The 56,041-nt window shown below is 30.2% G+C and overlaps 4 protein-coding genes across 7 annotated transcripts; 1 reads left to right on the top strand and 3 right to left on the bottom strand.

The window, feature by feature from the left end:
- Positions 1-7,492: 7,492 nt before the first annotated feature.
- LOC114378039 (shaggy-related protein kinase zeta-like) lies at positions 7,493-12,339 on the bottom strand. Of its 2 annotated transcripts, none has more exons than XM_028336546.1 (12): positions 12,106-12,339; positions 10,488-10,580; positions 10,012-10,071; positions 9,617-9,889; positions 9,439-9,513; positions 9,305-9,361; positions 8,832-8,972; positions 8,665-8,715; positions 8,483-8,578; positions 8,312-8,395; positions 7,982-8,083; positions 7,493-7,785 (listed from the first exon to the last, which is right to left on the bottom strand). In XM_028336546.1, the coding sequence occupies exons 1-12, from the start codon at positions 12,229-12,231 to the stop codon at positions 7,714-7,716; spliced, it is 1,230 nt and encodes a 409-aa protein (XP_028192347.1). In that variant the 5' UTR covers positions 12,232-12,339; the 3' UTR covers positions 7,493-7,713. The 2 variants fall into 2 exon arrangements, with proteins under 2 accessions (XP_028192347.1, XP_028192348.1); XM_028336547.1 differs by lacking the exon at positions 12,106-12,339 and adding an exon at positions 10,860-10,882.
- Positions 12,340-21,378: 9,039 nt separating this feature from the next.
- LOC114377950 (peroxidase P7-like) lies at positions 21,379-24,798 on the bottom strand. Its single transcript, XM_028336430.1, has 3 exons — positions 24,520-24,798; positions 23,542-23,733; positions 21,379-22,044 (listed from the first exon to the last, which is right to left on the bottom strand). Exons 1-3 carry the CDS (start codon positions 24,733-24,735, stop codon positions 21,505-21,507), a joined length of 948 nt encoding a protein of 315 aa, XP_028192231.1. The 5' UTR covers positions 24,736-24,798; the 3' UTR covers positions 21,379-21,504.
- A 3,297-nt stretch (positions 24,799-28,095) lies between these two features.
- LOC114377949 (probable serine/threonine-protein kinase PBL23) lies at positions 28,096-33,273 on the bottom strand. 2 transcript variants are annotated; one of them, XM_028336429.1, is made up of 7 exons: positions 32,944-33,273; positions 31,294-31,538; positions 30,911-31,046; positions 29,506-29,764; positions 29,230-29,362; positions 28,848-29,051; positions 28,096-28,336 (listed from the first exon to the last, which is right to left on the bottom strand). In XM_028336429.1, exons 1-7 carry the CDS (start codon positions 33,098-33,100, stop codon positions 28,319-28,321), a joined length of 1,152 nt encoding a protein of 383 aa, XP_028192230.1. In that variant the 5' UTR covers positions 33,101-33,273; the 3' UTR covers positions 28,096-28,318. The 2 variants fall into 2 exon arrangements, with proteins under 2 accessions (XP_028192230.1, XP_028192229.1); XM_028336428.1 differs by lacking the exon at positions 28,096-28,336 and having other exon boundaries at positions 28,615-29,051.
- A 9,833-nt stretch (positions 33,274-43,106) lies between these two features.
- Positions 43,107-51,385, top strand: LOC114377893 (plant cysteine oxidase 4-like). Of its 2 annotated transcripts, none has more exons than XM_028336361.1 (6): positions 43,107-43,261; positions 43,957-44,127; positions 45,285-45,430; positions 45,541-45,688; positions 50,632-50,835; positions 50,986-51,385. In XM_028336361.1, the coding sequence occupies exons 2-6, from the start codon at positions 44,025-44,027 to the stop codon at positions 51,102-51,104; spliced, it is 720 nt and encodes a 239-aa protein (XP_028192162.1). In that variant the 5' UTR covers positions 43,107-43,261; positions 43,957-44,024; the 3' UTR covers positions 51,105-51,385. The 2 variants fall into 2 exon arrangements, with proteins under 2 accessions (XP_028192162.1, XP_028192161.1); XM_028336360.1 differs by having other exon boundaries at positions 43,108-43,261; positions 43,855-44,127.
- The last annotated feature ends 4,656 nt before the right edge of the window (positions 51,386-56,041 follow it).

The raw sequence follows: 56,041 nt of genomic DNA, 5'->3' as shown, positions 1-56,041 counted from the left end.
GTTAGATGGTTCAAATAATAAGTTCTATTAGTAATCATTTTTCTGTTATTTATGTTTCAATTTGTTACACTCCTATATAATGGGGTTAGTTAAAAGGGCTAAGTGTAACCAAAGTGTTAAACCCACACACTGTAATTTTATTGTTCTGATCTTCAATAACAATTATATTTTCTCCCGCATGTTACGATTATCTTTTTTCTTCTTCCCTGATTAGAATTCATTTTTCTCAGTCATAAACCCAACAAGAAATATTTATTTACCATAAATTATAATTATATAAAGTAAACATTTATTTTGTGCAATGTGGAAGCTAAAATACTGGTTATAGTAATAAATTCTGCAAAAATCTAGGCTTGTTGTAAAATAAAAGGCTAAACACACTTATGGTCCTTCATTTTAAAATAATCATTTTGGAAGTTTATTTTTTAAATTTGATTCAAATTAGTCCTTCACAAAATGATAGTTTTTAATTTTGGGACACGATTTTGAATCTCATGTTTTCAATTAGTCATTCTCATTAATTTACATCTATGAAAGCTATGAAAACTCAATTCATCTTCAAACTATTAAATTCTATTTTGGTTACTTGTGAAACTATTTTTTATGCAACTTTCATCATATTTAAGACAATTTTTTGTTCAAACACTAGTTAGATTCATATTTTTTATGTAAATAATTTTAATGGAAGAAGTTTCATATTTTAAATCCCCAAACAATGCAATAAATAAATATTATTTTGCTTCATTCGCCAAAACTCTTGATATTATCATAAAAAAAAAATATTATGTTTTACCTTTAGTATCAATATATTCACAATACACGATAATCAAGAAAAGGAAACTCCAAGTATTAATGTTGAAGTTAATCTCAGATTGAACTTTATATTTTCTGTTAATTATTTTATCTATATTCTACTTCTTAGATTAACAATTATATTTAAGAATAAAATGGTTAATATATTGTATTTAATTATTAAAACCTATAACCATATTGTTTAATCTAATTACATATTTATATAATAAATATTTTTAAAAAAATATTAGTCATTGTATTTAACTCTGTTAAAAATATATAGAAATAATTAAATACACATGAAATTTTTTATATTTACATTGATAAAATTAATAGTAAAAAATGTATTTAGAATAGAAAAAACTAAACTAGATATTAACATAAGATTAATCAATTGATAAATATATAAATACAGAAAATGATTATCTCCTATTTCCTATACCTCAAAATTTGATTACCTGATACATTTATAGTAAACATAAAATTTATTATTATTGGTCAAAATAATTTAACTATAATAAATAAAATATGGTATTTTAAAATTTTATACTTATTAAATTTAACAAATATAATATATGTAATTTAAAATTTCAAGTAATAATTGCCAGAGTTAATCTCAGATTGATATTTATATTTATGCTAATTATTTTATCTATATTGTACTTAGGCTAACTGTTACATTTAAGAAAAAAATCATTAGTATATTACGGGTAAAATATGTTTGACTATATATTATATGTAACAAAAATATATAAAAAAATATAATTTGAAAAAATACACTCACTCTATTTAATTCCTTTTAAACATAAAATATATTTAATAAAAATTAATATTATGTTCTATTTAATATAAAAAATAAAAAATTTAAATTTATAGTTTAATTTGACTATATATTTTATTGAATAAACACAAAACTTAATGATGTCCGATTTGAATTTTACTTATATTATATTAAAAATGCCATTCATTAAATATATTATATAATTAACTTGAAAAATGTTATTCATAGTTATATGATTATTAAATATTATAATTACATTATACATGTCACTATTTTAATAATGATAAATTTAACATATTTATTTAAAATATACCTGTTATTTAATCATATATATTAATAGGCATGAAATAATTTTGTGATATTTATAGTGTTGAAATGAAACAATCAAAATAAAAGGTATTAACATAAAAAATTTAAATACATATTAATATAAAATTTATAAATATATAAATACATTCAACAACTATTTGACTACCGGTTACATTTAGTAAACATGACATTTATTATAATTGGTCAAAATAATTTAATTATAATAAATATATATTAATTTTTATTTTATTTTTATAACTAATAATTTGACAACGTATTATATTTAATAAATTGTGTATTTAATATTATGGGATAGTCAAATTTTATTATAAAAAATGTATGTATTAAATTTAATAAATGTAATATATATTTTTTAAACATATTAAATTGTACAATTGAACTTATTTTCATACCATTAATTTATTGTGAAGTCTATTGATGAGACATTTATTCATTTCTCATTAAAAAAATAGGTAGATTTATTGGGATCTTAACAATACAAGTCATATCCATTAATTAAAAAAGTTTTTCCTAAAATTTTAAATAATGTCATTAAATATAATCACTTCTTAAACCATTCAATTCTCTTAAATGAAATTTAAATTTGTGACATTATTCATTAATAATAACTTGTTTAATTACATTTGTTGGTCTTGATAAATTAGGTGTTTCTTACAGGACCAGAAGTAGTAATACAATGTCTTTTTTAACATAAAAATTTATTAATGTTGATAGTTATAAAGGCAAAAATATTACAAAAAGAAGGATAGAATAATGATTTTAAAAAATTTCATGTCATTAAAAAAAAGCAAAGCTATCATTTATGAAGCTTAAAGGCATAAAACGAGTTTTTCACAAATATATTCAATCAGAGGGTGGCATTTATGATAATGTAAAAGTTGTGATATTTTCTAGTGTTTCTTGGTCTATAAATTCAAACCGAAACTAATACTTTTCTCGCTTCACATAGACAAGAAAAAAGCACTAACAACAAGCCTATGTTTTTTTGTCATATGACATTCAAAATCATCATGAGCTTAAGCCCTTTTTTTCTATTGTCTCTTCTTTCTAATATAGCAATAACTAATGGACATATTGATAGCAATGGTCCCATAAAAGAGTTTCATGTACTCCCCAAAGGCCCTGTTCCACCAAAAGGCCAATCAAATCATTCGCACCGTGTTCTACCTCATCCTTCATCCAACTCTAATAGTGATGCTTCCAATATTAAAATTTTCCAAATTCCTAGACGTGTTGTCAACAACCTTACAAGTAAAGGGTTTCATGTACTCCCCAAAGACCCTATTCCACCAGAAAGTCAATCAAATCATTCGCACAGTGCTCCACCTCATCCTTCATCCAACTCTAATAGTGATGCTTCCAATATTAAATATTTTCAAGTTCCTAGACGTGTTTTCAACAACCATCCAAGTAAAGGGTTCCATGTACTCCCCAAAGGCCCTATTCCACCAGAAGGTCAATCAAATCATTCGCACCATGTTCTACCTCATCCTTCATCCAACTCTAATAGTAATGCTTCCAATATTAAATTTTTCCAAATTCCTAGACGTGTTGTCAACAACCTTCCAAGTAAAGGATTCCATGTACTCCCCAAAGCCCCAATTCCACCAAAAGGCGGTTCAAATCAAATGAACCCTCATCCTTCATCCAACTCCAATAGTGATACTTCCAATATTAAAATTTTCCAAATTCCTTTGAAATAAAATGCATGGGATGGATGTTGTTATCGAATCCTTGAATAATGCAATAAATAAATGTTCTTTTACTTATTTTTCTTCATTTGTCAAAAATTCCTTTTTATTTTATCATAACGAATTATATATTACGTTCCACATTTAATATCAATATACTTATAATATACGGGTTACTGTTATATGATTGATAAGTGTACCAATCAATGTAGTATTTTGGAATATTGTGCACCAATCAATGTAGTATTTTTGATAAATATTCAAAGATGGTTCTCATAAGAATTTGTTTGTACTAAGTTTTTGTGTAAAATCAAGTTGTAGGCAAAGGGATGTTTGAATTTTGAGATGATAGTGCAGAAATTTACAGCTAAGTTATGAAATAGACCACTGAAAACAGAACAAGTTCTTTCAAAAAAATTCACAAACAGTTTATAGGCAAAAAAGATATTAATACAGAGTTTGAATGAATGTTGAGTGATTGGGTTTACTAAAAAGCTCTGGATGCTATGTTAAGTATTTTTTTAATGTTAAACTTTAACCTACTAATATAGTCTAACGCAATTGGTTCTACTCCTAATTTCTTGAAAAGCTAAACCAAATAATTTGAATAAAAGAAAAAGTTAACAACATAGCTAATTAACATCATTCCATTCCTAGATGAATTAATATATTAAATTTAATTATTAAAAGCGGTAACCATATTGTTTAATTTGACTATATATTATATGTAATAAAAATATAAATTTAAGAAAATGATAGTCATAACACTTAATGATGTCTGATATTGAATTTTTCTTATATTATATTAAAAATGCTATGTATTAAATATATTATATAATTAAATTAAAAAAAATTACTCACAGTTATATGATTACTAAATATTATAATTACATTATACATGTAACTTTTTTAATAATGATAAATTCAACATATTTATTTAAAATATGGCTGTTAGTTAATTCTAAACGTAATAAAATTTTATTTTTATTTATGAATTAATTAATAAAAATTATTACTTATATATATATATATATATATATATATATATATATATATATATTAAAATAGGCATGAAATAATTTTGTGATATTTACATTGTTGAAATAAGACAGTCAAAATAATAAGTATTTACATTAAAAATAAATAAATAGATATTAATATAATATTAATCAATTTACATATATATAAATATGCATAAATACATACAATAATTATATCTTATTTTCTATAGCGAAAATTTGACTACCTGTTACATTTAGAAAACACAGCATTTAATATTATTGGTCAAAATAATTTAATTATAATAAATAAAATATGATATTTTAAATTTTTATACTTATAAATTTAAAAAATATAATATATGTAATTTAAAATAGCAATGTCTTCATGCATATATTAAAAATTAATAAACATATAAATGTATTAATAATTTTTTTTTTGTATTTATCACTAATAATTTGTCTACATATTATATTTAATAAATAGTGTACTTAATATTATGAGGCAGTAAGGAATGTCTTGTTCCCATCCAATTCACTCCACAGTGGGAATGATTAGAAATTGGCTCTCTAAGGATTCACAAGTCTTTAAAACTTCGAATAATATTATTAAATATATGTACCTCTTAAACTATTTACTTCTCTTAAATGATATTTAAATTTGTGACATTATTTATTAAAAATAACTAATTTAACTACCTTTGTTGGTCTTGATAAATTAAGTTTTTCTTTTTTACATGTAGGAAGATAGGTAGTAATACAATATTTTTTTTTCACATAAAAATTTATCAATGTTGATAGTTATATCTTCACATCCGTATAAACCATGACATTTATGATACTTTTTCATGTTTTTTGTCTATAAATTCAATATGAAACCAATGTTTTCTTCACTTCACAAAGACAAAAAAAAAAAAACAGTACTAGCAACGACCATGTGTTTTTTTGTCATATGGCATTCAAAATCATCATGACTTTAAGCTCTTTTTTGTTATTGCTTCTTCTTTTTGATATACCAATAACTAATGAACATATTGATAGCAATGGTTCCAAAAAAAATTTCATGTGCTCCCAAAAGGTACTATTCCACTTGAAGATAGTTCAAATCATTTGCACTACTCTACCTTAACTCTAATAATGATGCATCCAATATTAATTTTTCTAAATTTCTAAGCATGTTGTCAGCAACCTGGACTCCCTCAAAACCTAAATATAAGTAAATTTAAGTATCAGGAGCATGGATTCAAGAATTCAATTAATAGCATTTAATTTAAAAAATCTTCCTAGTGCTCGTAGAATATGAATAAATAATTCATGACAAATAAGATTTTATTAAATAAAGGATATAATAAGAAAATTATTATTAAATAAGATAAAAGTTAGTTAGTATTTACTTATATTTAAGTCCAAAATTATATATTTTTTTATCGTTTATATTTAAGTCCGGAGGAAATAAATGATTTCATGTATTCTCCAAAGATTGTTCCACCACAAGATCAATTAAATAATTTGTGTTCTACTTCATGTTTTATGTAACTCTAATAATGATGCTTCCACTATTAAATATTTTCAAATTACTAGACATGTTATCAACAACCTTCTAAGTAAAGAGTTTCATGTACAACCCAAAAATTAAGTTTCACCAAAAAATAATTCAAATCGATTGAATCTCATCCTTCATTTAACTCTAATAGTAATTATTTTAATATTAAAATTTTTTAAATTCTTATGAAATAAAATGCATGGAATGGATGTTGTTATTTAATCCTGAAATAATGCAAGATAAATTCCAAATTCTTTATTATTTTTCTCATTCGCCAAAAATTCCTTTAATATTATCATAAAGAATTATATATTACGTTTCAGCTTTAGTATGAATATATTAATTAACAATATATACGGTCATCAAGGAAAGAAAACTTCAAGTATTAAATGTCGAAGTTAATCTCAAATTGAACTTTACATTTATGTTAATTGTTTTATCTATGTTATACTGCTCAGATTAACTGTTACATTTAAGAAAAAAATTCGTTGGTATATTATAGTTTTTAAAAACATATAACCAATATGATTGTATATTATATATAACAAAAACATAATTTTAAAAAGGTTAAATTACTCATCTTTTCAGTTTCATAATTTTTTTTTAATCCTAATAATTTAAAAATAATTTTTTTAGTCCCTATAATTTACATTTTAATTTTCTTTTACTCCTTATAGTTTAAAAATGTTCTTTTTAATCCTTATAATTTATAATTTAATTTTCTTTTAGGTCCTATAATTTGAAAGTAATATTTTTAATCCTTATAATTTATATTTTAATTATCTTTTAGTTCTTATTAAAAATATATATATAAAAATAATTAGCTACAAATTAGTTATAAATTATTAATTTTCTTTATTACAGATTATTTTACTACAAACTACTTGCTAGTATTTTTGTAATTAATTATAATTAATAATATTACTCATATTTTGATGATAAGGATTAAAATGAAATTAAATATAAATATAAGAACTAAAAATACTACTTTTAAATTATAAGGACTAAAAGAGAATTAAAATAAAAATTATAAGAATTAAAAAGAACACTTTCAAAACTACAAAAACTAAAAAAATAAAAATCGTGAAACCATAAAAACCAAATAAGTAATTTAACCTTTTAACAAAATCAGTATTTAGTTCCTTTTAAACATACAATATATTTAATTAATAGTGTTTTATATATTGAATAAATACAAAACTTAATGATGTCCGGAATTAAATTTTACTTAAAAATACTATTCAATAGTTATGTGATTAATAAATATTATAATTACATTATACAAGAAATTTTTTAATAATGATAAATTTAATATATTTATTTAAAATATGTGTGTGCGAAGAAGAAAAACAGCGTATTTCTTTAAAACAAGCACGGTTTAACTAGAATGAAATATTAGACATTAGACATAATCTACATTTCCGGGTTACACTGAGTTTCCAGCACATGTATACATCTTCACAAGGGGGAGAAAAACTGCATATTTGGGCCTAACCCCTGTTCTATTGACCACAAGCAAGCTCTCATGTATTTCACACTAATCCACTAGAACAGTTCACTCTATGTTTTACTATCTCTTTACATTTGGGTTTGCCGCCTGACATGCTCTGGGATGAGCTTAGGAAGCAGTTCAGGGGGCGCTCCATCTAACTGCAATCAAATGTTTTCATTACAAAATTATATGGATATCATGAGAAAATAAAAAGTACATAATCCTTTCAGCAGCACAATGCTGTTATGATTAACTGATATTCAGACCACACAAATGTGTAAAAACATTCAACAGTGCAATTTCTGTTTTGTGTTATGTCAGATCTAATGGGAGAAACCAATTAGAGATACATACTTCCTGTTTAAAGTTGAAAAGTGGAGGCAGTGGACGACCATTAGGTAGCCGGGCATTGGGCTCGCGAAGCTCGTCAAAGAAAGGATGTGCCATTGCTTCCACCTTTAAAAGAAGCCGCCAGTGAAAACTATGCTAATTATATAAACATTTTTTTTTAATATTGTATGAACAATGAGCATAATGAAAGTACTTTACAAAAATACTTATTGTAAATAGTTTTCATATCAAGGCTGGATATTTTAACTTTTAATATACTAATACAATTCTGTGGTATATGCGCCTTGATAGGAAGGCAGTGGAGGAAAAGGTATAAGGGTTTGCCCTACTTACTGCACTGTAACGAAGTTTTGGGGAATATTGGAGAAGCCTTGATGCAAGGTCAATTGCTTCAGGAGGCATTCGCTTGTGAAAAACCTGAACCATGGATCGTTGCACCAGATGCATCAGTAGAAGCGTTGTTATAAAACAAAAGCCAAAAGGAGTGACAAGGAACGCAGTTACCTTATGCCAAGGATGAGCTTTGATATGGGGGAATCTGAAATCTGTATAATTAGGATTCATGCATCGAATTTCTTCTCGAGTAGGAGTGCCAAGAATCTACAAGAAAACAACACATTAGTAATTATCTCTCAGCAGCCAGATTCATACAATCCAGGGTAACATCAGCATAGACAAGGAATCACCTTGATAATTTCCACGAGTTGGTCAACCTGATTTTCTCCTGGGAACAAAGGCTATAAAGAAATATTTTGAAACTATTGAGAAGCCAAGATAACATTTCTCATAAACACAGAAAAACATGTTATGTATGAACAACATTAGTGCATAGGTTGCCTAAAATTTTAACAACCTGGCCTAGAAGAAGTTCCGCAAGGACACAACCAGCGGACCAAATATCAACAGAAGTTGTGTATTCTGCCGCACCAAATATTAGCTCTGGGGCACGATAGTACCGTGAACATATGTATGAAATGTTTGATTCACCCTCCACCTGACATGAAATAAATTATTAAAATCATACCTTTTATGAGCAAATAACTATAAGCAAATTAGCATGTGACCCCAACCAATGACCTTTCTTCTATATATTGAAAAATGATCGAGTTGAGGTCCAGATTAATAGCAACATTAGTGGCTATTTACTGAAATGTCAATTATCACATACAAAATTAAAATTGCACTTGGGAACAGATCTTAAAAGAGCTTTTAGAATTCCATGATTCTGGGGTAGGTAGCATATGACATTAATAGTCCACGTCCACTGTTAACATGGTAGCATACATGTATAAAGTAGTGAAATGCACTGGAAGAATACAAACATACCAGAACTTTTGCACTCCCAAAATCACAGAGCTTGACTTGGTGTGTGAGTCGATCAACCTACAGAACAAATGGAAAATAGGTTTAGAATAAATAAATGCTATTCCTTGAAGAAAAATAGCAAACTAATAACTTACCAAAAGATTTTGAGGCTTCAAATCCCTATGGCAGATTCCTGGTACAGTATGGATATACGCCAGTCCCCTAAAGATCTAGACATCACATCCCAACTCAATCATTATAAAATTTCAAAAGAAAAAGTGAGGAACAAGAACAACATATCAAACCAAATTGGCAACAGAGAAAACCTCATACTTGATATGTATATAATTTCACATAGATTAGGGGCATTCTCTGTTTCATGCTACTGTAGTGCTTTATAACACGGAAGATCGTCTCAGGGACATATTCCATCACCAAGTTCAGAAAAAGTTCATCTCTACTTGTTGTAGAGAAGAAATAGTTACTCAAGGAAATTATATTTGGGTGATCCATCACGCGCATTAACTGCAGTTCACGATTTTTGTATCGCCTGTCCTGCAAGACCTTCTTTATAGCCACTGCCTCGCCAGTCTCCAAGCACTTCGCCTTTGTTTCAGGTCAAAAAGGAACATAACCCAAGGGTGTGAAACAATATGAGATACTTGACAGCAGGGAAAGCAAAGTAGGAACAGTTATCACCTAATGGTAATTACTTCACTTATCCTTACCTGGAAAACAATGCCAAATGATCCAGTGCCAACAACACGTTCGGCCATGTAACTGATGGTCTGCAAGAGGCATTAGAGCACAAATTTATGAAGAATAAAAGAAATTGAAACCCGTGGATGCCATCATCATCAATCTTAAGCAGTCAATTTTATTCAAAATTCTTCAAAACTGTACCTTTTAAGGCCAAAAATGGGGAACCAAAAGCAATCAATCAATAGAAGGGGGAGAACAAAATTAAATTAAAAAAAAAAAAGCAATTAGATTAGATATGCATGGAGGAAATTTGCCAACTTCTAGCTGACTACCAGTATTATATTTTTGGATAGATCCATAATTAAAAGGTTTACTAAGTTTACTACCCAAACCCACAATGTAATTCCTGTTAGTCCCAAAAAGGAAGTAAATATTTATATATAGTACAAAATGATTTTTTTTATAAAAATTGGAAGTAAAGATAGGTTAGAACACGCCGCACTTGTTTAGGTTCGCCATTTTTGCCTGCAATTGTGGTTGAGATTATGTGACCAGTGAGTGCATCATTACCATCTGCGACAGGAGCTGACATTTCCTGCAATTTATACCAATAAATAGATAAATATATTTAATATGGTAAATCAAATCTCTTAATAGAGAAATAGAATATCAGACTCTTCTTGATTGAATATCAGAAATTATTTATTGAGTTACTATCATTGAACTTTGTCTTAATAGCAATTATCACCAATAATTTGGTTTAAAACATTTAGTTAACATGGCAACATCATATGCCTATGGACATACATACATTGGTTTCGAAATCCATATGCTCGACCTATGCATGACTTAGCAAAAACACTAATGGACATACATTTTACATAAACAGCCATTTAGCAGTCAATACTTTGCTTTCGGCACCTACTCCTATGCTGCTTGATTAAAAGTTTTATATGATAAGAGAAAAACACAGCAATGGAACAAAACCAGCAGAAATGAATAGATAGTCACCAATCAATAGGTGAAGTTTAAGATGGGTCAAGTGTATAAAGTGCTCAAAGGTAATAAGGTATATGCACAGACAAAGGCAAATAAGGTTACCATGGTCCAAAAGAAAGCATCAAATGCCAAAGAAAAGCTTTGATATCAATTATGAGACAACACAGAGAGAGAATCTAGGAACACTTATTCCCTGAAGCAAACAAAAACCGTTTGAACAACAATCCCTAATAAATGAAGGAAATCCCATTTTAAACAAGGAACCCAAGCTTAAAAAAGAAAATATACCAAAATTATACAGCAAACAATATAGAGCCAACTTCAAAACAAAATCCACAATATTGTTAAAGCCATTTTAATTTCACAGTAAATTAGCGATTAAGTGAGAGCAACCTGGCCTATTAGAAAAAATTACAACATCAATAGCCTAAAGGTTTTAAAAAAACAGTCTGCAACCACAATTTCGGCCACAACCTTAAGATTTTTGGGGTGCCCACGACCATAATTGTCGTATCAACCCAATTTTTCGCAATATCAAGAAACACGTCTGCAATTAAAAACCATGAATAGCCTATTAGAAGAAAAAAATCTGGTAGGAAAATTGCAATATATTCCAACCCCATAAAGTGTGATTGGAAAAAAAAATAACTTGAGCAACGAGAAACTCAGGTACACTCAACTAAGCCCAACTTAAAGAACAGGATTCCACATTTTCACTTCACTCGATTTCATTTCTCTTTTCTGGACCACCAGACGGAAAGTTCCACAAACTTCAATTTTTCAATACTAAGATCTCAACCATTAATACACAAGTAAAAATCAAATAGCAGCAGCAACAACAAAAACAATAATAATAAAACAATTTATTCATGCTTGCAAATTTTACAATTCCATAAGCAAAATAAAAGCGCCATTCCTTCAAGGCAACGTCAGAACCACTCCGACCGTAGGCGGAGCATAATTCCGGCGACCTCCGAGCAGGCAAAAACAATGCCGGAAATGAGCAGATCGCCGTAGGCTACGCTCATACCAAGACCTCTCTGGCGGATCAACTACGATCCGAGTTTCCAAACGGCGCGTCGTTTTCGCGCAATGAGAGAGTGGTGGAGAGCGGAAATTACCTTTTCGGTGCCGGCGTCGGAGCCGCCGCGAGAGTCCACTTTCATCGCGTCATTCTCCGCTGGCGGCGGTTGTTGCGGCGGCGGCGGTGGAAGCTGTTGCTGCGGCCCCAACGGCATAGAGGCCATGTGAGAAAGAAACTGCACTCAACACAACACTCACACTCTTTCTCTCTCTAAAAAACAAACACTCACACCTTTCTCTCTCTAATTTCTCTCTCCTTCGAGGGAATAGTAGTGCTTGGGTATGGGTCCAGGCTTCGGAGTATATAAAGGGCGAGCGAGTAAGAGAGAGAGAGTGTGTCTTTGTGTCTTTTCTCACGCGCTTGATTTATAGAGTGAAATGCACGTTTTGATATGCACCGTTGGATTGTAATCTGTGATTGAAAACGAAGACGGGATGCGTAATCTGGTGTGGCAGGATTTACGGGTGAAATATATACGGCAGGGTGACGTGGAAATCGAAGGGAGACAAGGATCACATGGAACCTCCAATGTTGCATTTTACGGAAAATAATACGTATTCGGAAGTTGTAATGTTGACGTAATGGCAACATAAAATACTGAGGTTTAAATACTCTAGTCATTAAATTAAGTCAGAGTTCTACTTGGTTGGTGAGTATAGTTTATTGAGTTTGGGTTTTAATATTAATACTTTTTAATGTATAAAATCTATGAAACCAAACCTCGGAATTTAAATGATTATTTTTATACAATGCCATGCCCTTGGTTGTTTTGGATAATTGGGTGGTGTTTGGTTTTGTTTATTTCTCATCCGACAAATAACTCGTTGCTTGAAATTTTTAGGTTCTTGCTATTTTTCTTTTGAATCATAGAAATAATATAATTTTTAAGTAATCAATGTTATTAAATATGCATTTACTTTTTTTTAGAAGAATGTCCATATAGTGGTGGAAAGCACCGAAGATGGCGCAACGATATTTGAATAAAGAGGAAGAAAGACTGAAAAACTGCAGAGAAATTGGAAGCGGCAAAAACCTTTAGGCGAAAAGTAACGATGAATATCGGAAGCGGTGGATAAATTTTTGTGACTAATTAATGTTATTAAAAATGGGTATACTTTTTTTAGAAGAATGATGATATAATGGTGAAAAGTATTGAAGATAATGTAACGATGTTTGAATAAATATAAACAAAGACCGAAGAAAATATACAGAATTCAAAAGCGACAAAGACCATAAGTATATAACAGTATACACACATAAATGAAGAAAACAAGTTATTAATGAGTATTAAATTACTCAAATTTAGGCAAAATAAAAAAGAGAGTTGAAATTTGTTTTTATCAAAATTCGGAGCTAGCACACTCGAGAACTTTTGAATTTTTGAATTTCATATGTGGGCATAAAAGCAAATATGCTTAAACCTTAAGGGCGAACGAATGTGTTGTGAGATGTATAGAGGGTTAAATGAAACCTAATATCTATAAAAGTGAAACGTAGTTGCGGGTCCTTATTTATTTGTAGGAGCTGTTATAACCTTTGCAGATAATTTTTTGCTTATAGATAATAGCCGGGAGCTTATAATTAATGTTAGAGATAAACCGTAACTTATAGATAAACGGTAGATGATAATGGTACCTTGTAAATAATGTGTGAGTTTATATTCAAATATTAATAGTTTAGAGATAATATGTTGGTTGAGGAGGCTGGCTGTTAAGGGTCGGATGTCCGCACACTTTTATAGAAGGACTAACGTGGAGGGTTAACATGTGTCTCAAAATGTCATATAGGATGTCATGTGTATTTTGTATGTCCTAAACAATACATAATTCTATTGGATATTGAGAAATCTACTCAAACTTAAGGATTAAGTAATAAAATATTAAGTTAACTATAAAATATATTAATATAAATTTTATAAGCAATTGATGTTGTTAAATATGTGTTTACTCTCCAAAGGCCCAATTTTACCAAAAGGTTGTTCAAATCAAAAGGATCCTCATCCTTCATTTAACTCCAACAGTGATGCTTTCAATATTAAATTTTTCTAAATTTCTTTGAAATAAAATGCATAGGATGGATGTTGTTATTGAATCCTTGAATAATACAATAAATAAATGTTCTTTTTCTTTATTTCTTCATTCGCCAAAAATTCCTTTCATTTTATAGTAACGAATTATATATTACATTCCACCCTTAGTATCAATATACTTATTATAATCATTGTTACATGATTGGTAAGTGCACCAATAGATGTAGTATTTTTTATAAATATTCAAAGATCATTAAATTTTTGTGTAAATCAAGTTATAGGCAAAGGGATGTTTGAATTTTGAGATGATAGTGCAGAAATTTAAAGCTACATTATGAAATAGACCACTGAAAACAGAACAACTTCTTTCAAATAATTTACCAAGTAGTTTATAGGCAAAAAAGATATTAATTAATGCAGAATTTGAATGAATGTTGGGTGCTTGGGTTTACTAAAAGAGCTCTAGATTCACGATTAAGTATTTTTTACTATTTAATATTAAACCTTAACCTATTAATATACTCTAATCATAATCTTTTATATGAAAGAGTCAATTGATTTTATTCATAATTCCTTAAAAAGTTAACCAAATAATTTGAATAAAAGAAAATATTAACAACATGACTAATTAACATCATTCCATTCCTAAATGAGTTAATATACTAAATTTAATTATTAAAACATGTAACCATATTGTTTAATTTGACCATATATTATATGTAACAAAAATATAAATTTAAGAAAATCATAGTCATAAAACTTAATGATGTCCGATATTGAATTTTACTTATATTATATTAAAAAATTTACTCACAGTTATATGATTAGTAAATATTATAATTACATTATACATGTAATTTTTTTAATAATGATGAATTTAACATATTTATTTAAAATATGGCTGTTAATTAATTCTACACGTAATAAATTTTTATTATTATTTATAGGTTAGTTAATAAAAATTAGTACTTATATATATATATATATATATATATATATATATATATATATATATATATATACATACAATAATTATATCTTATTTTCTATAGTGAAAATTTCACTACCTGTTTACATTTAGTAAACATAGCATTTAATATTATTGGTCAAAATAATTTAATTATAATAAATAAAATATTATATTTTAACTTTTTATACTTATAAATTAAAAAAATATAATATATGCAATTTAAAATAGCAATATCTTCATACATATATTAAAAATTAATAAACATATAGTAATTTTTCTTTTGTTTTTATCCCTAATAATTTGTCTACATATTATATTTAATAAATAGTGTATTTAATATTATGAGGTAGTAAGGAGTGTCCGGTTCCCATCCATTTCACTCTAGGGTGGGAATGATTAGAGATTGGCTCTTTAAGGGTTGGCAAGTCTCTAAAACTTCAAATAATATCATTAAATATATGCACCTCTTAAATCATTTAAGTCTTCAAAATGATATTTAAATTTGTGACATTATTCATTAAAAATAACTAATTTAAGTTGGTCTTGATAAATCAGATTTTTCTTCTTTTTTTATATGTTGGAAGAGAGGTAGTAATACAATATCTTTTTCTTCACATGAAGATTGATCAATGTTGATAGTTATATCTTCACATCCGTATAAGCGATGACATTTAAGATAATGTAAAAGTTATGATATTTTCTCATGTTTTTTGGTCTATAAATTCAATATGAAACCAATGTTTTCCTCATTTCACAAAGACAAAAAAAAAGTACTAGCAACGAGCATGTGTTTTTTGTCACATGGCATTCAAAATCATCATGACTTTAAGCTCTCTTTTTATTGCTTCTTCTTTCTAATATAGCAATAACTAATGAACATATTGATAGCAATGATCCTAGAAAAGAGTTTTATGTATTCCCGAAAGGTAGTGTTCCACTTGAAGGTAGTTCAAATCATTCACATAGTGTTCCACCTCATCCTTCATCCAACTCTAATAGTGATGCTTCCAATATTAATTTTTTCAAATTTCTAGGTGTGTTGTCAGCAACCTTCCAAGTAAAGAATTTCATGTATTTCACAAAGGTTCTTCCTCCAGAAGACCAATTAAATCACTTGTCCAATGTTCTACTTCATGCTTTATGTAACTCTAATAATGATGCTTCCACTATTAAATATTTTTAATGTTATCAACAACCTTCCAAGTAAAGGGTTTTATGATAATGGCATTGCCTTTAATATCCATTATATGGAGGAGGTGGTGCCTGAATGTCAATGTAAGTAGCATTGTTCTTGTGAACGTGTGGAGGAGGTTTTAGATGGATCAGTCGAAGGGGAAAGGATTAGGTCAATCATGTTTGATTGGTCGGGAGAAAAGGGAGATGATGGGGTTGGTGATGACGAAGAAGAGGAAGTTTTTCGGACAGTGATAGATGGGACACCAGCGATGAGTGACCAGTCAATAGGGGTCATGTTAACCACTACAATGGGTCTTTGGCATGCAAGGAACATAAGATAAAAAAAATTAAATGAAGAACAAGAGATTTTGAATGGGGTGACTAAAAGTGGAAAACAACACAATCACCAGGGAGGATATGGGGAACAAAAGGTTAACAAAGAAGGAATTGATCAAATAGATGAAGCAGAAATGGTATTGGTGCAGGGGTATGATCTTCTGGTCCAAAACTTTGTTTTGGAGGATGAAACAAACAAGTCAACATCACTATTAGGTGAATGTAGGGAGGAGTATGCATATAGGTCTATTGGGGAGTAGTGAAGAGGTTAGAAATGTGGAGAATATTGAGTTGGGGAATGTGAAAGGGACATCTAATGACGAGGTTTATGGTAAAAGGCTAATTAGGTAGGGGACAACTATGGGAATAGAAGGACCCAAACATATACCTATTGGGCACGACAAAAAGAGTGGGTCATCCAAGTCCAGTTATGGCCCAACAAAGTTAGAAGAAAGGGAAATTCGGGACTAAAGACGTGGAAAAAAAGAGGTGCAACAATAAGTGTTGGGCTGGACTGTATGATAAAAAAATTGCAATGGGGAAGTAGGGGGAAGGTGTTAAGACTAATATCCGGCCAAATATAATGTATGATGAGGAGTGGGACAATACAACCAATAAATTTTGAGTCGTCAGTCCAGTAAAAGTTATTCGGCACCTAACATCAAAGGGAGTGACAGCCTCTAAGAGTGCCAATGTCGGGAATTCGTGTCCAGTCGAGGAGGTGCGACTACCATGTGCCAAGGTGAAAGGCGTTAAAGAGAGCGAAATTGGGAATACACATTAGGTGGATCAGAGGAGAGAGGAAAATAATTTGAGAAAGAAACCAAAATATAGTCACGGAGACGCAAAAGGGTCAAAGGTGGGATCACAACTAAATGAGAGATCACAATTATCTATCTTGAAGAAAGGAGGTGGGGAGAGTTGAGGAAATGCTAATATAAGGGTGAGCTAGGAAGGAAAAGAGAAATCAACCAGAAGAGACTGAAAAGCTATATTATTATATTATTATTATTACCTTCTTGCAATTTTTAATCCATTCAATCTTTTTCTTTGGTGTAACTTCAAGAAAATCAACTTCTGCACTGACTACACCATCACTAAATTGACTAAAACTTACACATGGTGAATCCATATTCTGAAACATTGTGCAACATAAGACTGGTTAGTAGAAATCACATCATAGTCAATACAAAACTGCATTTTAATATTCCAATCTTAGAATCTACTAATCTTACAACAATTTTTAGAATAAAACAACCTATACATGTTCAAGCAACACCAAACAAATATAATACCTCAAATATAATACCTCTTTGCTAGAACCTTGGCAGTCTCAAAATCTGCATTGTACAACACTTTTGTACCATAGATACAGTTCTCAAGATGTATTTTATCTATAGAAATAGATCATCACTTTAGTTCAATACCTTCATACGATAAATCACACCATAATAACAAAATAAATAACTACAACTATAACTATTTCTAATACCTTGAAAAGTCTTGACTTAGGCAAATTGAACAATGACCACAACATTGTCAACTTCTCCAGATGCAAAAAATAAAAACATTTAGTTCATCCATAAATGAACCAAAAAGAGTACACTCAAAGACTATTTCCATGGAAAAAAGCAATTTCTGGGTTGAGTTTTTCTTCTGACTGGATACATCAGACACCATCCACGTTCAGATCACCCTCACTAATATCCTCCAGCAATCCTTTTAAGCAATAATCTCAGCAACAAAGTTGTATTTGTTAGCCATTTTTCAAAAACAACAATAGAGTTGTTTTTCTTCAGCAAATGCGCAACATAACTCATCTCTCAATTTTGAGTTATTTATAGATGAACATAGCAAAATGTAGTGGGAAGATAAACAAAATTCAAATTCAAAATGGAATGTAGTTTTGTTTACTTCTATTCGTTGAAAATGAAGTAGATTTCCAGTTTTCAAAATTTCATTTTTCAATTACATATATAATCTAATCAGAAAAAGATTAACCTATGCTGACCTCCAAAATTGTCAATTACATGATACTGTAAACCCTAAAGGCTTAGACTCTTCTTCTCTACTCCAACATTTGTTGTGTGATAGTCCTTATTGGTTTCTACTTGTAGGTGTATACAGATAATACTTTAAGGCCCTCCTCTCAAAAGCTGCTATTTTGTGTGTGTGTGTTATGCTCCTCCACGCAAATAAAGTAGACCAACATATGTCTGCAAAGGACTGCTTCAAAAACATCACTGTTCCATTGAAACTTTGGGCTGAACGAAACCAATGCACTTTCATCCGCTGGTGAGTGTTTTTGAGAAGCAATTTTTCCTGAAATAGATACAATTTTGAAAAGCAAATTTTTCCTCTGTTTCACCAGGTTGTGACAACTGTATTTTTTTGCTAATTAATGCAATTTATGGGTTCTCAAATGTTATTATTATGGATAATACCTTTTTTGTTGTGCAAAAAAAAAAATCTTGAAGAAGGTTTAATTCAAGTTTGAAGGTGAAGATCAAACAATTAAGACAAGTAAATAAACATTTGCTAAGTGTTAAAGTGTTAGAGCCAAGCATGTCGGAAATTACACATCATTCAATAGTTAACAATTATCGAACTCATAAGGATAAGACAAGTGATGAAATCCTTGTAATCGACCCTATGCAAATGTACATTGTTTAGATTAGATTTTTCAACCATTAGGGTGAAAAACTATAAATAGAGAACCATTATTTACTACAAGAAAATTACAAATCAGCGATGGAATGTTTCCTCACAAATTCCTAACTAATAACATTTGCAAGGGATTCGCAAATGATTAGCTAGCTACATAAACATTTCCTCGCTAACCCCTTGCTATTCCTAAACAAAAACATTGTTAACTTATTTCTCATTCATTTGTCATTAATTTCTCACAAATTGTCTCTTGCTAATCGTTAATCCCTAGTAATTATTTCCCGCTAATCGCTCACTATTCCCTTGTAAATTATATATACTTTGCTAATCCTTCGTTATTCTCTCACAAACATGAATTGCTTCTAATATAATTAAAAGTGTAAAAATCTTTATATTCAATATATTTACATAATTTGTATATTCATTACGTCTCCCCTGCTGTGATATCTTCATCAATCCTCTTTTGCTTAAAAAACAGGTATATTCATTACATACACACTATATATCCTTCACTAATTATTCGACACAAATAAATATTGACGTTATATGTTTGACAATACTTGCAGCGACTCCTCCACGTTCTATGAGGATGGAGAGAAGGAAAAAAAACTCTAGAATTATATTTAGTGATGATGATGACTCTATTCTTGCCGTGCTGGGTGCTCTTAAATAATTTTTTTCGAGTCAATTACAAATTAATTTAGTTCTTGAAAATGTAGTGACCAATTATGCTGGTGTCTGAAATTAATAAAATAGTAAAACAGTCCCGAAAACTATAAATTGACAATAATTTAATTTCTAAAATTATAATAATCGACCAAGTTGGTTTTTAAAATAAAAAACAAAAAAAAATATCCTTAAAAATTAGTAAGAATTAATCAATTTAGTTCCTCGTTATTAGTTGGTGTCATCTAATATTAATGCCTTTAAAAATGCTTAATTAAATAAATATCATGTCACGCACTTATTATATTTTTCATTGATTATTCGACAGAATTTAGGGTGAGGAGTATACTTTGATCAATTTAAAAAACCATGGAAACTAAAATAGGATGCGGTACGTACATGACTTAAAAAAACAAACTTGCATTGAAATCATATGAAGTCAACAAAGTACGAAATGAAAAGTGTTTGTAAGATTCAACCTTTGTCGTATCAATGTTTAAAAAATTGCTCTGCGGTATAAAATACTGCAGCAGTACCATACTAGATAACGACCTTGCAAAGCGTAAACTAGTAGCAAACCACATCAAACCAATCCAAGACCCTCCTTTCCTTTTCCCCTTTGATTGGTGTGGCACAGAATTTGAATTCAACTATAAACATTCATTTCATTCAAATTACCAAAGGAAAAAAAGCACTAACAACATTACAATTGCCAATATGTCCAAGATCTAGTCAATGCTAGACCAAGACCTTGTAATTAATGAGTCACTCAAAATTCAAAAATGTCTCACAGCATTTATTCAACAATAAGTAATAAGTAATAGAGAGTTTTTATCGTCTCCATGCTAATTTAAAGGGTATTGATATCGTTGTTTTTTCAACCAATATAAATTAAACTGTCTTATTGTATTATTATTTTAAAATTTAATTATAAATTTTTTATATATTGCAATTTAGTCCTGTATAATTAAAATATATTTTTTAAAAATTAAACTTTTTAATTTCACAAAACCAATCATTTATGTTCAAACTAAAAAAAAACTTTGCAAATATGTTAACTTTTTTTTTTATTAGCCTGCCTTTTTCTTCCCATTTTTTTTCTTCCGAGTCGGGTATCCTTGCAACCAACTTTCATGTTTGCAAATATTTTTTAGTTTGAATAAGAATGTTTGGTGTTGTGAAATTAAAAAGTTCAATTTCTTTTTTAAAAATAATTTGATTATCTAGGACTAAATTGTAATATATAAAAAAAATTATCATTAAATTTTAAAATAAAAATATAATAATACAGCCTAATTCCTATTGGTTAAAAAAATAACAGTATCAATACCTCCAAATTAGCATCATGGACATGTTAGAAACTCTCTAACTAATATCCCCTCTTATTCCCCACATACACAAAAAAAAAAAAAAACACTAACATAACTAAAGATTAAAAAATAAATAAATAAATAAAATAACTTATGTATCAATAGTATATAATTTTTTATATTATTATTTGATCACAAATTATGATGATAAATTTATTAAAGTAAAATAAATTTGATACTATTAATAATAGATGTTAAGGTGGAATAAATAACTCTCGATGATCAATTCAGAACTCTGCAATTCCTTCGAATCTCACCACTAGTCCCAGTGAGAGGACTAATATTGCTCATCTTAACCATAGCATCAGCAAAGTCAGTGAAAAAAGCAGCATTATTGGTACTATATGTTGTGACCAAAGGGTCATTGAAAAGCACTTGGTCCGAGTTGAGAAGGCCACGCTTAGCCGCAAGCTCAGAGTAGTAGCTGTTGTCAAAGCGATTGGGAGTGAGAGACTCAAGAGGGGACAAGTTGGTGTCCCCAGCAGAGGCAGGGCAAATGGCTCTTCTTGATGCGGCAAAGTTGGGGTCAATGTTGGTCTCGTTGTATATGCGACTTCTGAAAAATTGGCACTGTGCTTGGCCTATGGTGTGGCCACCGGAGAGCACCGTGAGGTCACGTGCGCTTAACCCTTTGGCGGCGAACATGGACACGAGTGTGGGAAGGTCCAAGAATGGTGAAGGGATTTCGTTGTTGGCTGCACTCTCGCTTGCTGTTCTTGCATCCCTTCTGCCTAGTGCTACTGCCCATGAAGGTCCTCCAACCTGTCAATCAAATTATTCAATGTTTCAATTAACACACTTAAGTATTTATTTCTGAAATCTGTTTGGTACCATGTTGAAATTTTAATATTTTTATGAAGTGTGTTTGGTATCATGTTCATTTGCCCTCAACCTGGTTTTCTGGATTAAAAAATTTCTGCTTTTATATATTGATTTCACAATGTGGATTTCCAACATGTTACCAAACACTCGTTAAATATATGAACATTTACTTAAAATTATGTTCTTTGGTATTTTAAGAGAAATTTTATTCGTACATCAACTCATATAACAGATTACATAACAAATCAAATTAATGGTAGTTATAAATCAAAATACAACAAGTTAGGCAATAAAGAGAGAGAAAAGAGAACTACAAAATCAATAAATAATACAGTAAAGGAAAATAAACAATTTTTTTATCATATAAAATATTCTATTTATGATTGTATGAATACTACAACTTCTATTTTAAGGTGATTTTAGATTATTCAATATCAAACCAAACAGATACTTAAATGATGGTGAATTATTGAGTTAGGGAGTGGTGAGCGAAAGCTAAATATGGAAAACTCACCACGAGACAAAGGTTTGATGGTACTTTTGTTTTCGAGATTTTTAAAAGGGGAAGATGAGTGGTTTTTCTCGAGAATGAGACAAGGCTGACACCATAGTTTTTATTTTATTTTTCTTTTCTTGATTATTGCTTTGTGTGATGTAATTTTTTGTGCAAGGCATGCTTATTAAGAGGAGGGGGACCCCACTAAATTACGAGAGTTGACATGGTGATCCATTACGTGTGAGAGGGAAAAGTAAAAACCGAAAGTGGAGAACAAGGTTTGAAAATAAGCCCATGCCAAAATATGTTAGGAAAAAAACAGACATCAAGTTAGCTTAGCTATATGCTTGAGAGAATGACTGTAGGTTGGAATCTCGCTGTATGATTTCAATGCAATTCTCAACGGGAGCAGGAAAAAACCTAAAAGAGTTTACATTTTTCACATGTTTTTTTATACAATTATTTAATTACCTATATTTACACATGTAATTGGGGTACATTGAATGTAATGTTGGAGATTTCAGGTAGAGAATAGAGAAAAATAATCTTAATTAAGGACAGTCATTTGACAGGTTTCAAGTTATTTCCCTTGTATTTTCTTTCTTTTTATTTTTAACAACATACATTTAATAAAATAAGATGTTTATTCGAAAAATTATGTACAGATATTAAAGTGAAATTAAAAACTTGGAATTTTTTGCATATTTCCTTTTATGACCTGAAATCAACTTTCCAAGTCAAGGAAATTTGACCCATTTTTCAGATCCCATATACGTACATATATAGGTGAAAAGAATTATACTACGTATATGTAATGGGTCAAATAAAAATGAATTCATATATATATATAACATAGTAGTAATAGATTTGGTAGAAGCTAGAGGCTGCCAAATAAAAATGAAATCATATACACACAAAGAAAGGGGAAAAGGAAGGCTCACCAGAACTACTCCATCTCTTGCTGCAAGTGCTAGAATATCTGCACAAGAGACCGTGCCATTGCAAGCAGCTTCAACGTTGGTTTTAATGGTGTCAATCACTTCGTAACCCCTCACTGAATTTCGGTTAGGTAATGCATTTTTCTCACCCACAAACGTGGTAGTGTCATCCAATAAGATTGATGCATCGCAGCCCTGATAATTTAATTACAAAGAAATAAAATCAAGATGTTAATGTTATCTATCTCCATAAGTCAAGAGCTATATAACTAAATTAATTCTTGCCAATGAAATTTATTTTTAAAAAATAAATGATACTTCCATACCATTTATTTTACTTTCTTTCAATTCCTTTGGTAAGATTTGCATCAATTTAATTCTTACATCGGGAGGGGTCCTATTCTTAAAAAAATCAGAATAAAAAAAAAATCTTATACAAATGATTCATCATGCGTGTATATTTCCTCTAGATCTGAGAAAAAAATGTGTATGCAAAACAAAAATACTGTATTAAATAGTTAGTGTTAGAAAATATGATAATATCCATGTGCTTTTTCTTAGAGAAAAAAAATAAATAAAAGACAAATATTTTCGTTCGATGGCATATTCAAGTAGTTACAGTACTATAGTATTTTTTGGCTCCTTCAAAAGCCATAAACTTAAACCTAGCTAAAACGTGTAATTTTTTGCTTTAAGCAGCCATATAGGCATATACAATGTACGTATATCAAGTGAGTGTTTCTTTTTTATAAATGTATCAAGTGAGTGTTAGAAGAACTAATCTTAACCATAAATACATAAAACATACTGAATAACTATAATATTAATTTGGTTTAAATTTAATCTTAATTATTCTCTTATAACTTTGAGTAGTGAAAAGTTAGCTTAATTTGTTCACTCTCTCACATGATACACTCCTTACATGTAATTATAAACATACAGATTTAGAAATAGAAGTGGCTTAAGGAACTGCAGTCTTACGTTCACGAAACAGTCGTGGAAGAACAATCGAAGTATAGAGGCTCCAAGCCTGGCTTCTCCATTGATAGCTTGCTGCATTGCATTTTTCACAATGGTTTGAAGGTTAGGACAAGTTTTATCATAAAAGTTGGTAGAAAGTTGTGCATTGGTAAAACAAGCAAGGAGAGAAAGAATGGAGAGTGCAACAAAGAAGAGGGTACGTAACAAGGGGGCCATTTTGCTAGCAAGCTTTAAGGCACAAATAGTGATTTATTGTGTTATGTACAGAGGATGAAGAAGCCAATGGAAGAGGGTATGCAATATATAGAGAAATTATAGGCAAGTTGCATCAGACACAGCAAGGTAGTGATGGAGATATATATTGAAAAGAGAGAAATGCGAGAGAAAAAAATTGTACCAGCTTTCAAACATGCTGCTCCGATCCATACGTGCTTTTTACTTTTTAAAGTTTTTGGGAGCTACTTTGGAAGAAACCTTTGAGATAAAAGATGAGATGGGTCACCGAGAAGTTGACACTTATCACTAAATATATGGATTAACTCACCTAAAATTATTTTAACTTGAGTTTGAATCTTAAATATATAATTATATTAAATATTTAAACAAAATTTTTATCATTTATAATAATCTCATGCATATGATATTCCAAAACAAAAAGCAATTGACGTTTGACTTATTCTCAATAACAAACAAGGAAAAGGCAGCATAATTGAAGTATGAAGTGGTGCGTACTACGTACGCCCTTTTGGCGGGGTCATATTTCAAGTCCAAAAACAAATTTCGCACTTCTTGGTTTCTTCTTAATAAATTCTAAAAAATTTACATTAATTTATTCGATTAACCTAGGTTTTCATTTAATCATGTTTTATCACCCACCTTTGGTAGCAATTAACGAAGAATACCATAGTTTGATACGTATCAGTACTGCTTGGTATCGGATTTTGAAGAACATCGGTGAATATGTCACAAAGAATCAAAGATCTTTTCATATGATGCCCTTATTTCATGGCTTGATCAATGTTAATTTAAATGTGTTAATTAATATTAATAAAATTTGCGTAATGTAGTTTTCTACCTATATGATTTGCGCCTCTTCGGTTTTTTCAACTTTTTTTTCGCTACAATATTTCAAGTTTTTTCTTTTGTCTTAATGAAAGGAGATCGGTGCATAATTGCTGTTACTTTACACGTCAGTGCTATTCATAGTTTATACTGAGCGCACATAATGTAATGTAGCAAAAAAAGAACTTCAATCATCCACTCAGCATAAAAGTGATTGTAATCATAACCCTATCCTTTATAGGAGAACCCAAGCGGGGATCAGATTGACCCGTTTTTACTAAGTAAGCATATAAAGCAAAAGCAGCTCTGAATCCAACTTGAATTAGATTTGGTTAAGTCAAACACATCTTTGTCTTGATCAGTTGTTTTGTCAAATCAAAATTAACTAAATAAATGCTAAAAAAAGAATTGGGTATCAATTCCGCGTTTCTGAAAAATAAAATACTACTAAAAAGTTGGTTGCGTCCACTTTTCTAGTGCATCATTCATATGAAAAATAATTTTTAGAACTTTTAATAAAGGTTGACAAAGGTATTTATGGATGAAAATTCAATGATTTGAATTCATATATGATTTGACAAAGAAATCTGTACTCCACATTTTAGTCGTCAATTATTATATACACGTGTCTTAATTGGATAAGGACAGATTATGATCGTAACTCTCACCATATACTAATTGTGATGTGTTTCGCCAGGGGGTGGATTCAATTGCAATCAAGACATTTGAGAGCTTAGCTACATACGCACAGAAATTAAACCATATCAAAGTTAGAACTCTGGCTAATTCAACATCTGAGAAATTATTATTGTGTTAATCATGTGTCTATTAAAAGGAAAATTTTAAAAGAAAAATAATTAATAAGTTCCTTTTTGGGTGAGCTAACCTAAATAGTCATCTGAGTTTTAAGTTGTAGATGGTTGAATAAGGCAGATAGATGGTCGACTAAGGCAAACAATTTTCGATGTTAATGTGTTTGAATTATATTGTCGTGTTTAAATTGTTTAGTGGTATATTATTTTTTTTACAGGTCACACGTATTTTTTCTGGATAAGTAATTTTGTTTGAGCTAGTAGGGTTATTTTAGGTGATAAAACTGTTCTTTTAAGTATTTAACGCTTATAAATCAGTTTTTTTTCCTTAACACAAAAAAGGTAATTTTTATAGTACTTTTCTTCTAACGTTGTTGCATGTCTTCTTCAATTTGTGAGACGTGTGTCTACGAGCAGAGATAAATGTAAAAAATAATTAAGGGAGGAGCACAAAATAAAAACTTAAGTAAAACAGGGATTTAATCCTTAAATATTACCAACTAATTTGGTCGTTGACATTATGAAAACTATCAATTTGGTGTGCAGTATTAGCCAATTTTTGGTCACTGACGTTAGGAGAAAAAAAAAACAATTTAGTGGTAGTATAACAAAAAAAATGAGAAACACAATTTTGTGTATAACAATGTTAAATTGTTAATATTCATCTTATTTTTCGTGACTATAAATTCTAATTGTAATTAATATATATAGTTTTTCTTAGCTTTTCTTTTTATAGAAGTCTGTTAATTACTTAATTTTTAAAATTCAAAATTGACGTGTTATAATTTAGTGGTTAATTGCATAAGAAAAATGAGAGGCACAATTTTTTGTGTGTAATAATGTTAATATTCATCTCAAAGAAAAATATAGACATATTTAATGGAGCCAATTAGTCCTAATTGAAATTAAAAACTTATTTCATCGTTTAGTTTTGTGTTCCTTTCCTCGTTATATTAGTAATTAATTAGAATGATGTTAATCAAGTGATATGATTACAAAGTAATAAATTATTTCACATGATAATTGTTTCTTCAATACTACTTCTCACAAGACTTACAAGTCATATGATATGATGATATTATTGATCAGAAAAAAAAGTAATTTTTTTCTCATCTTGATATAAAAGAACCATATATATCACCAGATTATTCTAATTTAAACAGTAATTTTAAGATTGAGTCTCGAGTATGTGTTAAATATTCTAAAGAATATTTTTATTATAATGGTCTTACCAACTGAAGCAAAATTACTTCCACAACCTATTGCTTCTTACCTGTAAAAGGATCGATATACATGACATATAATATAAAGATAAAGAGATCATTTACAATGATACAAAATTTTCTAAAGCCATTATTCAATAGTTTAATTTATTATATTTTCCCCATGTATCGGGCGAATGTTAAGCTAATTGAATAGTAATAGATTGTCCAGGTTCTTTCTTGGAAGAGTTTAAATATACCCTACTTTGTCCTCATTTTTTATTTATAAACGAACCAGTTCGCCCCTTTCTAAGGTTTGCTATTATGCTTTCTTAGACTTGGCGGCAACGCATGAATTGGGTACATCGCTTACTCTTTTATTAGACAAACAATATTATTATTTTATAGACTTCATTTGTTAGCCAACGAAATTAAAAAAGATTTCAATTTTCCATACGTTGCCATGACAATGACTGGGGTTTAGGAACATACAGATATGGATCGATGATCAGATGAGGCAAAACAATAGTTTATACACGGGTTCTCATTAAGGTACTAGAAATAGTAGTGGGGTTAAATATTTGAGAATCTTACACACATTCCGTCAATCACATTTTTACATATTTAACCAAACACGTTCTAAATTACTTCCCCCATGATACGTTTGATATCCTTCAGCTTCAGCAGCTTTTTATCCTTTTGCCATGATGTTGACTAACAATATCAACCTCCAAAGGAAACCTATGCCCCAGCAAGAAAATACAAGAATGGAAAAAGTCATGCGAGGGGACACTAGGATGGCCAATCTCCTAAGGCGTGTTGAATTGCTTTCTCTTTTTTTCTTTCCAATTTTTTTTTTGTTTGCCTTCAAGGATACAATAATTGAAAATTGAGAACCATAATGATTAGTAAAGCACCAAGCAACCAACCATCTATCTTAATCTTATCGTATGGGAGACTTAAAAGAAGATCCTTACGTAGAACCTTCCATCACAAACTAAAAGTAAACAAATCTAACCTTTCATCATTATCAATTTGGGCATTACCATTAAACCTACCATTTTTTTCCTCTCCATAGAGCATCATATGGTTTAAGATTACAAGGAAACGGCAACTACCAAGCATACAACACAGAATCTAGTTTGGTAAGCATGTACTTATCCTTCATTTAAATGTTGACAATATGTTACATGCATTAAAATGTTGGGCCAGGGGACAACTTAGGGGAATTGAAACTAGAGGAGCTTCCTACCTTTGAAGGGGACCTTTGAGTCTTCACCAGTGGAACCAATGACTGCACAACATCTGCCATGAGAGGCCGATAATCTGCCTCCGGTTGCACACACATTGCAGCAATTGCAGCCACCTGGACAACCTCTTTCATAGAGTATTGTCCCTCCAATGAAGGATCCATAATCTTTACAACCTTTTCTCTATCAGTCAAAAGGGGCAGAGCCTAAACACAAGTAGCAGGTGCAAGTTTGTTAGAAAGAACTAGTGCCAAAATACAAATGTTACTCGGGTAATATTCCTCCCGTAAATGGAAATACTGGAATACCAATTGATTTAATAACTTTCAGAGCAGTACAGAATCAACATAGAAATTGATTGGTGAAAAGAATTAACAAACGCACCCAAGAAACAAGAACACCTTCCCCTGGAGGTCTCTTCATATCAACAGGCACCCGGCCAGTGAGCAGCTCCAAAAGTACAACACCATAACTGTACACATCTGATTTTGTTGTTAAATGCCCTGTTAGTGCATATCTGCACAATCAAACATTGCAAAACCACATTAGTTTTTCATGAGATGGAATTACTCAAAGAACAAGTCTTATAATAAAAATGAAGATTGCAATAACAGAATAATCAAAACAACGTAAAAACAAATTATGAGTTAAGAATTGTACTCAGGGGCAACATATCCCTGGGTGCCCAAAACCCGAGTTGAAACATGTCCACCAGCTCTATCAGGTCCAAGCTTCGCCAATCCAAAATCAGAAACCTTGGCATGAAATTTCTTGTCCAAGAGGATGTTGCTACTCTTAAAATCTCTGTGAATCACTGGGGGACTGACATGCTCATGAAGATATTCCAAACCCTTAGCAGCTTCAAGTGCTATTCTTAGTCGTGTTTCCCAATCCAATTTTACAGGCGTAATAATAGAATCTACAAGAAAATCAACTCAAACATACAATATTACACAAAAGAACTGACAAAAAATAGCAACCCTGGCTGCAGACACAATACTTGGACATTTTAAATTAACTAGCCCACTGTTGAAAAGTTTTACAAGAAAATGGGAGGAGACAGAAAAAAAAAGAACAAAAGTGCTTTATACACACCAGAAATATGGAATAACAAACAATTATAACACTTTATCACAAATAATTCCAAATTTGTTTTCATGGTAATGGGAGAAATATAAGAATTTTCGCTCCAGGTTCTGATCAAGTTCTCATAATCGCTCATACTGACAAACTAAGAATGGAAATTATTTTAAAACAAACTTTCTGTCATACATGACCCATAAAAAATTTCCTCACGTATATCATACATTCTACATTTTCATCCTCATTACTTGTACACTAGAGATTCCAGAGTTCAAATGTTAGTGACGCAAATTATTAAGGCTTATGATGCATTGGTACATAATTCATACTCTGTAGAAATTGTTTAAACAGGTAAGCTGATGCTGCAAGCATTAGTATATTTCCTTTTGTCCAGATTGTGAAATATGCAAGATATATAGCTCAATGCATCACTTCCAACCCATATAAACTTTAGAAGGGAAGAATAAGCCTGGCTGAGTGAAAAAGTTTAAGGGAGAGATTGTAAAAGAGAGTTTGGAAAAATTTATTTTCTATGCTTATATGGACACAGCATTCAGTTTTACACAACAGAACAGGGGCATCTATGTAAGGAATCAGTTACTAAAAGTGCCAATGCAACCAGTCAAACTGAGCACATGCTGGCTGGACTGTTTTCAATAAAATAAAATAAATTCATCAATTTAACTCTGATGTTCAATACTGCAAGATTGATATATTTATCTGTCATCAAATATATTTGAAAAAGTGTTACTCATTCAAACTAAAAAAGGTTCTAATCAATTTTTCCTTGCTCAGCACCTGGGGTGAGCAAATAGTAGCAAAAGCAGAGATTTATATCAAAATTCCAGAGACATATGACACATCCATCCTTTTCCTTACTGACTTCCAGGTAAGAAAAATTATATGTAGTCCCATCCATTTACAGGACTTTAAATTAGCAAAGAATAAAAGCTTTTTAGAAAATATATATTTCATAACTTACTGCTGACAGGATAGAGATGTTCCTGCAGTCCACCATTTGCCATAAATTCATACACCAACAATTTATGATTACTATCAGAGCAGTACCCAAGCAATGCCAGCAGATATGGAGAATGCAACCGACTTAGCAGTTCCACCTACAGTGACATGTAAGGAACCAATTCAACTCAATTACCAAAATGAATTGGCTTCCCAAGACATTTATTGCTATTTAATTCGTCGACTCATGACCAAAAATGGTATGATGTCTCAATCTACAAATTTCACTGTTTTGATTACAAGGGAAATCAAATGCATAAGCATGAAGAAGAACAATGCATTGTGTTTCCCATAGCATCTAGAAAAGAAACAGGGCTGGCCAAAATGTTCCAAGAGGCAACAAACCTCTACTTTAAATTCTTCTTCTCCTTGCTTTCCTGCCTGATCCATGAATTTGATTGCAACTTTCCTGCCATCGTTGAGCACTCCCCGGTAAACAAGTCCAAATCCACCATGACCAATGACATTTGACTTGCTGAAGCCCCCTGTTGCAGAATGCAGCTGCTTGAAAGTGAACACCTGAAGTCCTTTCTCAGCAACAACTTGCAGATTTGCAAAGTCACTTTTCTCGTTAAGGTTGGCATCTTCAACTATTATAAAATCAAGCAAAATCTGTCAGTAAGTAGGACATCAATTTACTCAAGTAAAAGTAGAAAAAGGAAGGATAAAAAAGTTCTAAAGTAAACAACCAAAAGTAACTTTCAAACCATTCAGTTTAAAATCTTGAAAAAAAGGCAAAACATAATAACACTCAATGTAGTTCCTTTTTCCATCCGAGACATTTCAAATGAGAATCAATTTCACCCGAGGAATTAGCATTATCAATATTGGCAGCATCATACTTCAGTTTTTTACAAGTGTAGAGATTGAAGTGTGATTATTAATCAAATTAATTAAATGCAAATAAAAGGAAATAAGGATCGATTTGGCTTGAAAAAACTTTTTTTATTTTCATATTATTGTTTTCACAAATAATTTAAAATTTTCATATTATATTTTCTTCATTTAATATTTTCAAAGATTTGGATAGAAAATGGCATTTGCACCATTGTTATACATCTTTGAGAAGTGGAAACAATAAAAACAAGGCATCCCTTTGACCCAAACCAGGAAAGGAAAACAGGAACGAACTTTTCAAACCAAACAGGCCTTACATGTCTTGTTTGACACCCAAACTTCACCAAATTTTAGACAAGAAAGAAGCACATATAAACTGTAACTACAGACACAGTTGCAACTTGAATCAATCAAACAAGCGTCCCTCTGTCTTTGATCAATCAAATCCTCCATTTTAAGTTTAAACCTACTCGAAACACAACTAAAGCCCAACCACTAAAAAAAACTATCACTAACTTTCCTGAAAAAATAAGTAACACAAGTTCACCATAATTTCCACTAGGCCCAAATCCAGAAGGGAAAAAAACGCAAAACAAACAAAAGGCTGCATCAAACCAAAATAAAATAGCACTTGAGATACAATAGAAAATTACCAGTGGCACTAAATTTAACACATCTCTTCAAACACTCTGTTTTATGAGAAATTATTATATGGTCTGGAACCACCGTGATCCAAAGTCCAAACTAATCCTCCTATGTCGAGAAATTATTAGTTAATCCCAAACCATTGCATGTTTATGGTCCTCCGAGTCAAGTATTTAAGTTTTTCCATTTATTAGAACAGATTAATAACAATTAATTCCCAAACCAAACCTCCGGGTCAAGTACTTAAGTTTTTCAATTTACGAGAAAAAATTAATAGTAAGAATTAATTACATTTCATGTAAAAATTAGCTAGGACCTCAAATTACCAAATAATTTCTCCGACAAGACACCCAGATGAATGTTATTATTATTTTTTTCATTAATTGAAAACTTTAACTGCATGTTAGTACAGATTAGTTAGGGACACAACAATCTAATAATTTCTCGTGTTTCAGAGGGCTACTTACAAACCGAACCTTGAATTTCACTACATTTTCAGAAAGAGACCCGAACCTTTTTTGAGGCTTTTGCGACGATTCGAGACCTTGTTGAGGATGTAGCAGTAGTAGGCGAAGGCAACGAGCAGCGCAAACACGGCGACGGAGGCGAGTACCATGATTGCGACGAGTGCTATCTTCGCCTTCCTTCTGTACCCAAAATCTTCTTCCATTTCGAATTTTCCGAGAAGCGAAAACCCTAACCCTAGAAATGGTTAACTTAATGCATAGTGGTAATGCGAGAGAAGAAGAGAAGAAGCGAAAATGGTTCAAAAGCTGTTTGGAGCTTCGAAGTTCGAAGACACTCTCTGACTCACTCTCCCTCCCTTGGTTCTTTTTCTCTCATGGCGCGTACAATGCTGATAGTAACACTTCTCTTTGCATTTTGCTACCCCAATTTGTTGCAATTTGCAATGACACCCTCTCCTTTTACAGTATTTTCGTTTTTTTTCCCTTCAATTGGTTTAGGACAAGGATAGTTCTAAATCCTTTAATAAAAAATTCTATTAACTCTCTTATTTATTAAATAAAAATAATAAATGTTTTAACTTTTTAAGACAATAAAATATACTTGGCCTAAAAATGTATAAAATGCATTTACATGTATGTTTTTAACTTTTAAAGACAATTAAAATGCATCGACACCATCTCCTTTTAGGAGTATCTACTTGGGGCTACTTTATTTTTAATACATTTTTCCTAAAATATTTAAAATACTTGTAAACGCATTTTATACATTTTTTTCTAGAATATTTTTAACTTTCTAGGACATTTTCATACCCATTGTATTTGATTCTGATGTACTAAGGTCTCATTTGCTACTATTGTCAATTTTTAAATTAAGATTACTTTTTAGATCTATAATTTTTAGTTTCAGAATTTTATAGTTTTATATTTTAATATTATTTAAATCTTGAATTTAATATACATAGTCACTCCTTATTTCCCAATTCAAGTTCATAATGTAATGATAAAATAATAAAATAGTAAGAGGCTAACAATTACTACAATAATAATAATAATAGTTAATAGTGGCATTTTGATAATAATAACAATAATAATAAATATTATGATGATGATAATTATTGTTGTGGTAAATGGTAATAGTGGTAGTGTGATAAAAGTGATATATGCAGTTATGGTATAAAAATAATGATAATAGAAAAGATAATATCTTGTAGACATGTGATGAAAATAATTTGAATGATAAAAATAGTAATAATGATATAGGTGGTGGTGATATTAAAATATTGGTGATTTATGTGATGAATGTAATGACAATAATGTCATTGGTTAGTAGTGAAGTGGTAGTAGTAATTAGTATGTGAGGATGAAAACAATGACTATGGTAATAACAATTATTGTAATAGTAATCATACTCGGTAATAATAATGACAATGATTGTCATTAAAGTGATAATGAATTTGTGATGATAATAATATTCATGATGTTAGTTATCCAATTAATAATGATGATGATAATAATAAGTGTATTATCATGATAATAACAATAATAATAAGATACATGACATTGATCATTATTGATGACATTGATCATTGATGACGATAATAATAACTATGATTTCTTTTGGAGATTTATAACTAAAAAAATGAAACTACTATTTTTTTTGTTATAAAAAAATGAGTGTTTTAATAATAAACTAGAATTTAATGGAATTAATTTAAAATTGGTAAATGCAATTCAAATGTGTATATAAATTAATCTAAACAAAATATTTAAATTAAAATATAATTTTTAAAAAATGCAAAAAAAAAAATATTTTAAAAAATTTTCAAATAAATTCAAGTTAAATTTTTAAAATAAAAAGCAGTCTCAAATCAGTTAGCCATTTTCATATTTTTACAAACAACAGTCCTAATGTCCAAATAACATGATTGCAATGGAAATTGAGTAAAAAGGGGAAAGGTGGGGGGCATTAGAATGCAATTGGAACTGCAAAGAAACATTGAGGGCGGCACCATTGTGAGGCCTGATTGGATGACAAGGAAGAGCAGTGTTAATACTATTTAGTATTTACTAAATCCAAATAGGACAAACTTTACCCATCGATTGCTTTGGGTCACAATCTCACTTCATTGTGTAACATGATCCTCATTAATAAAATGACTTTTCAAAAATAAAGCAAGTAGCCCTTAATAAATAAATGTCCCCATGGGTGCATGACGGAAATTTTTTTTATAAAAATAAATACTGTCTTTTAAATAAATTGAAGCTAAACATATGTAGTGTAGGTGAAATATACCTGACTTATATGACAGTCGGGGTGAAAATAAGGTTGCAATTATGATAATTATAGTGATACGATAGTATAAGAATTTGAACTTTGAAGCGTACTTAAGCTTTAACTTCTTTTAATAAAACATGACGTACTGAACCAACTGATATGTCGATTAAAAAAGCACAATAGACTATTGGTTGTTTTCGATATGTCGGGTGTTCTTTTAAAGTTTTAATAAATTCAGCATTGAATTATGCTTATTTTTATTGAAATTATTTATCTTAATCTATTTTTTAAAAGGTTATTCTTGAAGTTTTTAAAATTTTGAATGTATTTTTTTACATTAATTATAAATAGCTTTTAATTATTGTTTTTACACTTTTAAATTGTATTTGAATACTTTTTATAATCGACCTTAATTTAAAAAAGAAAAACAAATTGAACCAACCTATACTTGGAGCTCAATGTTACAGAAGAAAACAAGTAAACAGTGTTCTTTAGACACAGCATTACTTACGCTCTTTGGAACTCTCTTTAGAACCATCCCTGCGAGAACATTTGATTATTATAAAAAAATTAAAACAATAAATATAAATCCTGCTTAAATAGTCAAGATTTTTAAAAAATAATATAGCGTTTTAAAACGATTAAAGACCATATATGTAATATGGTCAAAATTTATCACTCATTTCTCAGAAAAATAAGTATTATAAAAAATCACCCGTTAAAAAGGCAATATGCTTCATTTTTTTATACTTTTTTTTATTAAAGTTTATCTGAAAGATTGAACCTATTTTTTTTAACCAAGTATCATCGTTGTATATTATTTAGAGGCAATTTTGGTTGTTATATTTTTGTTCAATCCATAATTTTGATTTCTTTCATCTTAAAATAAAGATATTTGGTCTTCCTATTTTATAAAATTTTCAATTTTAATCAAATTCTTAATTTTATATATATTTTATTTCTTTTATTTTTGATTAAGTTGAATCATAGATCTAACATATTCATTTAAATCATCATAAAAATAATTTAATTAATTATAATGTAAGAAATAAAATGTAAATAAAATTAAAGATGAGATCAAAATTATTATCTTTTTTATAAACATACAATCAAAATTGTGAATTTTTAAAATAGAAGTACCAAATATTTTTATTTTAAAATATGAAGAATAAAATTATGAATTTTTTAAAACAAAGAAACTTAATATCTTTATTTTTAAAATGAATGAACCAAAATTACATATTAAACAAAATAAGAAAATCAAAATTACATTTAAGTCTATTACTTAACATAAAACCAAATTAATAACAAAAATCCAACAAACAATCACTTTTATTTATATATATATATATATATATATATATATATATATAACACGAGTTAAATCTTAACTAAAAATTATCAAAAAGTATTACGTCTAAAAACTAATAGCAACTTTTTTTTTTCAAAATCTAAATTAGAGTATGGAAATGAAAAGGGAGGGTGAACATTTCTTGATGGTGTTGATTTGTATTGGATTTTTTTGTCTGCACCAGCTATTTTTCTTGTTAAAAAATATGTTTTATAAAATAATTTAAAATTAATGATCATATAAATCTTAAATTTGTAACTTTTTCATTATTAACATAACGTTCTAACCAATTAAACTAATATATCAATTATATTATGAAATAATTAATATTGTATATATAACACTAAATTTTTTAATATATATATAAGTTTACATAATAAATTTTATAAGTTAATTTTGATCTAATAATTAATTTTTTTACATATATAAATTATTATTAAACTTATAGTTTCTATTTAAAATTTATATATATAAAAAATATATTATGAATTGCAAATTCATAATAACCTTACGGTGGCAATCCGTATGAGTATAGTCAATCTAATAAGTAAGGGTATTTTTTTATTTTTCACTCTCCCCGCTAGATGTAAAAAATAAAATTGACAAGAAGAAAATCCAGATTTCTAGGCTAGTATCAATGACTTTCTTACGAGGAGAGGCCTAATTTCTGCTAGACTTCTTTGGGGTTAGACTTGGAACTTCCTATTTACACCCCATTTACTAAGTACACCCTGTATCCCTTAATTACTTATTATATCCTTTTTCTTAAAGTACACTCCTTTTGTTTTCCAGAAACGTATTTTTAGAATTATATATACCTATTCTAAAAATGTATTTCTAAAACTATATTTATAGTTCCAAAAGATATACTTCCAATATATATATATATATATTCAATAAAATATCACTTAAAAATTAAGATGATTGACGAGAAATTAAAAAAAAAATAAACGTTTATCTTATGTTCATGTTTGTTAGTCTTAGTTTCATCCTATCATTAATGTTCTTTAAATCCTATCTAAAATCTTATTTTTATTTTATTTTTATTATTCTTTAAACCCTAATTTTAAATTATCTTCACCATATATTCATTATATAATATTGTATTTTCATCATTATACTATACAGTATTTTGTGTTTTTCTTCACGTGATAATGTGTTTCAAGGTACGTTCATCACTGACTTCATGTGACACTCAATCGTTGACGTAGACTTGGATTAGAAAATGAATGAACACATTTAAAGGAAAGAAACTATCATCAAAAGCTTTGCTTGTAATTAAGGTGTATAATATATGAATTTAGTGATAACGTATCTTGAAATGCAATGTCACATAAAGAAAAACACAAAAAAATTGTATAATAATGATGATGAAAACACAATATTATATAATGAATATATGATGAACATAGTTTAAAACTAGAGTTTAAAGAATAATAAAGATAAAATAAAAATAAGTTTTTATATAGGATTTAAGGAACACTAATGATGGGATGAAAATAAAACTAACAAACATGGATATAAAATAAGTATTTATCATTTTTTTTTATTTCTCATTAACTATCTTAAATCTTAAATGATATTTTATTAAAAAATATATACTTATTCCAAAAGTATATCTCCATGAATTATAGTTCCAAAGATATATTTTGGAAATAGGTATATGTAATTTCAGAAAGATATTTCTAAAAAACAAAAAGAGTGTATTTCTTATAAAAATAATATAATGGATAATTGAGAGATAGAAATGGGGTAAGTGGACTGAACATTCATATTATTTGTTAAAGGTCGCATCCATAATGGGCAATTTCTTTCTGCAACCCTGATTTGCTACCTGCACCTACTTTGACTTAATACCTCTGTTCTTGCATATAATTTTTTTTTCAAATTTGTGTTTTTTTATAATACTATTTTCAAGTTGTATTTGATATTAATTATTTTTACCAAAATACTCTTAATTAATTTACAATAAATATTATGACTAAAAAAGATAAATGCATTCTCTCTTATAAAAGTTGGAAAACAAAGCTAACACTTATTAATTAATTAGATAAAAAGTAATTAAATAAAAAAAGAAATATGATGAGTTTCAATAATTTTAAGGTAATTTTGGAAAAATAATAATATTACTAACAAATTTAATGTTACTACTTATGTTAATCAATTTTTAAAAAAATATAAATTAATTAAAATAGTCTCATATATATTTAGGGACAAGGTAATACTTGTTTTCATTTTGAACCCTAATAAAAGATCTTCAAGCTACGATGAAGATTTGTGTGAAAAGGCTACAGTTGTCGTCGGTGGTGATGAAGCAATCAACGACGGTGAAGTTGAGGTTGTTGGCAAAGAACTAGGCAAACAACCACGCTCTGATCAACGAGTTCGATGCTCTGGTGTAGCGATCGTGGAAGTAGGAACATGCTGTGATAACGTTGCCGAGTTTGTCTCTGCTGGAAGAGAACAAAGCACTAATAACGAATGTTAGTGCAATGAAGTCTCTAATTTATAAGCTTAAAACAAGGACTGAGACTTAAAAAGATCAATTTGGAAATTGAATCTGGATTATATAGAAAAATTGTTATGCCCTTACAGATTATCCTATCCGGAATTATATATGCATAAATCGAATTGGCCATTCTGTAATTATGCATAAAGATTTCCAGATTAAGCAATCTGGAAAACAACATGTATTCCATATTACTTATTCCAAAATTACGTAGAGTGACCAATTTGTAAGGGTAAAATGCTCTTTTGTCTGTTTTGAATTTGTCAAACTGGATTAAAAAAAAAACCCGACAAAGAAGCCTCTAGTTTAGAAGTTAATGGATGTACAAAGAGAGAGGTACAATGTAGACGTTAATGAAGGTAATTGTGATAGGTGAAGAAGCTCCAATTTAGTGGAAACAAGGTATGAGGACCTTTATAAAAAGGTTGTACAATTTTGAGATATTTAAAAACAGGGAAGTACAAGTAGAAGAATGTGGGACCCATGAGATTTGGCTCTTTAAATAAAGTTATAATTAAAAATTGAAAAAAATAATAAATAATGTTTTAATAAAAAATTACACATAGTTAAAAATTATGAAATAATTAAAATTTTAATATTAATTTTTACCTTATTATTTGAAGTATTTTGTTAAGTAGTTAAATATTTAAAAAGGCAAATGACTCACTAAAAAAAGAGAACTAAAATATATTTTTCGTTCTTATAAATATGAAAATATTCAAAATTTTGTTCATATAAATTTTTTAATATATTTTCATTCTTACAAAATTGAAAGGTGTCACTTTTTTTTTATTCAGACGCGGGTTATGATAAATCCGGACATCCCATGATTATTTTTTTACATTAATTATGTATATAACCAATATAAAATGTGATTTTTTTTACATTAATTATGCATATAATTGATTTAAAAAAGTAATGCATGCATGTAGGTCTGGATTTCCAAACCTTACATTGGACAACAAAAATGACACATTTCAATTTTTGATGATAAAAAAATATAAGAATTTTGCTAGGACAAAATTTAAAATATTTTTATATTTATGAGAACGAAAAATATATTTTTTTTTAAAAAAAGAGAGAATAATTATGATTTATAAATAAATAATTTAATAGATGAAAATAAATACAATAAAAAATGAATTAAATAAATGATGTTATTGAATTCGTGTATTTTTGTTATTAGACTAATTGATTTTCATTATTTACGTTTTTGCTTTAGTATTAGTATAAAATTGCATGTGTTGAATGGTTAGGATAACTTCTGAAAAAACAAATAAAGTAAATCACTAACTAAGCCCTTGAATGTAGCAAGCGCCTTCACTTTAGTCCATGAATTAAAATGAAAAAATAGTCATTAAATGTAAATTATTTTTCATATTATTCTCTCCATTAAGTGATCCATGTTAAACTTAACGATTGCATCCATATTGCATGGTATGTGCCAACGTGGCACTGACTTTGGACCAACAAGTTGTATGCATGGAACCACCAAAGTGACACAAATAATGACCAAATTGAAAGTGCGAAAAATGTTGCCCAAGATGACCACATCATCATGCTAATTTCCGACAAATTCTTCAACTAATTCATCTCCATCCAATTCTTACACCCACTCAATCTAATTCCACAACTTTGATCCAATTTCATGCACGTAGAAAATTCTCCTCCACCATCCCAATCCAACCCTCCATTTCCTCCTCCCAAGTCCCAGCCACTTTTTCCCCCTATCCAACAACCTCATTCTTTTGCCACCACCATGCCACCCATAACCTCCGTCCCTTCTTTTTCATGCCCTTTGATCTTCAATATCTTCTTCCAAACTTGGTCCTTCCTCTCCACCTTTTCATGGATGCCTCAAACGATGTTGTCTGCCTCCAACAATGCAAATGACTTTTCTTTCACCACTAAATACAACAAATACGACTAACAGAATATGTTGGCTTAATTGTATTTTTTATTTTCAATTATTAATTTTCAGTGAATTTTATTTTTAATAAATTAATTTGACACATTTTATACTTGTAAAGTTTACCTTCTATCTTTTATCCATTAATAAACACAAAAATTAAGAATAAAATTTGTAAAAAAAAGTTAGAGATGAAATTCGCCAAAAACTTTATTTTGATGTTGTATATATTGGATTATTGGTTATTGAATCCCGAAGCGAATCAAGTTGCAGATACTCTTTGGAAGTTTGGATTATCCATAGATACAGATTGTAGAATTTTCTATTTTATTTACAATTTTGTCATGACTGGTATGACCTCTGTATTGTGTTCCCTTGTTAGGGACGGATGTAAGGGGACCAGGCAGGGGCCTCAAGACTTTAATATACATATGCGACTACCTACAAAATATATTAAGAAATCTGAATTACCTAGTAGCAAATGAAATGAGTCAAATAAAACACGTTGGAGCAAGAAAATAACACCCAATAAAAAATTTACGTTCACAATTTATTTTTAGTACCAATTTACCATTGTTTCATATTTATGAGCCAACATTGCATGGACCTGACCAAAGAACCCAATAAGCCCGTGACAAAGTGATATTAACTTAATTTATATTTTCTTCAATATATATATATATATATATATATATATATATTATTTTTTATTATAAACATATTTATATGTATTACATATTACTGTTATAAGATTTGATGACTTTCAAATTTTAATTATTATTATTACTCTCTTCTTCTCTTGGATTGTGAAATTATTAATGTGAAACTTGTTTTGTTTGTTATTTTGTATACCACTAAAGAGTCTTTCAAAATTTAAAGAAAAATAATATTGAATTATAATATGTGGAACCTTGGCAATAATCTTTTAGAACTAAGGTCTTTTGTGTCAGTGGTAAAATGGGAGACACATAAGATGCAACATATATATGATAATGTTTGGTATATTTATGTTTTATGGAGTTTTAGAAATGTTACGCACCTATATGATAATGCTTGGTATATTTTTGTTTTATGGAGTTTTAGAAATGTTACGCATCTATATGATAATGCTTGGTATATTTTTGTTTTATGGAGTTTTAGAAATGTTACGCACCTATTTCATTTCATTTGCTATCTTAACGACAGAAAAATAATGGACAAAATTGACAAGTAGATAAAAATCATAAATATTCACACAAGTTACACAACAATGTGGTAAATGTATACTAATAGTTTTTTTTTAGAGGAAATGTACACTATGTAGTTATGAAATATGTGAATCAATAACTATTTTTTCAAAAGTTATTCTTTGTCAAATAATTATTTGTTAAAAGTTAAATATTATATATATATATATATATATATATATATATATATTGTTGAAATAAAGTGTTCTGTTATTGTTTGGACTCCTCAAAGAGGCAACAAAATTTATAGAAAAAAAGGTCACAGAATCTTATGTTGAATGACTGGATATAGTATTGATGTAAACGTTCATTATATTTAATGTAAACAAATAACGTAAAGTATAATAAATAAATAGTGGTAAAATAATGTAAACAGTTACTCCATTAAGGCAAAACAATCAATAGATTTATTGAACAATTAACATATTGTTTTATTAAACAATTAAAAATATAACTAAACAATAAGTTAGTACTAATATTTTATTTAGCACATTAAAAGATAACATAAATTCTGTAAGAAATCTTTTGTTTACAGCATTCTGTAAGAAATCTTAAATACATTGAAATCTGTATTTATGAATATTTATATATTGCACTGATTGAAATAAACTCTCTGTAATCAGAATCAGAATGTTATGCCAATAGAATAATCAATTTGATATGTCAACTCAACGTAGTAATAATATATAAATAACACATTGAACACATTATCACGATAATAATCACAAACTATGATTATGACCATGAGTTTACCCATACGTATAATAATTGCTATTTGTTGCTACATTTACTTAGCTACGGTTACAAAAACGACTCTAAAGTCACACAGAAAAAATAAGGCATCTTGCTGAGGCTTGACCTCAAAATTAAAATAAAATAAAAACAGTGTGATGATGACGTGTTGAAGATCTTCCTTGGGCTCTTTAATCGTTTCTTCGTATTTTCACCTTCTTTTCCTTTTTCCCCTTCTCTCTTCTATTTCTCGTTTTTACTTTGTGGCGATTCCTTGCATACTTCAAACTCGTCCATTTCTTCATCTACTTCCTCTGCACCCTACCCCTAAACCAAAACCTTCTTCTCCATGGCTTTCTCAGGTTCGCTTCTCTCTCCGCTACTTCCTTCCACGCTCTGTTTCGATTTTTTCCCCATTTTTTTTTCTTTCTATCGGAATCTCATACCCCATTTGTGGTTCTCATCCAATATTTATTTTTTATGCGTTTTCTCGCCTTTTCAGCTCGCCCCTTTTATTGGGTCACTCTTTATTTTTCCATTTTTTTTGTTCACTGTTGTTGTGCAGAATTTTCCCCTGGTTTAACAGTGTATGCTATGCTTCTTTTGTTTCTGAGGGGGGGAAATTAGCGTTTTGGTTTTAAAACATCACATTGGATTTTGTAGTCATTGTTTTGACGAGTGGAAGTGAAAAATAATGAAGGGTTTTGTTTTTTTTATCTGTGCAAAACTTGTGGGGTTTGTTGATTTGTATTAGAAAAAAAATGGAGTTTTTGATTCTTTGGATGTGTGTTTGTAGAAACTATAGAGCAGAATGTGATTGCATCTCAGTGTTTTGGAATGAATCGTGTTGCTTCCGTAATTGTATATTTAGATCGTGTTTAGACTTGTTGTGATGTCTATGAAGTAAAACTCATTTATTTTTGGCTTTGCTATCACTCTTTTTGTTGTTCAATAGGCCCGTAAATTAGATTAGCTGTGAGGGGTCATCAGCAGCTATTCGGATTCTTTACCGTTGGTTTGAGACTTAAATACAGTTATTATCCAATTGTATATCCAGTCCCTATTGCAACCGATAAGCTTCTTGCAAGGTGTTATCAATAGATTAGTTGATCACACCTTTACAAGATGCCGTATTATATACAGAGACTTTATAGGCTGTGCAAGGCTTCCTTTTCACCAAATGGACCTGTCTCAGAAGAAGCCATTGCAAAAGTTTGTGAGAAGTTAGGTATGTTGCTTATTTTCCTCGTTGGTTTTTGGCTTTTAGTTATACGTGCATACATATATTGTCAGCTCCATACTTTTGTTTTATAAGCATTTAGAACATTTGATTTTGATAATCATGGAAGTAACATGCAAATAGACTTATTCCTCACGATTTCACTGAATCATCATTGTTCACTAAATATTTGTCAAATCTGGAGTGTTTTTAACAGATAGGTTATTTCATCGATGATGAATAATAAGTGTGAACAGATTGAGGCTAGATAGGTCTAAACAATTGATTATTCTATACTATGTCCAGATATCAGAAAACTTCAAACCTTCTCCTTATCTCCTCTTTTCCTCTTTAGGGTTTGTCCTTCTGAAGGAGGTCATGGGCGGCACTTGAGGCTTAATAATGACAGTTTTGTCATTAAGCTTGCTTCTATTCTTTTTAAGAATTGAATACAAGTCATAATGTTCTCTCCAAACTTTTGAATGAACTAATCCTCTTCTTTTCAAGAGTGAAAAAGGGCCACCATTCTCTGTTTAAATTTTAGGATAGATTTAGATTAATAAGGATAAATTTTGTCTTGAAGCTTTTGCTGTAAACTTGATTTCCATTTGTCATTTATTAATTTAATTTTCTTGCTTATCAGTATGTTAATGCACAATAAAAGAGCTCTACCTTTTGAAATATGATTTTTTACTGGCCATCTGGTTATGTGCCTCTGCTGGTATCCTGTGCTATAATCCCCCTCAATGTTCCAGCTGCTTTGTAAGATAGATCCAATATACCTAAACTGCACTATATGTGACACGGTGTGGCCTGATTTTCTCATCGGACCAAATATCTTTGTAAGCATGTGATTGTGACTCTTAATATTAGAGATTGTGGTTATATAATCTGCTCCAGGGGCTATTCAAGTGTGCATATGTAGGTGTAAATACTAGTTTCACATTTTAATTGTCTCTCTTTGAACTTCGGTTCTGTTCCGGGTCTTTTTAAAATACAGTCATATCACACATGAACTTCTATGAGTCTTTTAAAATATAGTCATATCACACATTAACTTGTGTCATACCTTTTTGTTCCCTTGTGATTTTCTACAATCTTGCTACATACTAGTTTTGCTGTCTAACTGAGATTTTTGTAATAAAATTTTATTTAATGTTTCCCAGAAAAAATCAAGCCGTCAGACGTAGGTCTTGAGCAGGAAGCACAAGTGGTTCGTAATTGGTCTAGTCAAATGCCTGAATGTAACGGGAACCATCAACAGCCACCACCAATCAAATACCTGCATTTGTATGAAGATGACAGCTTCTCTGTAAGTATTAATAATCAGAAATCTACGCTATTTCATTCAGCAATTTTATACAATATTGCTCTTATGGGTATAGCTACTGAAGTTTGACTAATAAATTTCATCTTTACCAGATAGGAATTTTTTGTATGCCCCCTTCTTCTGTTATTCCTCTCCATAATCATCCTGGAATGACAGTCTTAAGCAAGCTCTTATATGGTTCAGTGTATGTTAAATCCTATGATTGGATTGATTTCCCTGGCCCAACTGATTCATCTGAAGGTTCGTTCTTTATGGTTTTACATTTTTTTGTTACTTAATCCAATTTTTAAGTCCTTTGTATCTGCATGGGAATACATTGAGTATTGAATGTGTTGATCCCTTCTTTGTTTTTATTTTAAAGAAAAAAAAAACTAGCAAGAGTGTGGCAATTTGTGTCGTTTACTTTTATACCCAAATTTTGTGATCAAGAGGCATGACTTTTAGGTTTTCTTCATATGCTACTGTAACACCAACTTTAGGTCTTTCATCAGTAAACTTTGCAAGAGGGTGGGAGTGAGTTTGTCTTATTTACCTGTAAACTCAAATTTGGAGATCAATATCTTACTGGGGCTGGTGGAACCTTATACCTGTAATAGAAGCCTAATAATAATATGCTTATCAAATTTGGACAGGTGAGTTTTTGTGTTTTTGGGTTGAGATTGGTCACAATGTTTCTTTGTGAGAGCTATTGGTATTGTGTCACGTAGATTAGAAAGTATGTATTCTAATTGAGAACTGAACTTTCCATAAGTAGATAAGTTATTCCACTTTGTGTTGTCTCATTGGTGAAGGGATGACCAAGGCTATATATCAATACCTCAACAGATAAGCTACAAGGAATTCAATATTGCACGCAAATGCCCTTTGATGTTGGATGGATTTGCAAAAGGAATATGAGAGGGGATAGGTATAAATAATTCTGGCAGATAACCTAGATGTTACTAGCAATAAGTTCTAGATTCACCACAAAGCAAGGAAAATCTTCTTGTTTCTTATTTTACTTACAGCAAGGCCCTTTGAGGGTACATAAGAGCTTGATTAGCAAATAAACATTGTTCTAGAAATTTCTAATTCATATAGTATCATAATGGGATTTAAATCCTATTCATCAACTAGAGATGTGACCAATGAAATTCTTATAAGCTTTTAGAGAATTTTCTCCTTACAACTCAGTTTTGTGAGGTTAAGTTAGGCTACAAGCCCAAATTGTAAGATGATATCAAAGTCTATCTTAGATCCATCATTGGGACACTTGTATTTGTCTACTACATGTCTATTCTTAGCCGTGACATGAGATGCTGTTGTTATTGGGCCATGCTCCAGATTCAAGTCTTGTGCCGATTGTGCATGACGCAGGGTGTGTTGAGATCCCACATTGACTAGAGATATGTCCAATGTAGTCCTTATATGGTTTTTGTAATCCTTACCTTACAACCCGGTTTTGTGGTGGTGAGTTAAGTCCAATGTCCAACTTCAAGCAGTTAGAGTTAGTTAATTGGTGAGTTAAGTCCAATGTCCAAATTCTAAGACCAGCTAACTTGCTTCCTTTACATTCCTTGCCTTTGTTTACAGCAACCTAACCAATTAACTAACTCTAACTGCTTTACTAACAAGGTCTACTCTCAACTAGCAAAACCTAACTAACAGGGTGCTTGAAACCCATCCACTTCTTGCTCTTGCAGCACCTGCAGGGCAACATTAATTGACACTGATGCCCAGTCATTCCTGATTACAATAGCAGCAGGATCAGCTTGGTCACAAACATAGTGACCAATCAGGTTAACAACCACAACAATCAGCAAAACTTGATGTAAGCTTACCAAAACATTACTCACTACTGCAACACTTACTAGACATGTTGCATGTTGGTCTAGCTCAGACCCCTTTTCACCATTATCAGTTCTTACGTTGCTATTTTCTTCTTTCAAAAGCAACTTCAAGAGCAAGAAAAACTATTGCATGTGACTGTCAAAATGATAAGAAAATTTTGAACCCCCAGAATTTATAAGGGATGCATGCCTACTTTGGAGAATCCAAAGCTGAACTAGTCAAATTAACAGCAGTTTTAATTTACAGCATCTTTCTAGTGATCTGGTGACTTTCAAAACTAATAACCTTTTACAGTAACCTTCCTGCAACTTTCAACCACCAATGGCCTCTTCCCTTGCTTGTCATTTCCAGCAACTTTCTAGTGAACTCTGTCAATTTCCAGCCACATCAAATCTCCGGCTGATGTTAAGAGTGTTCCACGATCTTTTTATGGTATAATTTTTGCCTTTTAGTATAAGTTTTTCCTTTTCAACGGATTTTATATTTAAAAAAATGGATTTATTTGTGACAAGCTTAAAGCTTAGTAAGGTTTAGCTTGAGGGGGAGTGTTAGAATAATTTGCAGTTCATGTATCTTGTGTCAAATGATTTCATGCCTCACATGCTTAATGCATTTAGTTTTTGTAGGAATTAGTATTTATGAAGTAGCACCCTGCACCCATTTTTATTCTTTGCCCAGGAAATAGTCCCTACTAAGTCTATTTAGAGTCTATTTATATAGATGTTCTACATATCATAAGTTCTGTACAATCAATCCATTCCATCCTATCTCCTCCTCTATTTCTCTGTTACCCTCTAACTTCAGCAGGTCTGATCCATTCAATATGGAAAAGAGCTCACAGCTCAGCCTTTGCCAATTTCTCTCTGCCTTCATCTTTAAGACCCATTTCTTTGCCTCACCTCATTGGGTCCCATTAGTGCTGGGAGCCTGGGAAATAATTCCATTTTCTGGTCATGGCCTAGTCCATTAAGTCACCATTTAGCAGACTCGAGTAATTCTACTCTTGACCCTTCTTCTTTCCTCTAATTTGTAATAGTCTTCTTTGATCTCCACATGTCTGCGGCACAGACTCATCTGACAACATCAGGTATCTTTTTAGCAGCGTCAACTAGGATTTTTTTTGCGATGTTTGTTGAGATTATTTTTTGGTCGACATTGGGTAGGTTTTTCGATCAACATCAGCTAAGGTTTTTTTGGTTGACTTCAGACAAGACTTTTTCTTGCTGTCGTCGGTTAGGATTTTTTTGGCCAACATCGACCGAAAAACATCTTCGACCGACATTGGTAAAAAAAAACCTAGCTAACGTCAACCAAAATATTTCCCCAATTGACATCGATCGAAAAAACCCTAGTTGATGTTAACAAAAAATATCCCTAGCTAGCGCCGGCCAAAAGAAATAGTCATGGTCAATGTTGGCCAACAAACCCTAGCTGACGCCAACAAAAAAAATAGTTTCAACCAGCATCAACAAAAAAACCTAGCCAACGTCAACCAAAATATAGTTCCGATTGATGTTGGCCAAAAAATATCAATGACCGTCATCGGCCAAAAAACCTTACCGATGTCGGCCAAAAAAACCCTAACCAACGTTGACCAAAAATCAATCATGGTCAACACTGATCGAAAAGCCCTAGTCGATGTCGGCCAAAAAACATTACCGACCGACATTGACTGAAACCCTAGCTGGCCTCAACCATAAAATAACTCTACCTAAGATTGACTAAAAACATCCTTGACCGACATCGACCGAAAATGCATTGACTGACATCAACCAAAAAATGGTCCTGGTTGACGTCGATCTAAAATTGTTTGGGCTGATGTCAAGCCCAAATTGCCCTAGTTGAGGTAGGCCGAAAATACCTTAACCAAGATCGATCGAAAATAGTCTTGACCAAGGTAGGTTGAAAATAATACTTAAATGGACAAATGCTAAATTTTCACTTTTTATCGCTTAATTACTGAAATTAAAAAAAAATCCTTATAATATTTAAGTGGATATAAATTGGATATGACCAAATCTATATCCACTTAAATGGATTGGATCTTGAATCCAAATTGTTTTTAAAAAAAATATGGATATAGATTTAAGATCCAATCCATTTAAGTAGATATGGATTGAATATGGATTAGATTCTTAAAATTCCAATCCATGCGCACCCCTAACCTCCATTGACAAATTCACTTCTGTTTGTTTCAGTTGAGTAGTTTATTATTATTATTCAAAATCTAGTTATATAACCTGTTCATCTTATGTTGTCACCCTTCTTTTAATTACCTGGATGAAACTGTTTGTTTCTCCATTTGCAACCCAGAAGGTGGTTATAATCTCCCATATTTAGTGCTCTATTTTGCCTTTGCCCTCTGCTTTCAACTATTTAGGCTTTTCTTCTGTCTATTATTGTGATGTTTGTTCCTCTCTCTTTTTGCTTCCTTCTTCACTGCCATGGTTTTGCTTTTTGGTCTCTAAACCTTTATCTTCTCTTCTATTTTCTTGCACTCAAGATCTTAGATGTCCTGTTTCTCAAAAAAGTGTTTCGATTGATGCGATTAGGTATAATACTTATGAGATCAATGAGTTTCAAATATTTCTTCTTAGAACGTATTGATTTGATCCCATAAGTGGCACCACCGCCCCATAGCATGTTGCCACCTCATCTTGGGCAAAACTGATTGATCCAAGTCATACTTGGGTTGGAATGGCTTGAGTGGTACCTTCTCAAAGGTCCACAAATCACATTCTGGTTGCACCATTTCCACCAAAGCCATCAATTGAGAGCACCACTTCTCAGCGCCTGATAGCTTCTCTGACTTGGGTGTTCTAGTGGAGTTGAAATGCTGCTCAATGTTTATCAATCACTATCAAACCTTCTCCATCAAATGTTGGAATCATCTTTGAAATTCTGTACTCTCGGCTCCCAAATCGAAACTCTGATACCAGTCAATACTTGATAGCTATTAATCCAGAGATACGAATTAATAAAATGATTTTTTTTTACTGATCAGACTCCTTTGAATTAGGAAGTCCTAGTGCAGAGGATTTTTTGGTTGCTTATTATTTTAGCTTGACCTGGCCATGGTACCTAAATTCTAGATACCTTTCAGCAACAAAGTTCTTGATTTAGTTGTCTGATCTAGGAAAACAGGCATTTAGTCTTTATTTCTTTATACTCCCATTGCTTATGAAATTTAAAGACTTTTATCACCTCACAGTCTTGTTTATCATCTTTCTCTTTCATGGTAAGTTTGATTTTATTAACACCATCTTTTTTAATAAGATTCTACCTCATTTGGGAATTGATAATGATTTTATAAATTTGGTTTTTTTGGCCCTCAACCAATTTGTTCTTGGCAGCTAGAGCTGCAAAGCTTGTCAAAGATACCGAGATGACAGCACCAACTGCAACAACAGTTCTGTATCCTACCCTTGGAGGGAACATACATACTTTTAGGGCAATAACTCCCTGTGCAATCTTTGATGTGTTGTCTCCACCTTATTCCTCAGAACATGGAAGACACTGCACTTACTTCCGGAAATCGCAGAGGAAGGATCTTCCAGGTGATCTTATTTATATATCCATTGCAGGTTCCTTTATGCCTTGTGTCCCAACTTCCCAAGTGATTGATGGTTTCACCTCTAAATGTTGTGTTTTGTTAACTACACCATATTGTTTGTCCACACATAACATACATGTTTTTTCAATTGCAGGTAATCTTCAGTTGAATGGAGTTACAGTTTCTGATGTGACCTGGTTGGAAGAATTTCAACCTCCCGATGACTTTGTGATCCGTAGAGGGATTTACAAGGGTCCTGTCATTAGAACTTAAAAAGAATTTGGCTTTTTTATCAAATAGGGTACAACAAAGGGAATTGTGGAAGGAGTTGTGAAAAAAGCCAATACAATAATTTTATTCTTTATTAGGCATTTGGTTTGTACATAACAATGCACTATTGCAATCTCTCTTAAGTCACCGACCTCTCCCTAATCCAGTAGATTAGTAACGGAATGTGAAAAAGGACCTCGATCATGATGAGTGGACTTAAATTTTGTTTGCTTATTGTTGAGAATAAGATACAATATATCATTTTTTGTTTTCTCTTTGCTTCTTTTCCATGTGTTTTATGTTTTGCATATCCCAAACCCCTAACCCTCAAGGCATGCCCAATTGTATCTTACACCATTGCTAAGGGTAGAGGTTGGAGGGAAAGTAATTAGGTCTCAAATGTTACTCTCATCTTGATTTGTGTCCTGTAAAATTTGCTTACTATCGTAAGTATTTTGTAAACAAAGTTTGCAATTTTATATGTTTTCGATTTGTATAAAATATTGCAAATTTGGTTTTAGGCTTTTTGTTATTTTTTTTACCATTGCTTTTAGATCGATTGATTATCTAGTTTGAAATTGGTTTGGTGCCCATTTTGTTAAAACTAAAATTTTCTACAACAGTTTTGTTAAAACTAAACTATTGTAGAAAATCAATTAGAACTAGCATTTTAAAAATAATTTTTTTTAATTTAATTTAAAATATTTTAGAATCAAAGTGTGAAACTAGTGCAACAAAGAAATGTAAGCACAATTATAAAGGCACTACTTACTAAGAAAAAAAAATCAAATCCTGTCATGTCGTTTCTTTATGAAAAAAAGGGATTAGATATAATAGTTGAGAGTTTATAATTGAAAAATGTTTAATTAGCATTAAAACGTACAGCAAAATGCTGTCTCTTTTTAGTTTTAGAGTATATTTTTTTAAATGTGTGGGGGGAGATGTGTGTTACAATATAAAGATAAAAAGTGAGATAAAAATATTGTATATGATGTCATAATTTTTTTTATATGTCAAAGAATCATAATCTTTTCATACCTTCGATTTTTTTATAATATGTTCACACTTTCCTTTAATATAGTAAAAAAAATTATTTTTTTTGTCTTCTAATTTATTTTTTAAGTTTAATTTAATTTTTTAGTCTTTTTAGGTTGGATATTAAAATCATCCAGTCTAAATTAAACTAACATATTAGAAAAATGTGTATATGTTGGAGTCATCTCATTAAATTTTTCCTAATTAATCCCGTTAGTTCAAGTTAGACACTAGGAATTCGAATAATTGAATCCTATTTTAAAAATTAAAATACTTAATTAAACCTAGAAAAATTAAAATAGAGAAACAAATCAATTACTTAAAAAATAAATTAGAGAATAAAAACTAACTTAACAAAAAAGAATAAAGAAGTCTGACATAAAAAAAAAGAGAGAGCAATCTATAACTATTATATTATCTACCATACCTACATATCTCTCTCAAGATGTCAAGTAGTATAAAAGGGCCTATCCTTCTTTATTATATCATAAAAGAGGTTAATGGTTTGTATGATAAAAAAAACATAGAGGGTGTAAAAATATCATGCATAATCAGAGAAAGTTATGCAGATCTAAGTTTTGTAGCCAACTGAAACTGTAGAAATAGGTAGATGGACTCAGTCAAATTTCTTCTCTTATTCACATAATCAAAATAAACTATCCTACTAGCTCAATTATTTTTTTCAGGGACGGAATTTCTCGAGATTCTGACCTTGTAATAAAGAAAGTTGCAAAACAACACATAGCATCCATCTGAGTAATAGCACGAAGTCTACAGCTAGTAAATCAACTAGTAGCCAAAATGGTTGCAAAGTTTAACTCAGGACCCTCCGCAAAACATGGGCATGTGATCAATATTATGATCTCTCTACAAGCATGACATTATTCTCTCTCTTTGTGTCTCTGTCTGTGCCATAATTTTTCTTATGAAAGGGGTTTCTAATATTTGCGTTGGCGAAAGAGTCGCCGCGAAGGTAGGCATTATATGTGCAAACACCACCCACGCGAGAGAAAGCACTTAGACCTTGAAACGACCTAGAATCTTTTGCATGCATATTATTATTATTTTATGAGAGAAAATCCAATCTCACAGATTACTAAGATGGGTAACAGCCAAAATTCTTAGACTGTGTAATCTGATACTAATTTGATCGAGAACATGGGAATTAATAATGAAAAATATAGAAAGCTCATTTACAAAATTATGATGATCATATATAGAGGGTTCAAACTAGTCACCACTGGTCTAATATTAATTCCACTTTCTTTTTTTGAAAATAAAATTCTTGCATAATATACATCTTTGATTAAGTCTCCCCATGTTTTAGAGAAATATTTGATCATCTATCTATATATATTATGTAGTCCACTGGTTGTATTTATATATTTATCAATATATATACTCCCTTTTTTATTGTTGAAATATGCTCTTAACTCCAAAGATATATTATTAATTAGCTGCATTCTGACTATTAAGGTGAAGAAATTTGAGTTCCGTTCATTGGCGCAGGTCATAATTAGGAGTCAAGATATTGAATCCATTTACATTAGTTCGTGATGATTATAAAAAGAATACTACCTTTGACGGGAGAAAAGCTAGAACCTAATTAGTTTATTTTTTAGAAATACTATGTATAAGGAATATAAAAGTGAGAGTGAATCCTTTACGAAAATTGACAAGTTTTAGAGGTCAGTATAGTATATAGTTGGACAGAATAACAGAGTACAACGGTGCATATACGTATGATGTTATTAATTTACATTAATATGTTTTTACTAACCGACTCTTGAATATATGTTATTATATTTTGCCACTTCTGTTGAGAAAATATCACTTTTCCTAGCGTATGTTATGTATCACGCATACAAAACCTGAACATCTAGTTAACACTAAGAGTCTACTTGCGCGGAGTAACTGTTTAAATATTAAAATGCTCGCGTAAGCACTATGCCTATTTAGGTTGACATAGATGCAGACATTGATCTTGTAGACAGCACCTACAAAAATAGGTTTTATGTTCTTTTTCATCTTTTTTTAGACTATTTTGTTTAAGCTATTTCAATTTTCGTGTATGAACTAATTTAGTATGAGAAGATGATATTCAAGTATATTTTTCTAAAACAAATTATATAGAAAAAAAAGTGTATATGAGTTGAGTATATGAATTGAGATTCAAGTTGTCTGCCAAAGACAGTTGTGAAGACGAGCGAATATGTGTAAATTCTGATAGAATAATAGCATATTAAGATCTGTTCAGTGGAATGAAAAATAATAATAAAATAAGATGAAAATTTTGAATCAAAGTAGAGTAGTGTAAAAATGTGGATCTTAACTCATTATACTTTTCATTCTCTCATTTTCCATCATCTTTCTCTCCAAAAGAACACACCCTAAAAGTGTTCAGGACATTTTGGGCTAAAGATTTACAAGATTAAACATTTGTGAGTGATTAAATAACAATTCTGTAACAAATGATTTAATAGACACAATAATATCAGTTAGAATAAGTTCTAATACCATTTTAATAATTTTAATTTGAATTTGGGTATAATTTAATTTCAAAAATTAGTTCATAAGGTGATGGTTGTCTCCTTTATTTAATTTAGTCACATGATCGTTAGTTAATGAGAGATTGTTAATATCCTTCTTCACACCAACAACTAAGGATCTTTAACATAAAATTTGTAGGATTGAATATTTACAATTGGTTTGATTAACGACCTCTGATAATGGGTGGTCTTATAGGCTCAACAAAAACTATTAGAATAGGATTTAATGCATCTTATAATTCGGGTTTAGGCCTAACTTAATCCCTATAACTAGATCATAAGGGTGAGGGTTTCTCCCCACTCATATACACTATTTTTGTTATATTATTAATCAATGTGAGATCTCCAACTAACCTTCCTTAATTATTTTGAGAACTAGACATTTTAAGTGTGAAGTTTGCAAGATCATACATCTCTAAGTAATTCGATAATGGCTAAATAACAAGTGACTCGATAAACTCTAATATCATCTTCAGAATTGAAGATTTGGTCTGCCTCAACTCCAAAAACCATCTCATGAGATGAGCATTATCCCTTACTAATATATACCCCTTCATGCCAAAAATTGGACATCTTGAATGTGAAGTTTGCAAGATTAGATATATTGGATCAAATTTGGATTTTGATCTAATTCAATCCAAAAAATTAGTTCATAAAGTAAGGATTATTCTCCACATAGATATACAAGTTTGGTTATATCACTAATCCATGCGAGATTTTTAACACACCTTTCACATGTTAAGGATTAGACGTGTGAAGTGTGAAGGACTAGTCATTTTTAGTTGATCGATAATAAATGACTTGATATATTATCTTAGAATTCAAATTTGGTTAATTAACTTGATCAATCCAAAAACTAATAGGTAAGATAGAGTTATCCTTTACTTTATTTATATATATATATATATATATATATATATATATATATATATATATATTATTTTAGTCTTTATCACTCATCAATATAAAATCTCAAGAAAATGTTTCTCAAGGTGTATCTTGATTAAGATCACATTAATTAGTCCGTTTTGTTAGACAATTTGAGTTCAATCAATCAAGAAATCTAAACAATCTTGCATATAAAGCACAAATTTGGATTGGTCCAGGACATTGTACAAGAAACAATTAATATAATATCTAAATTTTATTCAACCTTAGAAAATCATGTATGGATAGTAGACACTTAAAGAGAGAAACAGAAAGAAGAGAGAAACAAAAATATAATAACTTATATGGCATGATAAAATAAGAGAAATATTAAGAGTTGATAGATGTTTGTATTGTTGAAGTGTCTAAATATAATTATTGTTAGAGGAAATATAACAATAAATGAAGGATTTGGTTTCAATTTAGGTA

The sequence above is a fragment of the Glycine soja genome, chromosome 12, assembly GCF_004193775.1.
Source record: "Glycine soja cultivar W05 chromosome 12, ASM419377v2, whole genome shotgun sequence".
Classification (NCBI taxonomy): domain Eukaryota; kingdom Viridiplantae; phylum Streptophyta; class Magnoliopsida; order Fabales; family Fabaceae; genus Glycine; species Glycine soja.
Note: the sequence above shows the minus strand (reverse complement) of the source record. Positions and strands in the feature narration are given on the sequence as shown.

What these genes read in the sequence shown, in the direction of transcription:
- LOC114378039 (XM_028336546.1), bottom strand. Translation starts at nt 12,231, where the DNA reads ATGGCCTCTATGCCGTTGGGGCCGCAGCAACAGCTTCCACCGCCGCCG. An exon ending in CCGACGCCGGCACCGAAAAG is followed by an intron (nt 10,581 to 12,105) that starts GTAATTTCCGCT and finishes TATAAATTGCAG; the next exon opens with GAAATGTCAGCTCCTGTCGC. An exon ending in TTGGGAGTGCAAAAGTTCTG is followed by an intron (nt 8,973 to 9,304) that starts GTATGTTTGTAT and finishes ATTTCATGTCAG; the next exon opens with GTGGAGGGTGAATCAAACAT.
- LOC114377950 (XM_028336430.1), bottom strand. Translation starts at nt 24,735, where the DNA reads ATGGCCCCCTTGTTACGTACCCTCTTCTTTGTTGCACTCTCCATTCTT. An exon ending in TCCACGACTGTTTCGTGAAC is followed by an intron (nt 23,734 to 24,519) that starts GTAAGACTGCAG and finishes TTAAATTATCAG; the next exon opens with GGCTGCGATGCATCAATCTT. An exon ending in CAAGAGATGGAGTAGTTCTG is followed by an intron (nt 22,045 to 23,541) that starts GTGAGCCTTCCT and finishes TTTGATTGACAG; the next exon opens with GTTGGAGGACCTTCATGGGC.
- LOC114377949 (XM_028336428.1), bottom strand. Translation starts at nt 33,100, where the DNA reads ATGGAAGAAGATTTTGGGTACAGAAGGAAGGCGAAGATAGCACTCGTC. An exon ending in AAGAAGAATTTAAAGTAGAG is followed by an intron (nt 31,047 to 31,293) that starts GTTTGTTGCCTC and finishes ATGTCACTGTAG; the next exon opens with GTGGAACTGCTAAGTCGGTT. An exon ending in CAGGGATATGTTGCCCCTGA is followed by an intron (nt 29,363 to 29,505) that starts GTACAATTCTTA and finishes TTGATTGTGCAG; the next exon opens with ATATGCACTAACAGGGCATT.
- LOC114377893 (XM_028336361.1), top strand. Translation starts at nt 44,025, where the DNA reads ATGCCGTATTATATACAGAGACTTTATAGGCTGTGCAAGGCTTCCTTT. An exon ending in ATGAAGATGACAGCTTCTCT is followed by an intron (nt 45,431 to 45,540) that starts GTAAGTATTAAT and finishes CATCTTTACCAG; the next exon opens with ATAGGAATTTTTTGTATGCC. An exon ending in GCAGAGGAAGGATCTTCCAG is followed by an intron (nt 50,836 to 50,985) that starts GTGATCTTATTT and finishes TTTCAATTGCAG; the next exon opens with GTAATCTTCAGTTGAATGGA.